The following is a 72089-nucleotide window of genomic DNA, read 5'->3' as shown; positions in this document are numbered from 1 at the left end:
CAGTGAATGAGACTGCCTGGGTTTGAATCCTGAAAAATGTAGCAAGTCAATTAAATCTCTAGGAGCCTCAGTTTTCTCATGTGTAAAATTAGGATAATAAAACCTCACAGGGTGGTTGGGAAGATTAAATGAACTAATATACGTGATGTATTGGCATAAAATCTAGCACACTGAAGCAACACTTTTTTAAACAAAGTAGTAAGTGTCTTTTAGGAAATGAATAAAAAAATTCAGAATCCTCTGATGGAACCATTAGTTCTACAAATTGAATGTTAAGTTAGCGATTTTCAGCTGAGATATATGCTATGGTTTTTCTCCTGTCAACTCCTGATCTTTCTTGCAAAACTATTTTAAAATAATCACTTTTGCCAAGATATTGTTCCTGATTCTCTTTGTCTCAAAATGAGCTTCACTTCGGTGACTGTGTGTGTCAGTTGCACTGTAATGGGTAAGTTTTTGAGGGAAGGGGTCATGTTTTACTCCATTTTCTCTCTCGTGCTTAGAACATGTCTGGTACTGGTAAGCTTTTGATAAACTGAAGATTATATTAAAATGGCTGACTGCTTTTGCTTGTGATTATGTACTTATAAATGTAAATAGATACCAGATGTGAATATACCATCAATGGTTATCCAGGGTTGCTGTATGAGAGTGATGCACTAGGTACAACCATTCTCATCGGCAACATCCTAAGTCTAATATAGAGGGGCCCATGTCATACTAGTTGAATACCAAGTTGCTTTTTCTTTTAATTTGAAAATATCCAATAGATACTCTGATTCTGAGAATTCAGAACATCTATTTTTTTGTATACAAATTTCCTAATCATTGCTGATTCTATTGTATTTTATATAAAAGCTAAGCACTTTTTGCTTCTTGTATTATCAAACAAGAATTTAAAAAAATTAAAAACCTAACAAATTTCTCACACAATCTTTTTAAGGTACCAATATTTTGATAGCACTATAAAATAAAATAAATGGAATATAATTGGGGACAGGTAAAATCAGAAAGAGGACTGGTAGTTTCTTAAGATTAATTTTCAATAACCATTATAAAATTTTGCACAAAATACATCTTTTTTTTTTTTTTTTTTTTTGCGGTACTCAGGCCGCTCACTGTTGTGGCCTCTCCCGTTGCGGAGCACAGGCTCCGGACGCGCAGACTCAGTGGCCATGGCTCACGGGACCAGCCGCTCCGCGGCATGTGGGATCTTCCCAGACCGGGGTACGAACCCGTGTCCCCTGCCTCAGCAGGCGGACTCTCAACTACTGCGCCACCAGGGAAGGGAAGCCCTGCAGAAAATACATCTTTAATTGAACTTAGCAACTCTGGGTACAGGAGAGCTTCTCAACGTGTGTTTGTATGTACACATACAGACACACACACAAATGATATTACCTCTATTCCAACTCTGGAATATTTGTGAATTAAAAAAAAAAAAGCATCAGTAGAAGTGACATAAACAAACTTTAGAATTCAGGTAAAGTCTGGATGAGGTTAAATAAAAAAGTTTTTATGGATGGTTTTACATAAAGATAATATAGGGCACGCACACTCAATGGGGGTAATGTCACCCACAAGGGGGCAATAATTGAGTTTGGGGGGCTGCAGAAGTCTTGGATACTACAAAGCTTTGTGCCTCTCCTAAGCTCAATGCAAATGCAATGAAATATTTTACCTTAGTATGTAATTTCTCTAGCAAGGTAGAATTATATTTAATATAATTTTTCTCCCTGGTCAGAGGTGATAATGAAAAACTATAGATGCGTAGAAAATGTTATCATTATAACACCTAAGCATAAGGAGTTTTGCCTATTTTCCAGCGAAATGAAATAAACTGCTTTTAATTTTAAAGCACTTTAGCAACAGTCTTTGACTATAAACAATTAACTCACTAATTACAAATAATGCTTGCCAAATCATTAAAAGACAGAAGAAAAACAAGTATTAAATGTTCCTGCCAGTCTTAAATGTTGTAAATAACAGCAATAAAGCTACATTTACTCATTTTTTAAATAAATTTTTTCAAAAGTGTTGTTTATTTATTTATAGGAATTTACTCAACCTAGCTATTGATATTATATGACCAAAATCATTTATACTGAGTTATGAGGTTTCATTTTATAACCAAACTAAATTAGTTTCCTGGAAAATAAATAAGCAGTTAAAGGAAAAGGTATCATTCCCAATTAGCTAGATTTCTGCTGGTCCATGTTTAATGTCATAATACAATAAAATAATCTGGCAAATGTTGCTGTTTAGGAACTAGCTTCATTATGAAATTCAGGAAAAAGCTGTAGCTCTGCATGTCCTTGGTCCATGTTTAATGTCATAATACAATAAAATAATCTGGCAAATGTTGCTGTTTAGGAACTAGCTTCATTATGAAATTCAGGAAAAAGCTGTAGCTCTGCATGTCCTTAGCATATACTTGATAATTAAAGCCATATGCCTCCATCAGTCTGGAAAGAGTATGAATAAAGGGGGAGAAACAAAGAAACTAGCTTAGGAACCTGTTTGAAATGGATGAATGTACAACTATGTCAAAAACTGTGCTGCACTTCTCTAAGTTTAAATTTAAATTTCCTGGAAATGACTATCATCTTAACTCCTGATAAAATGTTTGTTAAGACAAACATCATCAAGATTCTGTGTTTTAACCTGAGCGACTAAGAGCCAACATCATTTAATGAACATTCCTTCATTCCATAGAACATTGAACTATGTGGTTCAGGGATAATATAAAAAAGGGAAAGAAGACACAGTCTGAGAAACAATTAGCAAATTTTCTAAGTGGAGAGCCAGAACTCATTCTTGTACTTTAAAAAGGGCTTCAGAACACTTTCAACATGTCATACAAATAAGGGCAAATTAACAGAGTAAAAACTGAGTAGATAATCCCAAGGAGACATGGAAAAAGAGTCACTTGGAGTTCATTAAGTAAATCTTACCAAAAGAGGTTATACCTAAGCCAGGTTTTGAAAGACAAGACAAGTGGAACAGTTGAAAAGCAAACAGAAAAACAAACAAACAAAAGAAAAGCAAAGAAAAAGAAAAAGCATGCAAATGCAAAGAAATCCAGAGAGAACAAAAGCTTATGAATGTAAATAAGCAAGATGGGCAGCTATGCTTTCTGGGGGAGAGAAATCCATAGTGGGATTGGTACAATTAAGAAAATCAGGGCCTATGAGAGGACTCAAGAGAGTCAAATGCCCTTCAACACATCAGTTTGATAAAATTAGCCAAACTGAGTCATTGTGCATTTTTGGGTAGAGAGAGAAATGTTTTGATGGGAAGAAAAACAACAAAACAAGAAACACTAGCATCTTAGAAAAGTTTTGTGATGATCAAAATGATTCTAAAATATATTTAGACATATATCCAATAACTTTACTTGCAGACTGAATCATCCTTAACATGGAATTATCCTTACAACTGTAAATGTCAGAATATGCAGTTTATTTTTTTATGCTATTTATACGCCAGCTACTTCCAAAACAGATTTCTGAAGGGCACAGAGTAAAATCATAAACGAACATTAAAATAGTAAATGAGGGTGAGCAAGAATATAGCAGGAACACTTAACTAAGAAAAGCTACTGCCATTAAACACAAAACTGAGCACTAAATTCCTGGTAGCCAAAGCAAAAGCTAAATAAGATGAATTCTCTCATTCCTTTATTTATTTCATCATGAAGCAAATATTTATTGATAACATAACATGTATAAAATTATGGTCAAATATTTTAAAGAAACCCAGTTCATCAGCAGCTAATTTTTTTTTCTAGTTTTTAATTCAAAAAGGAATTTTTTGTTTTGATAATTAAATGAGAGATACCAATTAGCATAAGGAAGGAATGGTGTTCCCTTTTGTCAAAATTACTAAAACTGCAAATGTTCTACTTAGGTCTATTTCTTAAAACAAACGCTAATGAAACTGAGGGCAAAATACTTGTAAATATTATGTAAAGGCAAGGCTTTAAACAATGCAGATATACTCCATTTTAGTAATCTGATATAGGAATTAGGAAGAATGAATGGTGTCCTTTCTAGCAAAATTACAACAGTAAATGTTCTTCTACCTAGGGGTAATAACAAACCCTGATCAAGCTGTGGACAAAATATTTGGTTATATATACATAAAGGCAAATAATGTAGGTAAGCCCTGTTTTGGCAATTTGACGTACTAATTTGGAAGAATGACTGGTGTAGCAGATACTTTTCAGGATATTTACTGAGCCAAAATTGATGTTTCCTTCTCTTTTTTCTTCTTTTCCTTCCCCTTCTTCTCCTTTTTTTAAATGTCTCACCTTACCCCTACCTTCTCCAATATATAGGGGTGGGTTTGGACTTCATGACCATGTGCCATTGGCCACAGTTAATTGGATCAGATACTTTTACTGAGTTTAAGCCATTCCTCTAAACAGAAGGGAGATAAACCAGAGAGCAGTTAAAAGCCATCTTCTACTACTGCTTCTCTTTGGATGTGGTGAAAGATAAGGTGGAGGAAGAGGGGAAGAAAGGGAAGAAAGGGGCAGAGGAGTGAGGGAAGTAGGAGGGAAAAAGAGCTTAGGAAGAGGAGAAGGAAAGGAGGAGAGAGAGAGGAGGAAGAAACATTAGAGAGAGAGAGACAGACACAGAGACAGAGGTAGGCTGCCTGCTTTCCTTCCAATGGGTTTTCAGTACTTGATTCTATTTTCAGAGCTTATTGAGGACTTTTTTTTTTTGCCCTTTTTATGTCTTTCACTATTTTAAAGGAGCTTTTAAAAAGAATATCTTCATAATCACTGCCTCTGCTTTAACACCACTGGAAGAAGAGCAGGGAATGCCTGATCAGGGTAAGCAGCATTTCACCAACACAGTATTCTAGTTCATCCAAATTGCTGCAATCCACTGGGAACATGAAGATGGCAAAAACAGCACTGTCATGCCTAGATGGTGTCCTGGTCTTCTACTCCAGGGGTCTCAAATGCCACATGGTTTGGCCTCAGATTGCTTTGCTTGTGCCGTGATGCCTGGCCAACCTTAGATATTTTTAGCAATCTCTATTTTGCTACCCTTGTGCTTCTGACTTGCTTTCCGTTTTTTTTCTCACAACTGTTCACATCTTATTATTTCTTCCCCTCTCTTTCAAAATTTAGTTATCATTAACCCAAAGTTGTCCGAAGTGCCTAAGGGTCATGGTATGAACTTACAAATTAAATATATTGTTTAAGGTATATAGTAAACGATTCAGTAGATACAAATTGAATACACGCTATATACAATATAATGTACAAGACACATGGGAAGAATTAAAGAGGAAACATCAACAACACACTGTTTATGGTAATTCTTCAAGTGACACGATAACTGAATTTAGCTTATAGCAGTTTCTGTCTACCTGCTTTTCCTAGGACAATTTTGACTCTGCCCAACCAGGTATTTTTTCTAGAACTGGCAGGGTTCTAGAGCTAACGGAGTTGGAATATTCCTTTTCCATGGAATATTAAGGGCAAGTTCCAGTTTGGCTAACTCTGGTATCTACATATATACTGGATTATTTCCCTCTTCTGCTTCTGTTGCAGAAAAATTCAGAATAAAAACTAAGACTTAGATGTATCTCTGTTGTGTATTTGCCATAATGTACAAAAAATGTTTTTAATCTTGTTTATTCAGTGTATACAGCTAAAGCTCTTACTTTATGTTAATTTTAAACATGAATGTGTGTACATATAAACATTTATTCTGAAAATTGTTTCTAATCCTTTAAATGTTAATGTCTTCATTTAAAGACAGAATCCATTCTCTTCTCCATCTACGCTACTCTCTTCAACTACATTTGACTGAAAAGGTTAGGTTACTCTTGCCTGGAAAGCAAGATATCAGAGTCTTGATATGAGTAAATACTCTAGAAATCCAAGGTCACAATATATGTTTCAGCTGAAATCTTCTACAGAGAAAATTAAATTATTAGTATCTTTGCCTGCGTGAGAGATTCCTGCTCTGATCTCCACAGTCTTTCACGTGGAGAGTACTACTCTCAAACACAAAGATATTTAGTCCTTTTATCTGCAAAATGGAGATAATAAAAGTACTTATATCACAGAATTTTTATGAGGATCTAGTGACATGTTTCTATGAAAGTACTCTTCAAGCTCTGAAGCATATTTTAAATGGTACTTATTTACCTAATGCAGTGATGTAGAAGATCTGTCTAACATAGTGTTCCTAAGAGAAGTGGTTAGAAGGTGACATCATACTGATGAGGGGTAATAAAGTGCTCAGTGTTCAATAACATTAGTGTGTGTAGTCCTAAAAGTTCATCATCAAAGACTATAAGGAAGCCCCAAGCTAAACACTATGGGGAATTAAAATGGGTCTTGGACATTGACTTTATTTTCCTAGAGCTTATTTTTGGGCATAAGGCATGAAATACAATGATTAAAGAGAATAATGCATGATCACTCTTAAAGAAATAGCATCACTACTGAAATAAACACCTCAAGATTTCATTTCAGAGGAGTTTCATGGAAGTGAGACATAAACCTAGACTGTGAGGAAATGGTTGGCTTAAACAAACAGAAAAAAATGTGATGAACAATATGAAAGGCACAGAGGGCCCTGTAATCATAAAGGGCTAAGCTGTGAAGGAGAGGTTTTGGGGGAGAAGAAAGCAGAAAACATAAAGCTGGAATCTGATTGGCCTGTACAGAGGAGGATGCTTCTGGGTACTTCATGCTTTGTGATTCTTCCCTCATGATTCCAACCCAGCAAATGGACAAGTGTTAAACAGTATTTTTCGTGGATTCTCTCAGAAAAGTATCTCATCTCTTGCAGCCTAATTGGGCCCTAGAGTGAGGAAAAAATCTCTATGTGTTAAGGTCTCTTGGCCACTGGATCAGAAGCCAGTCATTGAGAGCCAATACCTTGAATGACTGCTGAAGGCATTTGGATTTTATGGCTTCTCATTTTCTACAAAGGCTAGAAATGGTGTGGCCAGGAGGAATTTCCTGCTACTAGAAGAGGTAAGAGGTAGTAAAAGCCAGGCACAGAGAAGGCAAGGGATGTGGCAGGTCTGAAGGACAGAGATGGAGGGAAAATCAGTAGAATTCTGGCAAGTGATTGGTTATCAAATGTCTCAGTGATTTGTAGCCTGGGCATCTAAGGAGAATTGGGGGATCATTAACAGAAAGAGGAAAAACACAAGGAGAGGCTAGTTTAGAGGCAAGGTGATAAGTTGGGTTTTTAGCTGGTTGGTTGGAGTTGCCTGGGAGTGTCTAGCCAGCATTCAGAGATAAAAGGCCTGTGAGATATAGGCTGAAGTGGAATATACAGATCTATACATCATGTACAGAATGTAATATCTAACATAAGGCCTACATGTTAGTGGAAGGGTGAGGAGTGATAAGAAGCTCAAACAGAAGGAGAAAATGCTTTCATTAGCTTTCAAAAACAGGTATGAGGAAGAGAGCAGGGAGAGAGAAGAAAGGTAAGTGATTAAAGAGACCATCAGATTCAGTGATAACACACACAAGTGAATTTTCAGAACACAGTCTCAGACAGGAAGCAGGGAGGAGAGCGAGTGTGTGTTGAGTGAATGGAAGACAAGTAGATCAAGGGAATCTTGAGGGCAAAGGAGAGAAAACAGCAAAAAGGAGAAAAAAGATGGAGACTATGCAAAGATTGGAGGAGCAACTGACAGAAGATGGAGGGTAAGATGCAGTCACTGATCTCAAATGTTATAGAAACTCTTTGTGTTCTGAAACAGGAAGGGAGGAGAAAGGTCGAGAGGAAAACAGAAGAAATTTTGAGGAAAACAGAAGAAATGTTTCAAGAAATTAAGTCAGATGCTCACCAAAGTAGAAAGTAAGACCATTGCTGAGGGGTAAGAAGTCAAGGCTTAAGTGGAAAATCATTAGGGTTCATCTGGCTCAGAAGGGCAGGAATGAACTAGAACAGGAAGAACAGGCAGAAGAGACAGAGTCATAACAAGCGTAAGGAACAGGTGAGTGAGCATGAGGAACTGGGCAGGGTGGATGCTGCAGTCCAAACTGGGCCAACTCCCTACTTCCTAAGCTTTACATTTACACTGCTGGCAGCTCAGAATGATAACTGCTTATAAAATTGCCTTGAAATATCAATAGTTTGTATTTTAAATTAAAATAATGTGTATATATGCAACTGACTTTTTGATATGTGTACTTGACTATGACACTATATGGTAAATAAATTATTATCCATAATAATGGTAATAGTATTAATAATAACAAAGTAGTACGCTCCAAGTACATAGCTTAGACTAATTTTCAGCCAAATTCTAAGAGCTCAGTGCCATTATTACCCCCATTTTACATCTAAAGAGCCCAGAGCTTAGAAAAGTTGACTTGATTTAGATTATACGGAGAGTAAATGGCAGGCCGGAGATGCAAACCCAGGGCCAGATGATCCCACTGTGATATCAAGGACCCTCATTTCTGCTCACTGAGAGAATAGACACATCTCGCAATTGAGAATTGATGTGTACTATGCGAACTCAGGAGGGAGCTGAGTGAAGGTGCTGGAGCTGAGGATGCAGCAGCTGGTGTGAAACAGTCATAATATACAGGATAAATACATAAACAGGCCAACTTATATATTCTTCTCTATGTTTATCCTAATACCAGCCTGACTCACAATAGAGTTAAGAGAAACTGTGTGTGTCCACACAACAGATCAATAAGCCAACCGCTGTATATGGTGACTACCTCCCTTGAAACCAGACATCCGGTGTGAAAGCGTCCTTTGATCACTGGTGGGGATCGCAACAGCCCTGAGGACTCTCACAGCCCTGGACGATCTGCTGGATCGTCATGCCTGAGCCTTGCTGAGAGACAAGAAACATCTTTATCAGAGGAAGTCATTCCAAACCAGGGCTCTTTAAAGAGATTTGCAGAAAATTATTTCAGATTTTGTTGTTGTTTGTTTGCTTTTGGTTTTTTTTTTTTAGTGCCTGGCCCAAAGCCAGTACAGCACCGACTCCTCAGTCTCTAAAATCAGAAAAGAGAGTCATGAGAAAATGATGGCTTACATGCAATTCCATTTGCAAACCCATTTTATTCATCCCTTCAACAATTTTTAGTGAGTGGCTAATACTTGCAAAGTCCTGGGCTAGACAGTGTGATGCTGGCTGTCATGGAATTTCAGACTGCAATTAGCTAAAAATCACACCAAAAAATTACTTATTAATTAAATTTAAAATAAATATAAAAAGCACACAAATAAATGTAACTCCAAACTTAGTTACGTAAATCAGTGGCGTTACTACTCTTAAACAGCATTTTTTTTCCAAAGTAAAAATCAAAAGGATACATCCCTCCTTTTCTAGATGTAATACCTCTCTCCTGCTTCCCATTTCAAGTTAGATCTAATAATGATTGTTAAAGGAAAAGACCTGAAAAAAACATGCGATTTTATAGTCTAAGAATCACATCTCATTTTACCACCTGTCTTTGACAGCCTTCATAGTTTTAAATAACAATTGCAAGTACAGTTGTATTTCTGCACTGGTACAATGGACTGTGTAACAAATTTGAAAACACAGGAACTACTTAAGAGAAATATTTAGATTGTGTCTAATTTAAATAGATAGTCCATTGGGCAAGGACTGTGTCTAATTCTATATTAGGTTCAGCACATTGCAAAATGTTGGCACTCAATAAATGTAAAATAATAACAGTCTTTTCCCCTTTAAAGTATATAATTACATCTACCCCCTACCGTGCACCAAGCTCACTGACAGATCTTTTGTTTATTAAATCCACAGCCCTGAAGGCATACACTGCAGCTTCAATACGAATTGCAGTAAAGTCCTCTCTCCTTTAGGTAAAACTTTAAATATCTACAAATCCATGAAGAACATCTTAATTTAGCCGTCCACCAACTATTTTACTTAACCAAGTGCAGGAAACCTTTTCAAAGTCCCCAAAGTGGAATCCAAACACTAAGTGGAAATGTGTTCTCAAAGTTAGTTTGGAAATATGTCATGGAATAAAATTACTTTTAGCTAATTTGCCATTTCTCTCTCCTAAAGAAACATGTCAAGCTGCTGAGCCAAGCTCTAAGCTTTATGCAGGAAACATTCAATAGGTTCCCATGCTTGTGTTCAAAGTGTGCTATTATCCAAGTAGCCTGAACTGAGGAGAAAAAAAAAAAAAATGACTCATGTACAGCTTTATTCGAGACATTTGCACTACAATGAACTAAGCAAAGCAACAGGTCAAGTTAAAAAATATTGCAAAAAGCAACAGCGGCCGAAGCCCCTTCAAGGGGAATTTTGGACTGGAAAGCCCTTTTGCTTCATTTCATCATTATTTTCTTCTAGTTTCCCGTGTTTGTATTTGAATGCTTGCACTTGAACATTAGTTTCACAATCACCTATTCTACATTTGGTATTGATGAAGTTCAACATATGCTCAGCAATTCACTGCTACTAAAATAAGAAATGCAAATTCAGCTAAGTGCGCTCCAAGTCTAATGTTAAGCTGGGCCCGGGTTCCTTTGTAGTTTTTGTAGAGTATTATCATTAGTAGAGAAGGGTTAATGGCAAAGGCGAATGATTGTTTAAAAATTCACATTACCAAAGTGGATTACATTGCATCTACTGAGGGGATCAACAATGTAAGCCTACACTAAGCCATTATTGCAGAAACAAAGCTTTCATTTTAAGCCTTTGGAAACAAGCATAAAATGGACAAAAGAAAAAATTCTTCTGATGTAAGAACAAGGCAAGCACTACATGCTTTTCATCCTTACTCACTTTTAGAGCCATGATGAATGTGCAAAAAATGGACCATCTCCCCAAAGAACACATCATTAAATTATAACATATCGGCATTTCAGAAAATGCTTCTTCTCTATAGTTAGAAATCCAACAGAAATCCTTTATGTAAACGTCTTTTTCCTTTTGTTGAGAATCAGTCACAACATGGAGAAGTACATTTTTTAGGACTGTCTCACCATTTGTTCTTTTACCTTCTAATGAGAAGGAAAAGAATGATTCTGAAAAATACATTCCCACAGCCAGTGTCATGGTTTACTCTTTGCAGTAGTAATTCATTACAAACAATATTGGTATGTGGTAACTGAATGCTAAAGCACCAGTTACTAACAGGAACAGGGTCTGGTTGGAGGCTACATGTACTTGATAAGTATTATTTTCCACAACAAATTCAGAAGTGCATTACTGATATCACCTTACAGATGTAGAAACTGAGGCTCAGAGTGTAATAATGCTACCCAAAAATATTCACAAGAATTAAAAATGCATGGATACCAATAGGTAAAAAATATGCATAGTAGTTCTAGTAGATTTACTAGAATATATAACAAGATACACATGTAAACATATAAAAATAATATATCTTATTGTTATATTAAATAAATATTTTATGTTATGTAATAATATATGTGTATATTTTGTTAAAGATATATTATATATATTTGATTATATATTAAATAATATATTAAAGATAAACACATGAAAACATGACTATAATAAAAGTCAATGTTTTCACAACGAGAATCCTAAGAATAAAAGTATCTACTAGAACACTTTTTTCTGCTTAGAATTCTGGGCTTAAAGAATGGAAGTTTTATTAGATGGAAGTTTTTTTAGTATGTAAGTGTAACTGAGGCTAGTTAAACTAGAATGTTTAGTCCAGCAAGTATAATGCCCATGGTAGCCATTTTTATAGTATGTCTAAACTGTCGTCTATAGCTTACTGTTTTTTTATACATAAGAAACATCATGCATAAACATATGTAAAAAAACACCTTCAGGGCTTCCCTGGTGGCGCAGTGGTTGAGAGTCCGCCTGCCGATGCAGGGGACACAGGTTCGTGCCTCGGTCTGGGAAGATCCCACATGCCGCAGAGCGGCTAGGCCCGTGAGCCATGGCCGCTGAGCCTGCGCTTCCGGAGCCTGTGCTCCGCAACGGGAGAGGCCACAACAGTGAGAGGCCCGCGTACCGCAAAAAAAAAACCAGAAAAAACCCACCTTCATTGGTCCCTCTGTAAAATCACACCCTTGCTTCACCTCCTTACACTAAGAATATATTTAAGGGTTAGGAATGGAGGGATTTTGATTTTGGAGTAAAAGTTGATAATAAGTATGTAATAAAACCATAATCTATGCTGAAAAGAAAAAAATTAAGTGACATGGAATTGATGACATGTTTATAACCCGCAGAACGGTAAACTCCTTATAGGCAAAAGACCCATGAATAAATCGTTGTTTCCCCCATAAGGCTTAGCAAGCAATAAACCTTGGAATAACTGAGTGAATGAATGCATAAAGTTCATTATGCCTTGCCCAGCTCACATCTTTGGAGACTGGGAGGAAGCTGGAGGGAGATGACTTTACTATGGGCTCTGTTACTATCTATGCTTGGTTCATTCCCACTACCAAAAAAACAGAAGTCCACGCTAAGCAGGAAGGTCATTTCAAGACAAAAGTACCTTCTATGCAAGAGCTCTCAAACGTATTTTTATGTATAAATGTATCATAAATAATAAGTAAATATTGTATATACATATGTAGAGAGAGAAAGAGGGAGATACACATACATATAGGTAGGTGTTAAAAGTCCTCAGTACATTTTACTTAATAAATTATTGAAATATTTACTAAACACCTACTATAATGCAAAGCATTGCAGTAGATTCTGTAACTAACCTCCACACTGATAAGGGATATACCAATTAAACCCTAAATAGACCATTTCTAATAGCTTGAAATTCTAATTTTTCTATTTTGTTTCTTTATTACAACATTATACATGATAATTGTAACAAGTCAAACAATCAGAGAGAAGAAAGTCAAGTGCTGTGACTTTCCATCTCCCATCAACAACCCTCACAGAGGTACGTTTCATATACATTCTTCCCTATCTTTCTTTATGTTCACAAAACATCTTCAAATTTGAAATAACCATGTATATAGAAGTATTAAAACAAAAATGTGATCATAAGTTCATTACAAGCCTCTTGCTTTTCTCACTTAATAATATATCATAGACACCCACTGAGGTCAATGCTGATAGCTCCTATTCATCGTTTTGAATATCTACATAATGCTGCATACTTTGGATTCACCACACTTCATTGAACTACTCCATTATTAATGAAAATTCATGATTTTTTCCAGATTTTTGTTCTCACAAACACTGATGAATAGTTTTGAAGACATATTTCAAATATTAGTATATTTGTGTTGAAATGTCCCTTTATTGAGAGACTTGATTTTTTTCTTAGCTTTTTGTTATTACACATAGTAATGTAGTACAGTGTTGAAAACAGTTTTACATATTTGTACCTTTACTTCTCCAAGATAGATTACTAAAAGTGAAACAGATGAATCAGGGGTAACAGCTGAATCAGGGGTAAATGATCACATTCGTTTTTATTTTATTAGGTAATACAGATCACTTTCCAAAAAAAAAATTATAATTCATATCCCTTTGTAGAAATTTGCTTGTTTTCCCCATACCTTCACATACCAACACTGGATAATATCAATATTTCTCCCTTTTGCCACTTTTGTGAACAAAATACCAGATATTCTTTTATTTGCATTTCCCGTGTTACTGGGGAGTTTGAGCAGGTTTCCATGAATTTATTAGCCATCTGCATTTCTTCTTTTGTGAATTACCTACTAATATCATTTACTCACTTTCCCATATATCCTTTGGCTTTTCGAATCAATTCATAAGACCTCTTTTCACACGAGAAATTTTCTTCTCTCCATTATTTCATGGAAATATGAATATAGTGAGAACCAAGAAAACACATAGTCCAAGTCGCTGGACTGGTTTAAAATAGACATTAGTGACACTGAAAGAAAGTTTGCAATATTCACTATCTAAATTATTACGCTGCACAAGGACTGGGGCCTTTGTTTTGTTAAATCACGTATCTGAAGAATCTAGAACAGAGCCTGGCAAAAAGTAGAAACTCATATACATATCTACATATACATGTATTTAATATACAATTTTTAAAATAAATGTGCATGTATATGTACTAACCTCTAAAACTGTAAAATATTTGTGGGAAGGAAGGTTGTTTGTACTTTGTCATTATGTAGTGTTTCTAATCCTTAGCACATCTTAACATTCATTTAATCCTCAGAGGCACATATTGTTAATTCTGTATTAAGGATGAAAGACTGAGAAAGTTGTCCAAGATAACACAGCCGATAAATAGAGAGCTGGAATATAAATCCAGGCTTTTCTGACGTGGGAGGTGGGTATTTTCCACTATGTCATCCTGCCCATCAGAATGTAATCTGACCTGGGGTTGGCAGAAATATGCTTATCATCTAATTTTTAGCTTTAACTGCCCCAGGACTGAGAAACAACCTAACTAAGATCTACAAACCAAGAACAACATTCTACTTGTAGTCATAATACATAAAATATTTATTTTTGTGACACTAAAAATAGCTGTAAAAACATGGACTCTAAGACACTTAAGCAGTGATGTGGATAAACTTAAAAAGAAAAAAATAGGAGGCAGAAAGCAATAAGAAGGATACTTTCTACAAAAAGCCAAATATTGTGCCAAGAAACTAGAGGAGAATGTGATTAAAGCAGTGCGGTTTACAAACAGTATCTTACAACTAGGTCTAGAAGCACCTATACCAATCATAGAACTGAAGAAGCTCTTAATTATGTCAAATTCTAACACAATCACACAGAGATTGTCAAAGACATATGTTTAACAATAAAAGCATAAAAGTATTTCAGGCTACAAAATAAATTTATAATAACTTGAAATAAGAAAGATGTGAACTTTATCAACCAAGTTTGTGTGTGTGTTTGCATGAGCATGAGTATGTAAATTAAATCTCATTTATTTGAAGGAACAACTGTAGATAAATAAATAAATATATATATATATATATATATATATATAGAGAGAGAGAGAGAGAGAGAGAGAGAGAGAGAGAGAGAGAGAGAGAGAGAGACATACATATATATAAAGCTCCAAGCTGTTAAATGACAATTGAGTAACCTGTACTGAATAACATATGATTATCATTGACTGGACTATTTTCTGTAACTCCAGAATGTTCTTTTTCGTGCAGTGGAATCATTACATTTTTTTCTTCTTTTATTTTTTTAAATGCTATTTCTCATAATGATTGCCAGGGATTATCAGTAATTGGTTACCACAAGTTCACCTAGCAGATATGATTTAGAAAAATTCCTCAGGCAAAAATGTTGGCTTTTTTTTTTTACATTCAGACTCAGCACAGTCTGTTTTTACTGTAAGTGAGATGAAAACAGAAATCTCTCAGCTAAGAATTTGATAAAGGTGAGCAAACACACAAATAATAAACTATTAGCTAAAATACCAATGATTACCATGTTTGGGGTCTGACAGATACAATTACTGCTAGAATGTAATATTGCCATGGAATCACTTGGCTAATAGTATTGAATGAAAACTCTCCTACCGAAAAGCCACACAGTTTGCTGTGGCAATCCAAAACCTTTGGTATTATTCTTTGTTAGGGTTAGAGTTCTCTCCTTTTCTGTCAATTTTCTATGTGAAAGAACATTCTTAGAAGACAAGAAAGCTTAGATTAAAGGTTAACATTGACCCAATACATTTTATTTTATTTTATTTTATTTTTGCGGTACGCGGGCCTCTCACTGCCGCGGCCCCTCCCGTTGCCGAGCACAGGCTCCGGACGTGCAGGCTCAGTGGCCATGGCTCACAGGCCTAGCCGCTCCGCGGCACATGAGATCCTCCCGGACCAGGGCACGAACCCGTGTCCCCTGCATCGGCAGGCGGACTCTCAACCACTGCGCCACCAGGGAAGTCCCAACCCAATACATTTTTAATAGCTAAATAATAACAACCCCTCTACTGAAAATTAAGCATCAAAAATTAAAGTCAATTTATAATCAATTTCAGAGTCTCATGAAAATTATTAGAATGACAGTTAATTATTAAAACAAAAAAAAACCTTTGTAAATTTGTCATTTGAAGAGAGATGAAAATATTAATTATAAGTTCTACTCTAAATAATATTTTGGAATTTTTTTCCTTCAATATGTATTTTAATTTTATCTAAAACTATAGCATATAATTTCTATAACATTCTATAAATCTAATCACTCATAAAAATGTTTGGAGAATGTTAATTTAAAATGAAAATCTGAAACAATTTGTATTTCTCTGAGATATACACATTTCTATCTTTCAAAAGATATAACATATATCCACAAAATTTATGTAACTTTCAATGTAAATTTATGAAGTCTATAGGAGACAAGGAAAAGGCAATTGACCTTTTGTTCAATGTGGAACTCATAATATGATTTAATCATGAAAAGAAATGCTTACCTGGTATTATAAAATAAACAATTCCTTATAAATTCATTCCAATGTTTTACCACAATGACAGTTATTTAATTTTCATGAAATAGTATCAATCCAATAAGCCACCAAAATGACTTAGATCTTAGTTAGTTCTTAGTTACTAGAACTGTAACATTCTTTCCTAGGAGATGTTTCTAGGAGTTTTAAGAATGTTTTTTATACAAGTTCTTTGTTTCTTTCTCTGTATTCTTAAAAGATCTTCACAACAACAAGGACATTTATTTGACAGACTTCAAGAATTTAAATGGAGCCAAAGATGCCATGTCTAAAATCCAATCATGATAGGAAACATCAAACTTTGCTCCCCTGGACCTTAGTTTTCTTTTTGCTGCTGAAGTCCTGTTGCCTCAGAGAAGAGAAGGTCCCAGTCTTGCCTCTGGTCCAGCCACCCCAGAACGGCCCCCCTCCTCTCCCATCCCCTTCCAACCTTCTGACCCTGCTGCCCACATAGCAAACTGTGTGTGGTGAGGGCAGAAGGGAAAGGCGTGAGGATGGCAAGAAACAAAAGCCCCCAGGACGCTCCGACAGAGATGAAATAATAAAATTCTTAGTATTCCGCTAAAGAATAAATTTGCCATCCCACCATCCTATCTGTATGACAGTTTTCAATTATAATTATTAAACTCTTCTTGGTTCACATTAAAATGCCTAAATAAGTGAGTAACCTAAATTTTCCATACCGTAACTTAAAACCAGATATTTAACACAGTTAGTGGAAACCCAATATCTGATCCTATAAGAAAGAGTTTCATTTTCTTTAAAATAACAGGCTGAAAAACTGTTCTGAAAATACAAACTTCTCGTGTTGCACACCTAAACTGTCATGGTTATAAAATGAGACTAAATTCTTTAGCTAATCTTATTCGTGAAATATTTCACGTGCTTTTAGAAAATACCACATTGCGGTTAAACACCATTATTCCATTATGCCTGAAAATAACCAGTGGCTTACAGCAGTAAACAATTCAAATTGCATTCCTTGTACTGGAAAGCTAAAATGCTTACAGAAATAGAACTGATATTAAAAGCCCTAAGAAACTCAATATGTTTTCATCTGAATACTAATTCATTGAATAACTTACTGGATACACATTTATAGTGGCTTAACAAAGTGTATTTCAAATAAGATTACATTAATTTTGCAAGTAATCAAGCCTCAGTATTCTGTATAATTTACTAAATATTCCACAAAGAATAGTCCATTTCAATTATAATAGTAAAACACAACAAAGAAAACCTTCCAGTCAAACTAGTACTATTCACTGCCAGTAACAGCATGTAATATAAGTTGGAGAAAAATTTAGTAAAAATGTTTTAATTTTATAAATTGGTTTCCATATTAACTTATATTTAAAATACAATCAGAATGCCCATCTACAATGCACCAAGTCCTACCTCATTTTTATTTTATAACACTGCCATCTTAATACAATATAAAGATATTCAAAATTATTTCATCACATTTTTAAAAAGTTAATGTTATATTTACCTGAAAACATAAACATCTGAGGGATATCTTATTATAACAACATGGTATTAAAACGGGATGTAGAGTTTAAACTTAAAAAATGTTTTCTAATTTCCCAATTTTCCTATACATTATTTTTTTAATTAAAATTATTTTAGTATAAAATATTGAGTTCAGTTCATAGGGATTTATGGACTACCTTTCCTGTGATAGGTTCTTGAGAATACAGATAATAATAAACACATTCCCTTCTTTTGAGGATTTATAAATGAAAGCTATTTGAAATTAAGTTAGAGAATGGGTCCAAGTAGCATTAAAGAGATTTCAGTATAATTACATGGGGAGACTTAGGTTTGGGACAGAGTACTCTGCAGTAATTGGGGCAAGTTCATTGATGGGAAGAAGCAGGCCTCCAGCCAGCAAGACCATTTTAGACTAATGTAATAATCTAGGGTAATAGTAAACAGGATAGGAAAGGAAGAGAAAGATTCAAGAAATACTTAGGAGTCAAAATCGTCAGGGATTAAGGTTTACGGGATGTGAGATGAGAGGAACATCTGAGTCTGACACCAGGTTTGTGTCCTAGGAGACTCAGGGAAGGATGGTGCTGGGGACTGCAAAAGAAAACGGAGGGAACGGAACACATTCTTGACTGGGGTGAAGGAGGAGGAGATCAGCATAGAGAGAGAAAGAACACATTTTTGTGCTGGGTAAGTCTGAGTTACTAGTTTTTCACCCAAGTTTATATGGGCAGCAAATATTTTCTTGTGTGAATCTGAAGTTCTGGGATGAAGATCTAGATCTTAGGGATGTTAGTTGGTGGCACAGTTTAAAACTGGAAATTGGTGAGCTTGTCCAGGAAACATGTATAGAATAAGAACAAAAAAAGAATGGGAAAGATATCTGAGGAAATATTCATGTGTGAAGAGAGAGGATGGTGCTAAATTCTGTCCAATGTAGCAGATGAAGATTAAGACTGAATCATTGGATTTGGGAAAAGGAGATTCAGAGGATTAACAATAATTTTAGTAAAAGGAGCTTTAGAGGTGTGGCAAAGGGTAGAGGTTATCACAGTGGATTGAGGAATTAATGACAAATTAGGTAGCAAATAGATAACCATACCAAGATGTCTAGCTGTTTAGAGGAAAGCGATAGAATTTTAACAAGTAGAGAAACACTGAACAAGAGGAGATTCATTTGTTGCTTGAACTGCTAATCCTCCAAGGCCCCGTCACCTCTCAAATCTGATCTACAACTTTCCACGAGGTGCAACTCTCTCCAGGCAGCTAATGGTCCCTTCCCCGCAGGCCCATAGGACATGTTTCAAGCACTTATCACTCAGAATCATAATAATAACTTTAATCTCTCCCCTGCTGGAATGTGAGCCTTTCAGAGACAGGGATAGTATTTTATTCAATGTAGAATCAATAGTCCATAAAGCAGTATGTGGCAGATAGTAGATACTAAATAAGTATTTGCTGTGTGGTAAAAACACCGTGGGCTTTGAGGGTTGTGTGGGGAGATGAGCAGCGTCTCAAATCCCACTTCTGTCTCACACCATCTATGTGAGCTTGGGCAAGTCACAGCCTGTGAGCTCATGTTCACATCTGCATGGACATATTACCCATCTTAAAGAGTCAGAACTGACACTGACAAAATTAGAGTCCCTGGCACACATTTAAGCACTTAATAAATGTTAGTTTCCTGTCTTTTCACCCCTACCTTCTGAATGCCTGAATGCAGTATAGGTAAGATTTAACAAGGATAAGTGCATTTATTGACTGAACAAATACTGCTCAAATGTGTAACAAGAGTAAGAAACTATTGTAGGTGCTGTGTGTATTTCAGAGAGAGAAATTTTTGCACTCAAAGAGTTGAGGATCTCATGAGGAAAACACAAATTTTATGCAAATAATGATTTTTTTTTTTAAATAAGGTAGAAAACCATGTACTATTAGTGCATGAATACCGCTAGAGAAAATGCATGGAGGGTGCAGCTATTTTGGTTGGGAAATACTGGAAGTGGTCACCAATAATCTGGAATCTAAAATAAGTTTTGAAGATTGATTGTAAGCTGGAGTCATGAATATACAGGAAACCTAAGTAAAAAGTTCAGTATGAGCAAAGGAACAGAGGCAGGAGAGCAAAGAATTTCTCTAGGAATAAAGACTGGTTAGCTTGACTTGCTAGAATACAAGAAGCATGAGAAAGTATAGTGGGATAAAGACCTCAAACTCCAGCAAAAAGAACACTGCATATCTACTGAAAAATTAAACACAATTCATCATCTGGTTTATAATTCTCATGCTTCCTAATTTGAGTCCCTTTACTTATTAGGACTTTTAAAAGTTATACACAAGAGGGAAAGGGAATTAAAACACAAATTGGCATTACATATTGTGCATAGAAGCAAATTCTATTGACTGATTTAGTTGAGAAAGGAGCAAAAGTTAGTTTTTTCTAAAGTAGTGGTTTCATTTACTATTAATGTTGGACTATATCTGACTATTCAACCCCATCTTGCAGGATGGTGAGAACAGGAAATATGAGTAATGATTTAAAAGAGTCTTGGGTATAAAATTTTTAAAAATAAAAAATAACACTTCCTGAGAGACACCAATGTCTTTCTCCACTGACCAGTCCTCCTTTCCCTCTGTTCCATACTCAAATGTTCTACTGCCCCCTGCTGCTTTAAGCTTCAGAAGCAAAACAAAACAAAAATTCTTGTCATCAACTTCCACTGATTTAACTGATTCCACCATTTGTCTTTTCTTCCAGGATGACCAAAATTCTAGGGCTTATTTCTTGGCCAAATGAAATTTTGATAGCAATGAAGGTATAAGAATTATGCAAAACTCTGTAGGAGGAAATCACAGCTTTGAAAATCTACACACTCAAGCAATCCTATTAGACCTCACAGCTCATTTAGGATTTCTAAACTGTACATTTTCATCAGGAAGTAGTAACCAATCCCTAAACACATCATTTGCCTCTCATTCAGATGGAACCCCAAACTTTCAAACCCAAGTATACAAACTTGTGTATAATTAGAGGTTTACCATGCAAGGTATTCTTCATATATTAGATTAAATGTAATACAACAGATAACCCTGGCTTATCCTATGTTACTGAAATTTTTTCATTAACTTCAGGTTTCTTTTTTAAATTTTATTTATTTTTTATTTATTTCTAGCTGTGTTGGGTCTTTGTTGCTGCACTCAGGCTTTCTCTAGTTGCAGAGAGCAGGGGCTACTCTTCCTTGCGGTGCAAAGGCTTCTCATTGCGGGGGCTTCTCTTTTTGCGGAGCACGGGCTCTAGGTGTGCGGGCTTCAGTAGTTGTAGCAAGCGAGCTAAGTAGTTGTGGCTCGCAGGCTCTAGAGCACAGGCTCAGTAGTTGTGATGCACAGGCTTAGCTGCTCCACGGCATGGAGGATCTTCCTGGACCAGGGCTTGAACCCATGTCCCCTGCATTGGCAGGAGGATTCTTAACCACTGCGCCACCAGAGAAGCCTGACTTCAGTTTTTTTAACATATGGTGTAGACCTTAAATTTATTTTCCATGTGTTTTGATCTAAGCTGTTCCAGTTGAAAGAATATCGTGCCTTCCTTTTTGATGTGTGTGTGTGTGTGTGTGTGTGTGTGTGTTTCCACCTCCTATTACCATTCAGAATGTTAGGTCACAGGGTTCTATGATAACCAAAAGCAGCAATAAAAAAGAAAGCTATTTGGAAAGTTCTCTATCTAACATTGATCAAATGTCACATCAATATCCTAAGTATGACTTTCTTTCAATATTGCATTCAGCAAACAGTCTTGAGTAGCTTTTATGAGCTAAAAGGCAGTAAAAAAATATTTAATCTTCTTTTCAGGAGTTCAGTCTAGTGTGCTAGCAAGGGGCTACTCCGCTTGCGTTTCTGATCTTAGCTAAATGAAGGTATCACGATCCACCAACTAATTCAGCCCAGATATATGAAAGTTATTCTTGATTCCCGTTTGAGTTATACACTGCTATGTAACAAAGCACCCTCAAACTTAGTCACTTAAGAGGACAATCAATGATTATCTCAATATGCTGTGGTTTAAGCAGGCAGTTTTTATCCTTCATACGGTAAATAAAGCGAGGGTGCTGAGAGGGCTAGAAGCTGCAAAATGCCCTGACAGTTGCGATTGGCTGGGAGCAAAGATGGGACTGTTGGCTGGGGTCTCAGTTTCACTCCACATGGACCTTTCTACATCACTTCTTGGGCTTCCTCATGCCATGGTAGCTGTTCTAAGAAGGTGCACTCTAACTGCAAGCATTCCAAGAGGACAATCCCCAATGTGCCAACATTTATCAAACCTCTGCTTGCATCTCACTAATGTCTCATTAACCAATGCCAGTCACAAGGCCAAACCCATACTCAACCAAAGGGGCTATAGAAGGCCATGAGTACTGGGAGGTGTTTCTCAGTGGGGCCAATGTAATATAGTCTGCCACAATTCCTCTTCTTCCTTCACAAACAAGTACCTTTGAAATGTTCCCCCAATACATTTATATTATCCATTTTCATTGCCTTAATTCAATTTTTAGTTCTCTTTCACTTTCTTTTTCTTTCTTTTTTTTTTTTTGGTAAATATCTAGCTGGGCTTTTTAATTAAGGGTAAGGGGAATAATAGTGATATTCATGCAGTGAATAAACATGTATTGAGTAGTAGTGAGGAATACACTGTAGTTAGAACTGTGTGTGACACATGACTGAACAAGGTACTTCCTCTGCCTTCATAGCTAAAACTCTGCAGGGGAAAATAAATAAAAATATGCCCCTAGTCCCTCAAACCCGCACTCCTAATTGTAATGATTTTTCTAACATACAGATTTCAATATGTCACAACTCTACTTAAACAATTTCAGTGTTTGCCCCAAACAACTAGATGAGATCCAAACTCTGTAGCACCTCATTTAAGGGAACTCAAACCAGCCTTTCCATATTCATCTCCTACGGCTTCCCCTCAACTTAACTCTCATTCTCTTTCATAGGTCTGTGTCTTTATTCCTGCCATTGCATCTAGCTGGAATGCTCTTTCAGCTCCAGGAACATGCAATTTTCTTTTTAGAGCCACACTCAAAATACTTTTCTATAAGACCTCCAGAAAGACAGAAAGAACGAATCACACATATGCCTCCACAGACTGCAATGATCGCTCTAGCTCAGTATTGATGCTGTTCCACTGCTCTTCGCATGTTTGTCCTTTCAATGGACGCTAGGCTCCCCGTGGGCACCTTGTTCACGGTTACACAACTTGGCATTTTCAACACCTAATACAGCTTGGTACATAGGAGGAAATAGAGGAGGCGGCATCTCATATAATTTCTTTCATTTCTATGAAATGTGCTGCTTTGCATGCACTACATCTGAAATAAAAATATCATCACAGTTGTAATTAAATATTGAATTTATGACGTCAGAGCTTCTCCAAGATAAAATGTGCTCTAATGAGAAATGAGGGCTAATAAAGAAATTTCTTTTCTGTGAAAAATAAATAAGTGAAATGTAAATATAAAGAGCCAGTACACTTTGGTTCAAGCCTTGTTTCAATGCCTTGGAATAAGCAAAATGTCTGCCTTCCAAGGGTGCTGATAAGATAAGGCTATATCTTGCAAATCAGGCCACTGAATGTCTTTGAATGAAATTCTGCATTCTTATGAATAGAAGCCAAAGAGTGAAACTGTATTAAAAGTAAGTCTTACACAATATAAAATTAAAGTATTCCATATAACACTACTTCCATTTAAAATTCATCATGAGGATATATCCACTGAATTTTTCGAAAGTATAATATTTGAATTAATGATAAAATATGCCTCACGTTAAACTTTAATTGTAGTTATAAGACTTCCAAAAGTGAATGGATTTTTAACATAGTCATATAGATCATGACAGGATGTAAATTTATATCATGCAAGCTCCTATCACATGCAGTCAGATACGAACAGTTGTGTAATTCAATAAGCCATTGAATTCGCGGTAATAGACATTATTGGATGATAAATATTTGCTTTCAAAACTCAAGGCCTGGGCTTCCCTGGTGGCGCAGTGGTTGAGAGTCCGCCTGCCGATGCAGGGGACGCGGGTTCGTGCCCCGGACCGGGAAGATCCCACATGCCGCGGAGCGGCTGGGCCCGTGAGCCATGGCCGCTGGGCCTGCGCGTCCGGAGCCTGTGCCCCGCAACGGGAGAGGCCACAACAGTGAGAGGCCCGCATACCGCAAAAAAAAAAAAAAAAAAAAAAAAAAAAAAAAAAAAAAACTCAAGGCCTTCTATAGTCAGGCCCCATTTAACATTCCACCTTATACCGCATCACTTATTCTTCTTTCTTGCTCTCTCATCACACTGGATTACACAAGTCATTTCCCTTAGTGGATGTTGTACCCCCAACTTAACCTCCCTCCACAAAATGGGCCCCTTCTGGAAGTGAACATGGTATGCATGACATCATGCAGCAGTTTTGATTTCAATACTCTGAAGGTTGGCCACTGCTTTGTATAGATGTGCCCTTCCATCCCTCCAACAGGGACTGTGTTCTACTGAACTTGAACATTCCACATTGCCTAGCATGTAGTAGGCACTGGATAAATGTCTGATGACTGATACAACAAATGAATGCACAAAATGAAATTTGAATCATGTCTTTTAATGCGAATAGTCATTTACTTCAATCTTGAACACTCAATAAAAAGACTGACATTTGTATTGGATATTTTCATTTGAGCTAAGTCTTCATCATCTACTTCAGAATAAAATATTTCAAATTGAAAAGATACGAATTCTAGGATATAAAAAAATGGATTACAACCGGAGTAAAAGCACAATTCTGAAATGTGCCACGTGCTTCTGCACCCTTTAGCAAAACGATGAAAAGAAAAAAACTATTCCACATTTCTTTAGTTCTAATTTTGCCACTTATTAGACATGAAATCTTGTTAAGGTCAATAATATCTCCTGGGCTTCCCTGGTGGCGCAGTGGTTGGGAGTCCGCCTGCTGATGCAGGGGACGCGGGTTCGTGCCCCGGACCGGGAGGATCCCACATGCCGCGGAGCGGCTGGGCCCGTGAGCCATGGCCGCTGGGCCTGCGCGTCCGGAGCCTGTGCCCCGCAACGGGAGAGGCCACAACAGTGAGAGGCCCGCATACCGCAAAAAAAAAAAAATAAAAAAATAATATCTCCTTTTCTTACCTCACAGAATACTAATATAAATATGCATATGAAAAACTTCTCCTTAAGCTGAACTGTAAAGCTTTAGTATTGTTGAGCCCAAAAGTTGATATCCAGTGTATTTTTCTGCGCTAGAAATCATTGAGTCTGATGAACATTTAGCCCAATCACTGTCATGCATACTGAGGGAGAATTTTCCTTCGAGAAATAAAATATTCATCACTTCTAATTATAAATGGTACTGTTGTCAAGACAACTTTTCTCAAGAGGGATAGGATTATTCTAAAATAGGCTTCTTAAACAATTTTTTAAATCTCAGCACTTATTTACAAATGAAAATACGTCACCCCTACTAATATCTCATTAATCAAAATACTCTCATCAATTAAAAAAAATGTTATTTGGGAAATGTTTCAATAGAACCCCATTCCTTAGCTCTACTAGGGAATTAGAATTCATGACATGAGAATTTAACTACGTAGCACTTCAATTAAAAGCAGGGAGTCTGGAACTAATGTTACATAAGTAGCAGGCACAATAGAGTTAGCATGCCCCATTAATGTCTTGCTATTGGGGCAAAATGACATTCTGAGGCATGAAGAACAAAAGGGTAATTGGATATAACAGGAATCTCATTTTGACAAACATGAATCTACTTGGCCATTCCTATAAGCATGATTCACTGCAACACTGCAAAATAAGAGACATTCTTATATTGAAACTTTCTTAAGATTATAATAAGGATATATCCCAGATAGTCAATATTATAAATTATAAAAGTGTAGTATTAATATTATTCATAAGTTCATAATTATAAAATGTTTATAATTTTTAAGTTTCTTCCATACCTCATCTGATTCTCTCAACAACCTTGTGAACAAACAGGGCAGTAAGCATGTAATTTTATACATGAGAAAGCAGATATATACACTCTTCAAGGTCTTATAGCCAGTAAGAATTCACCCCCTCATTCATTCATTCATTGATCCACATTTTTACAAAGTCCCCACCATATATCTTTTACAAAGATACAAAGTATCTATCTACCCTGTTGAAAACACTGTACTGTATGTTAGGGAATACAAAGACTGAGATTAATCTTTTAATTAGAAAATTATATATAGCAGATCCAATTTTTGTTTAAACTGCAAATTCACTAAATGCTATTATATTTTAGGCTCCTACTAGCATATTGATATTCCAATGAAGCTCTAGGTATCACAGAAGCTAAGTTCAAAGAAAAAATAAAAGAAGAGTTTCACAGAGGAAAAATATATGTAAATTTTCTCTTTTGCTAAAATCAATCAATAAGCTGGAGATTTACCTCTCCTGAAATTTAAGATAAGCAATTAATCATTCATTAGTTATTTAGTACATAATATACATCCATCACTATGTTAGTCACTGAATACATAGGAAAATGAAGACCAAAGTTTTGTTATAATTGAGAACACAATGGATGTATATTTGTGTGTTGTGTGTGTGTGTTTTCTTGCAGGTGCCTAAATGTGAGACAACCCAAATACATTCATCATATATTATAACCTAGGAGATGCATGTATATATATATTTGTAGCTAGCTAATGAATAAAGATTTCAAAATAAAATTATTGCAGAGAATATTATGAAATAATATGTATTCTAAACTGTGAAAACAATGTCCTTGCACAATATAATTCCATGCCTTTTGTCAAGATAGATGTAAATATCAGACTGAAAAGTTTTCTAATCTTTGAGAATGTCTTATGACAAAGTATAGCCTACAGCAATATAAATAAGTAAAACCATTCCACTTTCTTCCTTGAGAATAGAACACAACGAAACAATTATGAAAATTCAATACCACCCTAAATGATTCATTGTGGTAGACCCTGAACTTAGTCAAAAATCTTTATTTTAAGGAAAGCAAGGTATGCGGTTTTTAAAAAATCCGTATAATACAGTCATATGGTTTTAATTATTTTATAAATTTGATTAGTTTAAAAAGCAGAAAATATATTTTCCATCTTTATTAACTTAATCATAATATACTATGTCTAAATGATTTTTATGAGCATTAAAATGTTCTATATTTTCCATGTTGATTTTTATTGTGAAAAGATTATAAGATTACCTTTACCTTGACTAAAAATATACACTTGGAAATAATGAGCTTTATTTCAGACTTTTCTAGGCATGACCATAATAGAGTAATAAATTTAGTATTACAGACTAAAACATAATTAGTATAAAACACTGCATCATTTTTTAATGATTACCTGTTATGGGGCCCTGTAAATGGCCAAGGTGAGACAAAGAAAGTATTTTTTGGCTTTGACAAATGGATAACAAATTACAGCAGTAATGCCAAGCAACCTCAATAGAATATGGAATTGGCTCCCCCTGTTGGGCCTGAAAAGTCCACATTTTTGAGAATCACATAACAAATCTTAAAAAAAAAAATAAAAAAAGCAAAGGAATGAAAAAGCCAAGATTTACACAGGTATATAATTTTTGTCTGTTTTTATAAATAAAACTGAAGACCTACAAGCACATTGGAAATCTATGTTTTTTAATAGATTTTATTTTATTTTTATATATATTTTTTTCTGGATAAAAAGAAGTCATGAAAATCAGCATATATTCAATAGTTACTTAAGAAAACTGGAATTAATTTTCAATTTAATGAAATAGACAAAACAGCCAAATGAAGCATATAATGTCTAAAAAGCATGTCATCCTTTGAACTAAACACAGAAAATAAAACATTTACTCCTCACTAAAAATATTATCTCAAATAATATTTTGGTAATAAAATTTGTTTTTACCCTTGTTGGTATGTAAATGCATTAGAAAGAACAGTTTTTTAAGTGTGCATGTTCTTATTATTCAGAGCAATGCAGAGGTTTATATCTCTTAAGAAACACCTACATCTCTTGAGAATGGCTATTATGATTCAGCTGTTGGGTGGGTTGTCTTTAACCTGCTTGCCCCAGGAGGTGTGTCTGAGAACATTTCAAATTGAGTGGCAAGAGTGGGAATTAGTACAGAGCAAAGAAAACAAAAAAGCAATAAAATCCCTACTCACTTAGAATGTAGGACAGTGGGGAAAGCACAGTCCACAAAGCCAATGAAATAAATGTAAAATTACAACTATGAATAATAGCAAGTTTACATAATTGAAAAATAATGCAATAAATTACAATCCCTTATTTGCACACTAAGAATTCATTATCAACCTCCCCATGACACTGCCTCACCTCAACAAAGGCTCTGAGGGTTACTGTAAAAAAATTACAAAGTTTTGGGCTTCCCTGGTGGTGCAGTGGTTGAGAGTTCACCTGCCGATGCAGGGGACACGGGTTCGTGCCCCGGTCTGGGAAGATCCCACATGCCGCGGAGCGGCTGGACCCGTGAGCCATGGCCGCTGAGCCTGTGCGTCCGGAGCCTGTGCTCCGCAACGGGAGAGGCCACAACAGTGAGAGGCCCACGTACCACAGAAAAAAAAAAAAAACTACAAAGTTTTGATAGAAATGAGACGTTTGAAGGGGGACAAAGTGGAAAGCAATTAAAAATCACAACTAAGCCCTAAAGACTTTAAATATCTAGCAACGCATCAAGATGTTTCTGTCAAACCCTAATTGTCTTTTTTCATACTTCATATTTTTTTAACTTTATCTTGTTATTTTTCTTAAAATTTGGTCATTTAGAAAGTTGAGGTTAATGAGCCTTCTCAATAAGTCCAGAACGATAAAAGGGTCAAAATGCCATTACCTACAGTGAATATGTTAAAGATGATTGCTTTCCTTTTCAAGGTCAGGTGAGATAACAACCTGTGGTCCCTGCCTTGACTGTAAGTTCATAGGAGGCCTCTGGGACACGAATAAGCAGAGCAAAAGGAACAAGTATCAAAAATAGTTCCTTCGGAAAATTCCTATGGGACCATTTTCTTTCCGGAAAATTGAGAGAAAATACTCATCAATGCACTCTTTCCTGCACATACGCTTTTAGGACCCAGAACTCAGGCAAACATTGGTACTGTATCTTAGATACATATGGATTAAATAGGCTATATGTACTGGCCTGGGAACTGAACCAATATTTACAACATTGTTTCTATGGGAAACATGTTCCAAATTCTAAATAACTTACAAACGTTTGGAATATACTGACATAAAACGTTTTTGTTATGAGATATATTAGGAAGACAGGATATAGATTACAGTATATAATTTTTGTTTGCAAAAACCCTATGCGACTTTTAAAATTAGCAACAAGAATACACACTAAATCTCTAGCAACCTTAAAATTCTACCATATTCACCCTACCCTATTTCAGTTAGTCCTATTGACATTTATTAGATTGACAATTTTGCCTGAGGAATCTCAAAAATGCGATTTTCCAGATTTTGTTGGTTAGCAAACACAGATCATACGATACTTCTTTTCTCTTTTATCTGGAATGAATTGTCATCTGCTGGCAAATAGCTCATTTAAAACTTCCAAGTTCTTAGCATTCAAGTTTAAGAGGAAAAAAAATTATGAATATTTTGTCTCCAAACTCTGAGGCAATCATTTGAACATTTTAGAAATACAAAATGGTAAGAAACAGAATTTCTTTCAAACTTTAAAAATCAGGAAAACAAAGTTTTACTTCAGATCCATCCTTTACTTTTGAATTTACTAGAAAAAAAATGTGGTTATGATTTAAAAGAATCATAACTTATAGCAGCACTCATCTATTTTTATTACCTATTTCAAAATATTTTATCAAAGCAGGCTGTAATAAAGATTTTTTAGAAAGAAATGAGACCTAAGAAGTACAGTAAGAAATGCATATGAATTAAGAAAACTACGTGTAAAGAAGCAGGAAAAGCAAGTCTTGATCCAAGAGAGAAAGAAATGACACTCTGAAAATCAAGATATATTAACAGTAGACTGCTTTCAAGGACAATTACAAGAGCTTCTGATTGCACATAATATAATGCTGTGTGTACATGCTGAGCTGTCACCTTTGCATTATCAGAGAAGAAAAGGGCAATTTCACTCAGACTCTGGTAAGTCATAAACAGAAAATTTCAAGTTGGAAATGCTGTCCCTTTCATTCACATTTACATGGTTTCGATCTGTTTGATGAAATCTGCACTTTGCTTTCCTTTCCAGTTTAAATTCAGTTAAACATACTAAAGGAAAGTTTCCATTTGTTCACGTCACAAAAGGAAAGTTTCCATTTGTTCACATTGCATCTATCCCACCACACTGAGGAAGGATGGTACAGCAGCTCCAAAGAAAGCGGCTTATTTAGGCAGCTAATGAACAATATTGTTTACATCCATGAAGCCAAGCATTTAATAAAAATTGGATGGTGGTAACTTCCTGAGGCTTACTTAGTATCTATAGTCTAGCATCACAGAATGGAATATAAGGGCACAGTGAGGTTGTTTACATGTCAATCACTTGTCAGTTTCATGAGTTCCCTACAAATACCCCTTGTACTTGGAAATTTCTTTACCAATGTTGTAACTAGAATTTTTAAACACAGCCATAGACACTTTTTTTCTAAAACTACTAAATTAAATCACCAGCAGACACAAAAGGAAAGGTAATGCCATGGTAACTTCTGTGTAACTGAAAAATTACTTTTTTTTTAACTTGTTTCCAGCTTGGGTCACTCGTTTATTTTTGGTTTTATTCTCTTTGTTCCACACAAAATTCCACTCTCTACATCTTTTTTTAACATTTGATATTATTATAAGTAGGTGGAATAATAAAATAAGCAATAAGTTAACTAATATATCTGCATTCAAAGCGAGAGAATATGAATTGTTTTACCAGTCTGCTCTCATAAGCATAACAAGAGGTAATTAATGAAGAGTTGTTTGCTTTGCTAGTATTTCTAGCATGTCTACAGTATGCAAAAGGTCAGTGGACAACAATCAGTAGAAAACTTGTTTGAACATACTACTGTTTCCTAGACATTTTCTTGGATGAAATAGATTTCAAGTATGACACAGATCATCATATAAATAAAGTGAAAATGTAGTTTACACAAGAGCTTTCTGTATCAAAAAACATAATAATCTGAGCATGTAACTCTACTATTTAATAATACCTGTCCTTCCTTATTCTCCATTCTTTGTTTCTAAAAGTGGTCTGTTAAGAAAAAAATCAAGCCTATAAATTTAAGTAGATTTACTTATAATTATGCTTTCTCAATTGAGCATAGATTTTTAGAAGAAAAAGATCACTGTGTTCAGAAAAAAATGTCTGAAGATACGTCCTTAAAATCCTGAAAATAATATAAGATTTTTTTTGTTCTACTTCATTTCATTGGGTTAAATAGCTTCTCAGGCAGCTCAAATACCTTTCAAGAGGGCTTGGGGGAGGACTGGATTTAATTGGCAATAAATTAATTGAGTTGGATCTTCTGGCTATGAAGATACTGATATGTCTTCGGCCCAAGTACAAACCTGTGTGAGAATTTTCCCCAACACTCATGTACAAATCAGAAGTCAGATGCACAAACTGACCTTGTTCTAAATTGAAGTTAAGTTAACATCTTTCCATTGAAATGGAAATTGGAAATTATTTACCTAAGGGATTTTCAAATTAAGATTACTGCATACACAATGTTTCAGAGAGGGCCCTCAGGGAGCTTCCCAGAGTAGGGGACGCCTTATCATCCTTGATTCAGAAAAATTATGGTTAACAATATATACGTCATTTTGTATCAGATTCACTTTTAAATGGAATTCAGCAACAGAAAAATTAGAAACATTTAAGACACATTCTTGTGCAATCTTCCAACTATGGGGTAGTACCAGATATCTGGCCCCAAGCCCTCTGCAAAGACTTTTGAGGCAAACAGTTCCATTGCCAAATTACTCTGGACCCTTTGAGCTATCTAGTGTTTAAAACTTCTTTGAGAGGATAATACCTCAGATGTTTTAGAAAGTCTGATTAAGTAGCACCCAGATTAACTATCTCTTTCTTCTAAACCTCTCAAGTTTCTTCAACTGATTCTCATATGATATTCCATTCAGGCCTTTTAACATCCTTAGCGTTTTTCTCTGAGTGTCTTTCAGTTTGCCAATGTCAATATTAGGATGTCACTTCTCAATAGGTCTATTTTATGGACCCAAGAAGAGATGAATTCCAATCATGGCTTTACCTTTTATAAGCGAGTCTAGCCAATTTTCAGCTTTTTCATCTGTAAACTAAGGTAAGGTATATAAACTAATAGCTCTTCTAGAAAGAACGTTAACATGTATAAATTAAAAATACACCTATAGATTCTTGCAAAAGAAAAGCAGCATGTGAATTTCCTTTCCATCTTCCTTAGAACCAAAACTATTAGCCAGAATTAAAAACAAAACAAAGCAAAAAACCGTCTAAGTAAGAATGGAGAATTTAGGAGAAAACTGCTACTTAAACATTTACTCATACACTGGGATATAAACCCCAGTGTATGAAATATGAGACGCAGTGGGAGCTAAGGCCTTTGTATATCTATCTGGCTTTAAACAGAGCCTAGCATAGCACCCTTAACATGTGGGTACTTTCTAAAGACAGTAATAATAATAAACATCATGTATATTCTGTGAATCTCAGGGAAGTGTCTTTAAATAACAACAAATGCAAACAGTGCGAAATGGTAATAAAAAGAAGGAAAAAGGACCTGGGTTCCTGGAGCAGGTGTAGACTGGGCAGCACAGAGTCTTAGGAGGATCTGTACGTGAGGAGCCTGGTTCCCTGAGCCACAGTGAAGGCTCCTCCACAGGCTGGGCAACGTTGGGCAGGTCACATAACATCTCTGGCACCTAGTTCTTCACCTGAGTTTCTAAGGTCCTTTCCAGCATGGGAGTATACATCGTTTTATTCTAATACGAAAACTGAAGGTCACATCAATACAGCTAAGCCTCTACTTCTTCAAACAACAGAAAAAGGGAACCTGGGCATATGTGTCAGGAAAAAAGAAGTGATTCCAAACCCTGAAATAAAAGTAGTGCTTTTCCTTGCAGGATCCTATTTCACACTAGTATAGTTTAAGAACTTCACTTGATAATCATTAGTATCTTAATTAATCAAAACGCTTTCAGAATTGGCTTTCTTTGTTGTTTATATAGGCTTTGCTTAAAATTTTAAAATCCTGTTCTCTACCTAAAACTATCATGCTACACACCTATGCAATTTCACCGCAAATATCGTCCTCCTCTTTTCCTAACAGTATCACCCTGAATTTAGGACTCTGGACCATGGCATTATTTCTGTGACTGATCTCTAGGCTTCAAGTCTTTCTTCACTTCAATTTACAGTCATTATCTTCCCAGAGAATTACCTTGATCAAATGACCCCTGCCTGCCAAATAAAATCTGAATGAAGTCCTTAGCCTAGCATTTCCAAGCCTTTAAAATGGTCTCAGTTTACATTTCTTGACTATTTCTCCTTAATCCAATACCACAAACATATGACATTTTTCTTTGTCAATAAACATACTTTTTAACCATTTCAAATAATGTTATTCTCTCTGTATGGATGCTTTTATTTTTCCCTCTCTTATGGTTTTGGAGATTACAGAAATCCACTTAACATGGATTTTTGTGTTGCCTTCCTAGATACTGCAGTGAGAAGTGACTTTCACTCCTCTAGAGCCCTGTAGCACCTATATGACTCAACAATATTCAGGGCACTGATGGAAGCTCCATCACTGTCTCATTATTCAGCGCTGTAGTATGGCTGCTTAGAGTAGACAAAAAAAAAAAAAAAGGCTAGGAGATTGTTATTTCCTCAGAAAACAGATTAATCCATAAGCCAATTATCTAACCATACAGTCACATTTTAACTAGTTTAACACAGAGAAGGAGCAAACTTTTACCTTAAAGCAACCATCACATCAGACCTCACAGGCAAGCAACTGTGATTTTAGTGCTGCTAATAAATATGAAAAAGGATTCTGCAGTTAGCATGCTCAAAACTCAAAAATTCTATAAACTGTCTATTTCATACTATGCCAGCCACTTTCACATATGCTTATTTACTTCTTTCAACAAATCTGTGAATTAACTATTATTTTCATCTTACAGCAAAAGAAACAGAAGCTCAGAGAGGTTAATTACTTGTCCAAATCACACATTTGGAAAGTGGCTGGGCCATGATTTCAGTTAAGATATTCTGAATCCAAGCATATTTGTCTATTTTGTGATCAGAAACCTACCATTCATTCATTAGTATCATAACCCAGAGGCAGAGAAGAAATGAAATATTTGCTTTATACCTAAAGATTAAGAGTAAGCCAATAATGGGGAAACAAGGCTCATCATATACTACTCCTCTGCAAGGGGAACTGGCTCAAGAATCTTGAAATGAGGGTATATGCTTTCCCAAAAAGGAAGGCCTTGGGATGGATCTGAACAAAGGCTGCAGACAAACCTTAGCCCCAGTTCATCCATTCTCTTCTTCAGCGCAAGCACAAGAACAAGAGGCAGACATAAAATTCACATGTGCACACATACACACATGCTGTGGTACATGGGTTGTCCAGGATGTCATTACCCTAACACACCTTTCTTAACACATCTGAAAATGACATCAATAAGAAGCTGTAAATCAACTTGGAAACTCCCATGACGTTGGAATTATATGTTAAACCAAAGTTCTCCATGACTCTTTTCATCGTGTATCATCATTAGTACAGTTTTTTGACCATATGTCCCCACCATTTACAATTTATTCACGGATTTATAAATTAATATTACAGTACCACTATACCATGAGAATTTAAAACATAGACAAGAGTAGAGAGTTTTCAAAGTTGAGAGAAAAATTTAAATAGAAATTTAAATAGAAAATTCTAACATTTTCTTCCTATATCTAGGGCCGTTCTATCACACACAGCATCTCTGTGAAAAAATTTTAAAGGCAGCCTCTCAGTGGCAGAAATAGCCTAATAAGCAAAGGCCAAGCTGGATTTCCTTTCCCATTCTCCTCCCCAGCCAGGCACTTGTATGCAGCATCCAACATGCACTGCAATTTTTAAGACCACTAAAAAGTAGATTATTGTAAGCAGTCTTTGAAGGATGCATATGCCACACTGAAGACACTGAATTAAATTATAATGGTTTACTGAATGTTTTTTCTAGGAATGATTGTCATACCTGGGGAATATCATACAAGTGCAGGACATGCATTCAGTCATTGGGGAAAATATCTCTGGTGTGTACCATGCCAGGTATTGTGCTGAGCGAAGGGCAAATATCTTAGACTAGATTCAGTCTACTCAAAAGAGAGACAGATGAGAAGAACAGATACATGATAATTACATTAATGGGGGGGAGGGGTGATCAGGTCACCCAGACAAGGGACACATCATCTAGCCTTGAGTGAAGTGAAGCCCAGTGAAGGTAAATTCTAAGCTGAGCCCTAAAATAAGAGAAGGAAATAAAGATATAGATTTGAGGCAGGGAAGCAGTGGCTGATCCTGAAGACTTTACAATTTTCCAGTATTTAGGTTATTGTGAGAAAAGATACATGACAAAAATGAGGGACTAGGGGGCTTCCCTGGTGGCGCAGTGGTTGAGAGTCCGCCTGCCGATGCAGGGGACACCGGTTCGTGCCCCGGTCCGGGAAGATCCCACATGCCGCGGAGCGGCTGGGCCCGTGAGCCATGGCCGCTGAGCCTGCGCGTCCGGAGCCTGTGCTCCGCAACGGGAGAGGCCACAACAGTGAGAGGCCCGCGTATCGCAAAAAAAAAAAAAAAAAAGAGGGACTAATACAAAACACTAACCTTTCTTCTGCAAACTGTAAATATAATTTATGAGTAACACATGAAAATAGGCTGACAAGACAAAGTTTGGTGACATTCACTTAACGCATGTTTATTGAGCACCTAGGATATGTCAGATACTCGTCAGGCTTTAGGGAACCAATAATGAGTAAAAACCCATGCTGTTTTCAGAAGCTCTAGTGAAGAAAGCATTCATAAAAATGACCATACAAATACACAAGCATTTAAAAACTATATCCTGGAGCTTCCCTGGCGGTACAGTGGTTAAGAATCCACCTGCCAATGCAGGGGACACAGGTTTGAGCCCTGGTCTGGGAAGATCCCACATGCCACGGAGCAACTGAGCCCGCGAGCCACAACTACTGAGCCCACGTGCCACAACTACTGAAGCCCGCGTGCCTAAAGCCCGTGTTCCGCAACAAGAGAAGCCACCTCAATGAGAAGCCCACGCACCGCAATGAAGAGTAGCCCCCACTCGCCACAACTAGAGAAAGCTCACACGCAGCAGCGAAGACCCAACACAGTCAAAAATAAATAAATAAAATAAATTAAAAAAAATTTTAAAGTATATCCTTATAGTATGGAGATGTGTAAAGAAAAGGTGAGTTAATCTGAAGGAGCAAGGAAGGCTTTTCCAGAGGAAGTCGTGTTTGAAAAGGAAAATGAAGGCTCTAGAGTAAACTAGGGATATTATGGGACAATGACCGGGTATAGGAAGGCAGCAGGGGGCTGAGTAGGTAGAGCCACTGGCCAGGGAATCTATATATGCGAAGGCGCTATGGAAGTGAAAAGCATGGATTATCTTGGGAACTGCATGTGCTCATGCAGCTGAGCACAGAGAGAAAAAAGGAGGGTGAAGAAAGCAGGATGAAGCTAAAGAGTGAGGGGTGGGTGCACAGGTCTCAGACCCACAAAGAATGGGGATTCATATCTTCAGTGCAAAGTCATGAACTGAGAGTCCTTTACTCTCAGTAGCTCGCATTGAACTCCTCCCTGCCTCACTCTCTCCTTTCCTTCAGCAAACACTGATTGAGCATCTACCAGTCTGCCATTGTGATGTGCTACTTTGGATGCTGAGGATACCACCGTGGAGAAAACAGACTGAGTCTCTGTCCTCAGGAAACTCACATTTTCGAGGAGGAGGCAAGTAAAGAGATCTGCAAAATAGCATACATGATATCTACATCACAGGCTGCTGTGAGGATCACAGGAGATTGCATGATTACACAGTTTACAAAGGGTCAACTGTTTTGTTAAAGAAAGAACTTGATGAGTTTTCTTCTTGGGTGTATAAACTTAGATGTGACAATCAGGCACCCGTGAGGATTCATAATGTAAATATTTGGAATGGAAAACTGGAATACAGATGAGACAAAGATGAAATAAAGAAATTCTGACCAAGAAAATACAAGTGCAACTACTTAAAGCAAGTCTGTATCATGTGCTGGGCCTTACACACACTTCATTTTCAATCATCTCAAAAACCTGAAAGGTAAGTTTTATTAACCCTACATGTGAAAATGAAGCACAAATAAATCAACAAATCTAAGAGGTTCAGTTTTATGCGCCGAAACTAAAAGTTGCTATAATAGCAACTTTTCTAAATTCCTACAGTAAAATCAAATGAACAATTAAAAATTTTTAAGTTCTTAACTGTAGCAGACACTGTTGATTATTGCCTCACATCAATCAGCGCCCCTTCCTCTTTCCTGATAAAATCCTAATCTGATTCACTTACCCATCCATCCAGAAGTCCAGAGAGATACCTTAACTAGTCTAAATCAATCACTACCTGCCATTTCTTTGGCAACCTTTGTTCTAAAGTTATACATTTTACCTAAATTGTTTCAGTGGATTGAAAGAAGGGATTTAGAATCCACTGGGCAGGAGGAAATATTGCCTCCCGTCTCTCTGTCTTTCCTCTTCTTCCTTTTCTCTCTCGCTTCTTTTCTCCTCTTTCTCCCACTGCAATATGAACCAGCAGGATTCCAACATGAAGGCCTAAACGATGGCCATTTTGAGACCAGGAGCAAAGCCTTAGGATAAGCTGCCCTCGAGGATGGAAAAGTGAAGAGAGAGAAACAAATGAAACACTACCTCTAAGTTTCTTGCTCTGCGTGATCATAATTTTCCTTATTATTGAAGCCAGATTCAGACAGGTGTCATTCATTTACAACTGAACCCATATAACTAATCCACCAACCACAACCACCTATTTTACATCTTACTGAGGAATTCAACAAGACTTTAAAATGGAAGAGCGTTTCCAAAAGCAACCACAATAAGCTGGCTGACCTGAAATATTATCCTGGGTAGAGAGCATTTCAGAAAATAAAGTGAAATATTCTCATTTTCAAGCACATGTGTAGAGTATGTGAATTCAGTGAAGTGTCAGTGTTTCTAATGACTAGTGATATTTATGGAGAATTTATTAAGTGTAAGCACTTTGCTGACACCACAAACTAAATCTCACAGCGACCCAGTAACATATGTAGTATATTATCTTCACCTAACAGGTAAGGAAACCAGGTCAGAGACTGTTTCCCACCCAGCACACTGCTAAAACTAGAGTTTGAACTCCATCCCACAAAATCTTGGCTCTCTGTACCATAGCATGCTGACTCACTTGCCATTTTTTAAATTCTAAAATAAATTAACAACATAACGTTCCCATAATAAACACGATGGAATACAACAACTGCAGGGCTTTTTGTCTGGACACTGATTTAGCAATCTGCATAAACATGCTCTGGTTCTGTCAAATATGAACTGTTTAAAAATCAGATACAATATTACTGATTAAAAAAATTTTTTTTCAGACACAAGTTTTCTGTTTCAACGACAGAAATGTAACTTGGAGGAAAAGAATGTAAAGTCCTTACTAAATGTATTTAATAAGCATTTATCAAGCCCCTACTACATGCTCAGTGATATAGTAGGTGCTTTGGAAGGCATATAAATGAAAAAGACTTAGAACCTGCCACCAGAAGCTTGGATTCTAGAAGGAGAGAGAGAAGAAAAAATTAACTATGATAAAAGGAAACTGTTACATAAAACTAACAGAGGCCTAAGAAAAACTATGAGGCAGGGCTGCAAAAGGAGCAGGCTCAGATTAAGCGCTCCAAAAAAAGCCTCAGAGAAGAATTCATTTGAATTCATTATCAAAGTCTTCATGTAAGCTCGTTTAGTCAACAAAGTAGTCCCAACTTGGGCCAGGACCTAAGGTGACTGAGATAACTAACGTATGACCTTTGCCGTAACAGCCTCTTGAGACATAAGGCATACTGTTATCAAAAAAGCGGGTAAGCAGTATTCTGTCAGGTAGTAAAGGAGAAGGAAGAGGGATAATCTGTGTGAGGCTGCTATGACCTCTAAATGGAGAGTACTGTTTACCTGAGGCATTGAGTTAATGGGGTCACATTTTCCTGGGTGAAATCAAGGAGGCCTTCACTGTGGAAGAGGCATGATCTGGATCTCGGAGAGTGAATAGAAGCTTGCCTGATGAAGAAGGCAGAGGAAATACCAGAAGCAAAAGTCCACAGGCTCAACAGTAGCTGACTTAACATGTGTAACTCTTCAAGTACATGGTATAATAAGAGAACATCAGGAAACAAGAATGATAAATTGGGACCACTGAGGAAACCTGAAAGCCAAGGTAGGAGTTTAGACTACAGACCCTGGTGTTAGTAAAGGTTTAGAGAAAAGTAACTGTTCTATTATTTACCAGCCTTATTACAGTGGGCTAGTAATTCAGTTAACCACTGTAGGCTACAGTTATTTCATCTGTACAATTGAAGCAATGATATGTATTTATCTGAGTTCCTGTGACTGTCATGGGACAATGTTTTGCTAAATCTAAACTGCTATGCTTATAGACTAAATGATTTTGACTGGGGAAAGGACCTAATCCAAACTGTACTTTAAGAAGATACCTCTGGGGGCTTCCCTGGTGGCGCAGTGGTTGAGAGTCCGCCTGCCGATGCAGGGGACGCGGGTTCGTGCCCCGGTCCGGGAAGATCCCACATGCCGCGGAGCAGCTGGGCCCGTGAGCCATGGCCGCTGAGCCTGCGCGTCTGGAGCCTGTGCTCCGCAACGGGAGAGGCCACAACAGTGAGAGGACGGCGTACCGCAAAAAAAAAAAAAAGAAGATACCTCTGGATGAAGAAATCCTGGAGCAGGGGACCCTAGTTAGGAAGTAAAAAGACAGGGAAAGGAGAGGATGCATGGGTGTGGTTGTCAGGAGCTAGAATCAACAGAACTTGAGAGTCTGGATAAAGGAAGAGGAAATGAGTCAAGGTGACAGGAAGCTTCAGGTTTGGATCTGTGATGGGATGAGTAGAAGACAGAGGAGAACAAGCTCTCTATAAGCACCTATGAAGAGTTAACAATGCATCAAACACCGTGAAGATTTTAAATAGATTATAAGGATCATGGCTTTTGTAGCATTTTTACCTAATTAAAGGAAACTCTTGACCCCCGTCCAGTCAAAACATGTGGTAACGAGCACTGCACTGTAATCAAATGCCAGCCTGCCACTTGGGCAAATTACATGATCTCTTTGGGTCTCAGTTTTCCCATCTGTAATTTGGATCCCCATCATATTGCTGAAGATCCAGTGAGTAACTATTAATATGAATAAACCTCTGAGAAGAGCTCCTGGGTCATGTGCTGAATCCATCAGAGTGACACAGCTGACCTCAACATTTCCACCCTCATCACCACCACTTCCTTCAATCAGAAAATATTTCTTTGTGGAATGAAGGCTGTATTAGAGTAAAGCACCAAAGTTTCTACAGACTTGTTCTACAGCCTGCCTCTGGCCATACACACGAAATATCAGAGTGTTTATCCCGTGGAAAAAAAAAAAAGAAAAAAAGGTGCTTTGATTTGGGGCAAGAAGAATAACAGTGTAATATGGTCTCCTGAGTTGTTTGTACAAGCTACAACTAAATCAAGACTATAGGCAGAGCACACTCCCTGGGTGCAAACTTCAGTCTGTCTGCTAAACGGTCTATCAGGCCAAGATTGGCAGAGGGATGCTAACCTTTGCTGCTGCTGATGGACTCACCACCACCCCAGTCATAGGCTTCATCAATGACTCACACTCAGTATCTCACCCTCCTCGGTACACTTCCCTTCCCAGCTTCCCAGCTGAGCTGTCATGATGCACTGTCTCTATAGGGCTGGATTTGCTAAGATAAGATAATGGCCTTTTATGTGCAGGCGCTGTGAATTCCTCTCCATCCCTTGTACAGGGAAGACAATTTAAGTGGGAAGGAATAAATTGCTCGATTTAATACAGTGACCAAACACAAAAGCCTAATCAAAATGTCAGAAGTACTTGCTCTAGAATGGCAAAGAATTGTGGAAGCACACTAAATATGTGAGCTGTGCCTTAGCAACCCAAGCAAGGATACAAAATGATGAGATGAAACTAGCTGCCTCAATTGCTTCCTATTATTTTAGCAATTTCAATTTTGTAGTTAATTCGGTAGCACTATTGCTTTATTTGCAAATTATACAAAATCACACACACACAAATGTGTAAAATATTAGGAAAGAATTTATAAATGCTATCAAAGATGCTGTAGAATAGCCTTTTCTAGACACTCAATATCACAGTGAGGAAATTGGTACAAAAAGCCACCTATGTTTAAGTGCATATCTTACATTGACATAAGATATGTTGATTGAACAAGTTTACTAATTGCTACTCTTTTTAAATTTAAACACTATCAAGGGAGAATAAATGCAAAGATACTAAAAAGTTAAAACTTCAGATGCTTTTGGTAGCTCATTTGGCATGCAAGATGACTGTGGATCCTTGTACTGCCTGCACTTTTATTTCAGCTTACAAATATTTACATGTCCACTATCTGTGAAAACTGCTCTATGGTGATAGAGATGAAAGTGCCCAAACCCTGGAGGGGTGTACAACCTACAGAGGGGATTTTGTTAACAAACTAATAAGGATAATATAAAAATTAAACTATTTCTATAATATACTAGACTTAGTCAAATATCTTTAACTCCCTAGACTAGAGGTATATGGATTAATCATGGTAAAAAGTCAGTAAAAACACCTGCATATTGGCAGGTATCTACTGTTTGGTATTGCACAGCCACACAAAGGAAGGACCCCTCTCCCCAGGTGGGTGGTGGCACCCTCTGAATGGCAGCAGTCTCTTTTAAAAACTCTCAATGAGAATGAATGAAAAGTAGTTATTTTTTGGAACAGCTAAAGGCTGCTCTTGCTATTTGGATTAACTGGTATTAGTGGGGGAAGCAGGGAAAAGGGGGGCCTGTATAGTCAAATAACTTTGAGAAACAAAGTTTTTAAGTTAGACAGATTTCTTCATTGCAAGATGCCTTGGAGATTAACACACAAGTGTCCACTGCAGTCACCACAGGGGATACGACTTTCATTATTTCCCAAAACATCTGACCACAGAATACTTTGCTCTTGGATCATTGGAGAGCACATTTTAGGAATCACTGCTTTGAAATATAATACATATAAAATAATCAGCATAGCAACAAATACAAGGCACTAAAATAACATATGCTTGAGAATTGGGGAGAAGACCTATACCTAAAATAAAAATCTAAATCTGAATCATCTTATAAAAATACAACGAAAGTAAGTACACCTTGTAAGTACACGACACTGATAATGTGAATATAACACTTATTTGGAAATAGCTAAACGTCTAGCAAAACGTGTTTACCTATACTTTAATAGTGTTATTCAACTTAGTCACTTAATTTAGAAAATAAAGCAATATCTAAACTGTATTATTGTTGATTTATATCATTCTTCTCTCTTTAAATTAGCATATGGTTTTTGAATGGGAAAGAGTTAAAAGAATAACATTTGTCCATTTTAATAACATTCCTTTATGATTCTTTTTTTCCCCTCTGTCATATTGAGGTCAAGTTCTTCATCTGATTTTGATGTAGTATCCCATCTTAGGCAACAGAATGATATCTGATAACTCAGAAAAGAACAAAAAAAAATGTTGATAACAGTGGTACTGCCCATTGTGTAATTCTTTGCTATAAGATTAACAAGAATAGAAGAAAAATTATTTCAAGACCCCCTCAGGTGAAAACTCTTGCCCTGAAATACTCTGAGTAATACACTTTATGATTTTTAATGTAATTACTGTAGCTACAAGTGTTATTCTTGTTTGTCCAACTTAGCTTTTCCAAACAGGCTATTTGCTGCAGTAATTTCTCACGCTGCAGTAATTTCCCGTGCTGCAGTAATTTCCCGAGTCAACTAAATTCCAGAGGATTACATGGTGGGTGGGGATAAGAAAAAAGGTATTTCCTTTTATCAAATGTAACTATGTTGCCTTCTCATTCCATCAGTTCCTCTGTAATAAAAGAATCCAGGGTGGTCACTTGGAGTACCTGATTAACAACTTTTCTTGAAACTATTCATTATGTGTGGAATTCATTCTCCTTAAAGAGAGGGAAAGAAAACCACACCAACTCTGGGAGCGAGCCTGTCTTTTAGAAACAGACTACAGATTTCAGTTGCCTTCAGAGTATTTGGGTTCTATACATTCTATTATCCTCAAAAAGTCAGGAAAATTAATTGTCCAGGGTGCACAGTCCATTTAGTAGGGTGAATTACAGAACATGAAGGCCTGCGTACAAACCTGTTAAAATCAAAAGATAACACAAGTATGAACATAAACACCTGCGTCAACCATTATTCTCCCTTGATTTGCCTTGTTTGATTTTTAACTCATTTCTTCATGCTACCATTAGTGATGTTTGAGAGGCAGGTGATTATTGAAATTACTTCAATTACACACCACTTATCTCATATTGAGGGATTATCAAGTATCAGGATAACCACTTAATACTTCATAACCATCAAATCTCCCAAATCTCCTTCAATTGTTTTTTTTTAACCTAAGTCTTCAAACAATTTACATTTAATAGCAAAGCCATGCAAAATGTAAGCAGGTTATATTTATCTCATACAGAAACTGCTTTTATTTTTTAAACTGCAAATAGGAAAGAGAACAAAATCATTCATTCACAATCTCATCATCTTATTCCTGGTTTATCACCATGAATAATTCCACCATTATAGCTCTTGCAAGTCCCGTGAAGAGTTCCCTATACATTTTTGAAAAAGAGCTAGAGCAAATCTTTGATATATTTTTATTTCCTCTTCTTCCCTCAGTTATGTTTGCACATTCCCTAAAGACCAGGAGGCATTATGCTGAATTCTTGTCCCTCTCTTATATGAACTACCAAATACTTTTATAAGCCAAGAAACTGGTCCTCAAATCAAGCACCTTTACTTAGCATCTGCAGCTAGTGACCAGCAGAGTTAGGAATACAACTAGTATGTCTTTTGACTTCTGGTCCACATGACATATATTTCATTCCGAATTCAAACTACTGTTAGTGTCTTTTTCAGGCGGAGTTCCATCAAGCATTCAGTTGGAAAGTATTTATTAATCAGCCTGCACTAGGCTAGATGCTGTATGTAAAACAAAGACAAATGTAAGACAGGAGTCTTGGCAAAGTTAACACATGTTTTGAATAGAAAATAATACCTAACAGCACACTGTATGAGACAGATAATAATCATGGTAGCCTATATAATAAAAAACAAAAAATACTTAGCATTTACTATTGTTAAGCATCATACTAAGCTTTGTTCATTTAGTGAATAATTTATTCTACACAACACCTCCATGAGGTAAGTTCTAACTATCATCCTCGTTTTACAAGAAGGAAAACTGGGGCACAGGGCAGGAAATTGAGTGACATTCCCAAGTTTACCCATTAAGTGATTCAAATTTTGGCAGTCTGAGTCAACAGTCTGTACTCAGAACCACTACATTATAATTAATGATCATTTGGAGGTAACGAAAGCAGTTGAGAAAGGTTTGATAGAGGAGGTGAGGCTTACATGAGGATGGCAGACTAGGCTACTCCAAATTGGAAGCAAGGAAGGAGTCCAGAAATGTGCTGGGAATTTCCAATCAGTAACAGGAAAATGTGCTCGCCTGGAACATAGCATATATGCTGTGACAGCCATGAGAAAGTTAAAGTCTAAAGCAGAACTAGATTGTCGTGGGGATTGAAAGTCAGGCAAAAGAGTTTTATGCAAAAGGGAAGTTAATTTTAACTACCTAATCCCCGCAGAGTGGACTAGAGTATTTCTAGATATTATATCTCCCAATCTCTTATAAGCAGTGGTTTTAATAGAATAACTATCAAACATATTTGTTACAGTGTAATTGTTTGTATTTAGAATAGTTATTACTATTTTTAAGAGGCAAACCTAGAGACTTTATCTAAAATAAATCCTGAAATCTTTCCCCTTGGTTTCTACATAGAGATTCCAAACAATTAATGCATAAAATTTTAACACTGACTTTTTCTCATAAAAGAGCATATCGTTGCTTTCTTAGTGTAAAAGCAACAAATTTATTTGTTAAATGAAATTTCCTATAATTTCCCTACCTATTTATTCTTCAAACATTTTTGAACATTCACAAAATATTTGTTTCCCTAGCCCTCAGTATCCCCATCTCCAACTATACACACACACGTGCACGTGCACGTGTACACACACACACACACATACACACCTGCACACAGCACCTAGTTGGCTTGGAATTTCAATTGGTATAAAGAACTACATCGTTTAGAAAATACTAGTTATCCAGTATGTTAAGTAACCAGATATCGTCACTCCTCTCTCTCTTTCATACCTTTTAACTTTTGAGCATTTTGTGTCTTATAACTACCTCAATCAAAATGTGGGTATGTGTGTAAAGGAGATAACATTTAAAGCAATATTCCTACTTGGGGGTTTTGTTACTAGACTCTGGATGGAGAAACAGCTTTGGGAAGAAAAAAAATCATGTGGGTTAAGAAAAAAAGAGAAAAGTTTTAGAGAAATGCTGAAACTTGATAGAAGTAAGGAGAGCATATAATGTTGTACAAAGTGGCTATGTAATGCTGAGTAGTATTTTGTGAATGAGAATATAATTCTTGGTTCAAAGCAGGGCAAGAGATTTTTTTTTTTTAACATCTTTATTGGAGTATAATTGCTTTACAATGGTGTGTTAGTTTCTGCTGTATAACAAAGTGAATCAGCTATACATATACATATGTTCCCATATCTCCTCCCTCTTGCCTCTCCCTCCCACCCTCCCTTTCCCACCCCTATAGGTGGACACAAAGCACCGAGCTGATCTCCCTGTGCTATGTGGCTGCTTCCCACTAGCTATCTATTTTACATTTGGTAGTGTTCTATTAAGAGATTTTAATAACATTCAAGCTTCCTTGCACTCTTTTACCATGAATAATACAGAAAGCAGGTTTTATCCTGAGGCATTTGAATTTAAACTTAAAAAAAATGGGAATAAACATGTTTAGTTGCAATATGAATAAAAATAGTGTACTTACAAAAACTACACTATAATGGTATAATCATTTCTGGAAAAATTAAGAAAGATTTTAATTTAATAGCAAGTAACGACAAATATTTTTTAATATTTCATATATTAAAATATGAAGTTGCATACCTAGATAAAATGAGAAGAGTAACAGATATAAATTTTTTAATAATTCTTTTAGAAAAAGACAGTGTTACTGAGTGTGCGGCTGCCCTTGGCAGTACATATTATATTTTCCAAATATTATCAATTTGTCTCAAGACCACTCTATCTTAGGGAATTGTTTTTATAAAAGATCAGGAATAAGTGAAGGCATTTGATAGCATCAAATCTTTTAGCAATTAATGAAGTAAATCTGAATTTTCATATTAATGGCATCATTCTTCCTATTGTCTATATATAAACTTCTTGCATCATATGAGAATAATGATCTCTAATTACATAATGATGATGATAATATAATAACAATGTACCTCCACCCCCGACCCCCGCCCCTAGAATCATTTGACAATGTTTACCTATTTTGACCCTTATTCTTAAAACAATATAACTATAGTGGTAGTTTAAAAGATGTAAAATTCATATAGTTAATACTGTAAATATATTACACCTAAGGTAAATTAATTGGCAATTTCAAATGTTTTACAGCAGAAAGTTTAGAATGTAAATTAAATAACATTTAAATGCCAGATGTTTACATAGAAATAGTGTTTAATTAAGACATACTTTTGAGATACGAATCTAGAAACCTTTTAAATAAGCACACCAGATTTAAAATGTAATTTAAATTAATATTTTAGGAAAAAAAGGGTCAAGGTTAAACTGTTTGTCTTCCTTAAAAAGTGTATAATGTCTTTTGTGTCTCTACTAACAAAAAGAAATCTCAATGAAACTCGGATATTAAAACCTCCCAGGAAACCAACAGTAAAAGCTGCTAAGAATTTCACAACTTTTTTTTCCTTAGGTGTTAATTAAATGATCATTTAACACTGCAATGTAAACACAACATTTTCATCTCCTGACAGCACAGCCTATTATAAATCCTGGGTAATAAAAGTCTTGGTGTTAATGCTCTGAACCAAGTTCCCACCACACTCTAAGATGCCTTGTCGTGTCTAAGGTTAAGCATCTAGACACAAAACAAAGCTTGCGCCTACTCTACTTCCAGTGCAATTTTCCCATCGCCCAGTGACCTAGGTAACACTTTGAGCAATAAAGAATAAATTTAATTTCTCCAGCATTTTGTGAGGATTAGGAACAATTGTTGGCTTGCAATGACTTTTTATCCTTGGATTCTTTTCCTCCAGAGCATTCCTCTGGTCCTAAGAGAATTCTGATGGTTTAAGACATAGAACAAACAAAACTTTAGGCTTTTTTCAATCAGTTGGAACTGTTGGAGGGGAAGCAATCAACCTTTCTCTGTGCTATTCTCAGCTATTCACATACTTCAAGCTTTAATCTTTCACTAGTAGAAGAAACCTATCATGAGGGGGCATGATAGGTTTTTCCATTCTGTTTCCAGACTTATTTATTTCTCTTTTCTTTACATCTTTTTTTAAAACACTTAAATCAAGTTGCCATACTTAGCTGTTCACATTCATTTGGGGGACATTTCAAGAGGTACAGATGTTCTCTTAATAACATTTCACACAGCCATGTTGTACCCTAGACCTTGGGTATTGCCAAGGACTGGACTTTTTACTCTTCATTGCTTCCTTCTCTAGAGTCTAGACTTTCTTAAACTCTTGCCCTAAGTTTCTTATATCACAATTTATCAAATGTTTTAAGGTTAACCCTCTATAAATAATTCCTTGATAGCAAATAACTTGGTTGTGGGTAACAGGTAATGAAGAGGACATATAAACATTCATCTGACTGCAAAGCTTATGTACATATAAAAAGTATTGGAGTTATGATAAAAACAGACAAAATAAAAATAACTTCAGGCTCAAAGCTATTTCATTATCAATCATTTTTTAAACCCAAAGTGCTAAACAGTTTGCAATTTGAACTGCATCTTGACAAAATATTTAGTCTAAAAATGCACTGAAAATTACACCTGCAGCTTATGTAAAGGTGGCAGGATGTTCCACAGATCAAATCATATTTGTATATTACAAGTTCAATGAACTAATTCTTTTATATTGTTTTTAAAACTGAAATCTTAGTAATAAAAATGTTCTTTAGCAACACAACGTAAATCTTCTGAATGACTTTCAATATAGTTTACCTATACCTTAAGGAGTTTACTCAGCATTTTCTAACTAATTCATATTTTTCCTTCATTTTGTTATTCAAGACAACACATCATTAAAATGACAATTTAATATGTAGACTAACATAAATAGTTCCTGAATCACAGCCTCTTTTTCTATCCTTGATTCATTTTATATAAGCGTTTTAAAATTATATGAATCATCAACTGGGAGTGGGTAAGAGATCTCATTAAAAACATTCTGGCCTTAATGTAACTTGGGTTGCCAAGTAAGGAGAATTGGAATGATGCAAATGCACGTTTTATGCTAATTGGCAGTGTTAAAAAATTAATGTGGTTATGCTTATGTATGTGTTATTACACGGAGAATAAATGTAAGAGAGATGTGAAAGAGAACTGGGAGATTTGCTGACTGTGGGCAACTTGCAAGGACATCTGTGACTATTATTTCATGCTATTTTGCAATGAGAGGATGATAATCCTACAAGCATCATTTCTATCATACTGGAAAGTTGACAATGTTCTTTTGAATACAGAATTTATCTTGTGAATTGAAATATTCCCAGGAGGTAAATATCATCCCCATTTTACAGATAAGGAACCTTATCTCCGGAGGTATCCATTGATTGACAAAGATAGCAAAGCTACTAATATCTGAATAGGCATTTAAACACTAGTATTTTATGCAACCTCTCATAAAATAAATTGATTTCAGTGTCTTAAAACATAATGTAAACACATTAAAATTAGTTCATTAGAACTAACACACTATGGACACTTGTTCCTAGAATTAATATTTATATAAACTTCAGTCCCCAAATTGTAATCTTGAGATGGCAGTGGCAATTTTATGATTTATAGTCAAATTTTAAAATATTCCCTGATGATGTGTATTGAATAATATCTTTTCGACATGAGAATCATATACTTAAATTCATCTTTCAAAAAAAACACAGTCTCCACGAACATTGTAGGCTTTAATTTACATATTACAGGTCAGATGTTAGCAATGGTTGAGGTCAACAAATGTCCCATATTACAGAGGGCCACACACCATGCCAGTTTTTCTCCCCTGCACCTATCACAGGATTCGCCAAATTCAAGTTGGCTAACCATGAGTATTTGCTGGTGGAAATAGAAACATTTACATTTGGGAAAGCAACTATTTAAACTAGTACACTTGAGTGGGAAAGACCTTTCTGCACTTGACTTTCCTCTGCCAGGAACTATGCTGTGGATTTCACACTCAAAAAGTCTAGTTGGTGGCTTGGCAATAGTAGAAACTTGCCAATTTCTGACATTCTCCAGTAACAAGTCTTTTATTAGTGATCCCTTTAGAGTAAAAACTACCCACAGGAGGCCTGGCAAAAATCTCAAATACAGTCTTAATCTTCACTGCTTTTATAACTTCTAACTCATACGATTGCATGTTGATTTATAAACAAAAGTCCTATTCAATGGCTTGCCTAATTTTTTTTCGTGGCAAGTGGTAATGGCTACTCTGAAGTGTGTCCAGATATCAGTCTATGAAGTGTTCTGTCTACCTATTTAAAAACAAACCTTCGGTTATATAACAGTAATCTCTTTCAATGAAATACTCCTCATATATCTGTTTTTTAAGTGGCAAGATCAGAGTCCCTTGGGCTCAGTAATAATAAGTAATTAATAAGTTACTTAATAAATAATAAGGGACTTGAGGTTTTAATCACTGACAGTTAACACCTTCCTAAGTGTTATCTCTCACATGAAGTCTTTGCTTTCAAAGATAAAGAGTCAATCTGTTCCCCTTAGCAAGGTATCAGTATTAACAATACAAATAGTGTATCCATGCATCAAATGATGACACAGACAAACCACCTCCGAACAACTTTTCTTCTCCGCACCTGAAGCTCTCTAGCAGTCTTGGCAACAGAGATCAGCGGCAGCTATCATGGCAGCTCCCTGGATGATTAATGATGTCGATCTGGCGGGACCACAGTAACCCTGGCAACTATAACCTGCAATTCCTGCACTACCACTGTCAGATTTACTGTGGCAGGGGCCAAACAGACCAAGAGTAAAATGAAGCAGGAAACTACACACCTGACACCTCTAAGGAGCCCACATTTTAATCAGAGCTGGCAGAAATTAATTCAAGAGGAATTCTGACACAGGCACCACGGCCCTCTTCTGCTTTTATCCTTGAATCCAAGAATCCTGACACTTAATTGGCATCAGAGAACTGGGGGAGGGGGGAGGTTAGTTTTATATAAGTGCAGTATTAAGGTATATTTTGCTTAGGTGGAAAATGGATCATTTTGATTTTTCAGTGTCTACCGATACCCGTCAATGTTTAGAAAACCTAAGGGGACAAACGTTTAATTAGCCAAGGTACCCTTTAAATTTAATTTGGTTCCCCATTATTCATACTACCTTCCCAGTGTTACTATTTGCTCATTCAAGTTACAAACCCTGAGCCCAATGGAGATTTAATTCAATACATCAAACACTGAGAGCTTTCTAAAGGTCAAGCCTTATACTAAACCCTGGGGATACTAAAAAAAATGTTTTTGTAATGCATGTATACCAGCATTTATAGCATAATTAAAAGAAAAAGAAAACTAATCTACTAATAATTGTCAAGTATACTAGCGGTTATATCTGAATGGTGAGATCATGAATAATTTCTATCCTCACTTACTTTTCTCTTTTTCTGAACTGTCTAAACCTTCTTTTTTTTTTTTTCTTGGCCACGAGGCATGTGGGATCTTAGTTCACCAACCAGGGATCGAACCTGAGTTCCCTGCAGTGGAAGAGCAGAGGCTTAACCACTGGACTGCCAGGGAAGTCCCCTAAACCTTTTTAATATAAGGATGTGTTACCCTTGTAACTATTAAAAACCAAAATCAAAAGCTAAAGCTCCTTCTATGAGAAAGGGAAATAAGGACAGCTTCACTGTATATTTGTTATGTTTCACAAATCAATTTTTACCTTAATAGAAATTGTTTTCCTCTTAAATATCCCCAATAATTATTATCAAAGAGTATCTGGAGAATCTGAGATCCTATCCAACAGCAAAGGAATTGTGATCTGACCAATTGAATTAAGCGCTCAAAATTTATTTGTCTCAGGTAAGGAGTCACTAGGCCATAAAAAGAGTCCTTGGCTTTAAAAATACTACTTATAAAGTTAGATAATTTAGTGGCTCCAAAGGTCTCTAGGGAAACACCACTTGTTAACCAGAAATAAAGAGTTTTTATTTAAAGAAGTAAAAAAATGAATCACTGGGACCTATGTATTTGTTTTTGTTTGTTAGTTTTGCTTTGTTTCAGTAGATACAAGTGAAAAATTAGTTTCTGCACTGTGGTTTGGCTACTTAAGCTTATGTTAGAAGTCTGGGTAAATATATAATACTCAAAGAAATAAACTGAAAACCACAAAACAAATATTTGTAACGGAATGCTTAACCACAGTACTAGCAATGAAATTCCTCTCTAATGAGCCCAGATGAGTGGCTGCAAACTCTAGCTGGTAAGTCACCTTTAAGGTTATGTTTTTCAGGAACATCTGTATAAGCTACTCATAAATTTCAATCATAATCGACCATTTCAAAAGTCACTGAAATTTCTGTCCGTTAACCAGCTCCTAATTGTTCGGAAAATCATGTTCTCCACTCTTAAACTGATAATAAAAGTGCAACCTCAGTTTTGGAGGAGGAGCAAAGGGGGAGGACAGAGTATCTACATAAGCTAAGAAAACTATGTGCTGTCTCTTAACCTCCAACCTATGGCCCTTTACTTTTCTTTTTTCTTTACTTACACTTTCCATCTGTCAACAAGCGCTTGTAATTTTATTACACTGTCCTGTAGTTTATGCAGAGTTGGTATTATTTTACAGAGTTCTGTTAATGGACTGGATAAATGGTAATGCTATTTAAACTAGTCTCCTGCTCCAACAAACACAGCTGCAACTGTACTACTATTTCTGAGCAAACATCTTGACCTGAACATGGAGTGCTCTCTCAACCCGTCCAAAGAGAAATTGGAGCAGACAGCAAAGGAAAAGCATATTTGGCCGCTAGCAGCAACCAACCGTGTCGAATCATAATTCATATACAGTGTACCCTCTTTTTCTTTTATACTGCATTTAGAGTTTTTTTTAAAAAGCATGTGTGCTTCTTCACCTGGCATCTCATTTTCAGCCAAGAGTCAAATGGCGATTATTCATTACAGAGGCACAAAGAAAATCTGTATAATGTCCAGTTTGCTTAGATTTAATCTAAGCAAACAATGATAAAAGTCAAACATCAGTGTATGAACTATATAGTAAAACAAGTAAACCTTTTCATTGATTATGTATCAGGAAACAATAGTATTAAGTAAGGGTAAAAGATAAAATAAGTTAGGAAAAGAACCAGAGGTACGAATTAGCATTACGCATCAATTTATAGAGAGAAAATAAATCTAAATTTGTTTCTTTCATGAATTCTAGATGTGTATGGCTCTACTGAATTATACAGTAGGGAACTGTAGATCATTTGATATGCAAATACAGCTACCAGTCGACTTTTCCCTGTCACAACATATTGTCCTGTTGTTTGTCCAAAATTCTGTATCTTTTGTTTGGTCACTTATCCTTCTTGTGAAAGAAAAGTTCATTTTTAAATGAACATTTTAAAGGACATTTTTGTATGTAGATTTGTACATATTTTTCCATCTGTTAGAACAGTTGTTTCCGGTTAGCTACTAGGCACCTGTAGCAGATGAAGAATACTTGAACTTGCATCCTTCCTCTTGGAAATTAAACTAGACAGGCAGCTAGCTTCACAAGCTTTTGTTCCTTTATTTATTAAATACTCTTAATGGTGGTTGTTTAATCAGTTAGTGATCACCAACATAAAAAACTGGTTACATGTAGCTTAAAACTTTCCTCTTGAGAGAAAGATCATTGCTAACAATCCACTAGGTCTAATTCAGGTGAGAGAACAGTGCCTCAACTCAAAAGAAGATTCCTTTTTCCTGATGCGGAAAAAAATTACACCTCTATGTTTCCATGTGTATCCAGTGTCTATGTCAGGTGTCAAGTCACAATCAGTACTGAACACTAAGCCATCAAGCTCTAACTTCAGGAAATCAAAGCTTTCAAATCCCTCTTGCAACTAGTCCCACATCAGAAACAAAATTTTATCTTCCATTACTCCCCCGGGGAAATCCTTTGAGCCAAACAGGCACAACATGACTCTGAACACATTTTCTAGCTGCCTATGGCTCCACTTGTTAACATGCTTTTAATTAACTAGAAAATGTTGCCTTATAGTTTTATGGGTCCTGTTTCTTTAACTCACATAAGGATTCCAAGTCATCTTCTTTCATACAGCAGCTTCATAAAGTTATAAAATCATAACAAAACATAAGGGAAAATCCCTTGGTCCATTATATGACATTGTAAAAGAGGGCAAAATACTGAACAGAATATAATTTGCTGATAAGTGATTCTGCACTAGATTATACCACCTGAATCCCTCTAAGAAAATTAATCCAAGTACTTCCAGACTAAAAATCAAACATTCTAGTTTCTCAGAGACAGCGTTAAAGTTACTTCCTATATTTTCCTCTCTTCAGCTTAATAATTTTAATTCTAGCTATAACAGTCATTCCATTTAAATTATATTTTCACAGCTACATAGGAAACAGAAAATTTTCTAGACAACGTGGATTGTTTTTATATGCACATTGTGAGCAAAGTAGTAATTTAATAGCACTCAATGTATACTAGCTTTGAAATCAATTCTACAAAATCCCCTCAATCAAAAAAGTTAAAGCAGAAAGTAGAATCTATTAAAACCATCTCTGTAGCCCTTCTTGCAAACTAAGCACAAATAATTAAATACAAGTATCAATTTATATTCATACATATAATTTTCATAACAGCCTACATCTAGTTTCCTTGGTAAAAATAGTCCTTAGAGAATTCTTGTTAAAAAGGCGGTCTCAAGGTTTCTTTATTTGATTCTTTTAGATTTACTTAAATTGGGTCAATTAACCAGCAGGGAACACAACGCAGAGGAGAAATACTGCTAGGTGACTTTGGTTATCCTTAGAGGAACAGAATCAGGAAAGTCAAACTCTAGAGAGAAGACCTGGTATGTAGCTGGCTCCACCTTCACCTGCTGAGAAAATTCTCTCTATAGTCAGCTAAGGTGTCAGGAGGACCTAACACAGAGCCTAACTGAGATACAATGTCGGGGGAGGGCTGTGGGAAGAGGGCCTTCCTACTTCTGGAATTCATAACAACAATATTGAACTAATAGGCTACCACAAAGCCGTGGCTACAAAGTCAAGTTCAGAAAAAGCAATCTCTTCACTTACCCCACAAGCATGACCATATGGGACTTTCCCCACCATCCAGGTGGGAGCCAGGCTGAGCAATTTATTCTATATATCCCAACGATTTTTCACAACATCCACAAACATCAATAATCATTGTTATTTATTTTTCCAACACTTTGTAGCTTACCTCCCATCTGCACAAAATCATTCATGTGGCTGAAAATCTAATTTTAAAAGCTTTCAAAAGTATATTTTCACTATGCACATTAGGTCAGTGAACAAGAATTCCAGGGAAGAAAAACCGATTCTGCCTAAAACTCACATTACGCTCCTTCCAAAGTACTTCTGTTAACAGTCAATGACGTATTTGATATGAAACCCTTACAGTCGTTCATATTGCACAGTTTGGAATTCTGGTTTTAGAAGGAATATTTAAGAGGAAATTTACAGTCCTCTTTAAATATCTTATAATAATATTTCCAGACTAATAAACACTATGTGAATACAGAAACAATATCAAAAAAGCTGACATTAAAAACCTCAACTTTACAAGAAAACACTGCCAACTTCCTCTGAAGAGGAAGTGCAGTGGCAATCTTTCCCTTCAGAACTTAATCAAAAGTTTCCATAAAGAAGTTAGGTAAATCTCCCCATCAGGACCAAAAAAGAATACTACAATAACATACACATGAATCAGTAAATGCTAACCAAATAAAAGAACTGGAACTACTGCAAAACCAATCATAAATTTCCAAAAAAACAAAAAAGAAAAGAGAGAGAAAAGAAGAAAAGAAAGAAAGGCAAACTTTTAATCCATTAATCTACAGATGAATAGATTCCAGGAAAGCACAAGGAAACAGATCCAAAATACATTTAATAAAACGCGAGGTACTACCCAAAGCAACAATAACTATTTCTGTCTACTTACAGTCTGTATAGCTTCGAAGTCCCAAGAAACAGCAACTCAGGAAACAGCTGAAGGTGATTTCTGTTTAAACGCCTTTTGAGAAAAACAAAAGTAAAGCATATGTTACATAAAAAGTACCCAACAATGAGACTGTGATTGGGTAGTGTCATGCCTCATCCTGTATTTCAGGAAAGAATGAAACGACATTCAAGAGAATTCAAGCATTGAAAATCAGAAGTTGGTTACACCTTTTGTTACATGACTCTTTAAAGCAATTTTCCATTGTGCTTACTCAGATGATGATTACTGGGGCCTAAACTCTAAATTCACATCCCCTGCAACATCAGTCAACCAGCACAGATGGAATGAAACAGGATTTCTGGACTCAGACTCTGGTGTCTAGGTTAGGCAAGTTCAACATACAGCAGAAATACCATATTAAATGGTGCCCTAAAATAATTCATACGCTGTCCCAAATGACTTAAATTTTCAGCCAAGGTACTGAGGGGAGGTGGAAATTTCATTTTTTTTAGCTTTTCATTTAGTTTCAGAAAAATGTATAAGAAAGTGTCAGCATGGTTTCTACCTCTAGGCAAAATCACAAGAAAACCTCAATCCACAGTTCTTGACTCTTAACTGAATAAGGCTGAGTTATAACTAACAATGAGGGCAAAAATGTTTAAGTAATGTTTTCTTAATGTTTAACTGATACTGGGATGTTTTAAATATTTTAGAAAAGAATTTGATTGCAACTCTAACTCAATTTAAGCCCCGGTACTACATAACTAAGCTCTTTTGGACTATGCACACTACCTAAAGAGTGGCAAAATCTAGCCCTCATGTACTCATATCCCAATCTCATTCATATTAAGTGTACAATTTAACATTTCAGTAAAAATAAATATCTATCCTCTCTACTTTTCCCAAATTTAAATAAAATGATGACAAGCTAATGTAAAATGCACACTTAAATGATTTATAAGCTGCTATAGCTCTAGAGGAGAGTAAGGACATCCAGAAACTAACATCACACTGAAGAAACTTGAGGTGTTTTTTGTGGTAAAGATAAATGTTAAGGTGGCAGGAAAAGAGGGCATATCAATCTTGCCCCCTTTTAAATATGATGACATATTTAAACGGTCATCAGATGGGAGCAGAATTACAGTTATTTAGTCTCTAGAGGGCAGGAATAGCACTAGTAATTATAACTCAAGAAAGTAGATCATAAGGAAGACCTTTCTAAGTATAAAAGATATAAAGAAATGGGATGATCGGCTTTAGGAAGCTCTCAACTCCTTACTCCACATATATTCAAGCAGAGGCTATGCATTTTTTTCCCTGCAACGGATGTAATAAAAAGAAATTCTACATTAAGTGAAAAGTTGGACAAGGTGAACTTCAGAACTTCTTCCAACTCTAAAATGCCATGAGGCAATGATAGCTATGCTTACCATCTTTTGCTACATAACTCATATTATTAAGAAGTTGGTCATCTATAGAAATACTCTCAGCACTTAATAAAATGCTTGCTCATAAAAATGTATGCTGAGACAATCAGAGGGAAAAATAGTAAAATCAGTAGTGAAAGGGTGGACTTACTTTTCACCTACACTAATTTTGATGAATAAAGCACTTAACAAGGTTAACTGTAAAGTGAAACAAAAAGCTTTAATTTTTTTTCTTTGCCAGGCATGGTTCTGAGGAAAGAGTACTTCCAGAGTCTACTATTAAACATTTTCAATAAAATATAACTTAATGATGACCTTGTTATATTGTGTCTGAAAAAATAGATTACAAGTATTCACAACAGGTCTAATGAGAATTTGTCTAGGGAAGACTCCCCATTGTCCAAAGAGGCAATTGCAATTTTTGAAATGACAGAGATGTGCTTTCATAATCTGATCCAAACCACTGGACTAACAAACATCGTCCATGATTCTCCAGCCAAAACAAGCACGCTCCTTCAGGTCCCCAGCCCCTGCACAGGCAACTCTCTGTACGGAGCTTTCCCTTTTCTCCAAATGGTACTTTCTTACATCCTCTGTGTAATTCCCCTGATTCTCCTAAAGTTGATTCCTCCCTTGCCTGTGTCTCCATATGCCCATAGTATTTGATAAATAAGAGTCCCTCACACTATATTATATTTATTCACATACTGGTCTGATTCCCACTACACCGTAAACTCTTCAAGTGTAAAGGCCATATCTGTGTATTTCCTTCCTTCTTCCTGGGCACTTATTAGGTCCTTAGGAAAAACTGCTCTTTGCATTTTGATATAGTTCAGCAAAATCCTAGCATGTGCATTTTATGTTCAGGCAACTTTCTCCAGGCATGTTCCCTAAGGTACCCGCCTTAGGTTTTATGGCACCCTCCAGATAACCTAAGACCCGCCACCAAACCTGCTTTCATGTGCTCTATACAGCAATTGCGTCCTTTCCCTTCCTTCAACCTCCCCCAGCCATGCCATTCTCAACGTCATCTAGAAATTGGAAGGAATTCAATATGGTGAAACAAATTCAGATACCCAAGTGACTGAGGGCTGCTACTAGATTTCTTGTTAATGGGTCTACATTGGTCTCATTTCAGGTATTGTAAGAAAGTAGATAATTTAGATACGGTGCAAGCAGTGTCTTTTCTCAATTCTTTTTCAAATTCTTAGTGGTTCTTAATTCATTCCCAAAGTAATAGCTAACATATATTAAGCTTACTAGGTGATACGTCACTGTTCTGAGAAGTTTACATGAATTATCACATTCATTCTACCCCATGAGTAGGTCCTACTGTCACTGCTGTTTTGGATGAAGGTACACAGCTCATAGAAAGTAGAGCTAGAAACCTGAATTCAGGTGGGCTGACTCCAGAACATACCCTCTGAATCACTCCTTTCAAAGAGTCAGTCTAAACATTCCTCAAAATAATGTAATCCTCAACTTTCCTTTTCACCAATCTTTTTTTGGGAAAAATATAGTTTTACATAGCCCACTTCCTAAATATCTATGAATGAATCACCTAAAAATAAAACACCAAGTTTTATTAAAAAAAAACAAACTAGCTGTATAGGCAGTTCACTATTTTAATGATCTATTTAAAATACCTAAAGTTGAGAGCAAAACAAAAATACGTATAAAATATTTTTCTCAGAATTCAAGTAATTTATCACTATTCTATGAAAATTATTATGAATGATCTTAATGTGTCTAAGCCTACCATGTGTATAAGACACAGTAGTATACAAAAAAAGGCAGATAATAGGTGACATGGTAACATGCATAGAAAAATAGTATGATTCCACTTTTTTTCTTTAAAAGAGTATCAATACACTTTTGCTTCCTGTTCTGTTTCCTCTTCCATTAGAACTAAGAATAAATTGAAATACAAACATTAAAATAAAAAGTGAAACTCTTCCAAAATATCCAATAAAGGAAAAAAATTTAAGCAGAATTTCTAATACAATGACCAGAAATTAAGTTTGTAAACTAACGAGGATTTTTTTAAATCCAGAATTAAGCTAGACTATCAAGGTGCACAACAATTTCTAAACACAGCTTGAGAAAAAGTAACCTAGCTTCTTCTAATACCACAGAATATTTCTTAGTAGCTTGAAGATGAGTGTCATAATAATAACTCTAATGTAAATGTGTTAAAGAAGTTAAAATCTGATAGTCCAAGAACAGATAAACAGCATGTAGTGAATTAAGGGCATCTCAGAGGAGGATTTATGGGAACCAACATGAATTTGCTGCATTAAGCAGACCAGGTGGGTCAATTACCAATTGTTCCCAGCAAGGATACTCAATTGTGTCAAAGGACAGATAAGAGATTCAGTGATATTCAGCTCCTGTGTCATCACCAGCTAGATGGAATCTGCCCACAAGATCTCAGGAGACTGACTGAAAATTCGCTGGATAGAAATTCATGGTTTCAGAAAGGTGTGTAATGTGTGTCTCCGAGACACATATTTTTAGGGTAAAGATAAGAAAGATCTCAGCAACTGTTTCCTCTGTGCTATGGGCTATTTTTTCAGTGTGGCCTTCAGCAGGGTGAATGATCTTTCTGGGTCACACTAAAGATCACTGGCCTCTGAAATGCAGGTTCTTAACAACCTCAACTTGAAGGGCAGCATAAGCATTACTGACATGCATTGTTTCAAATTATTATCTGCCAGCTGCTCCTGTGACTTGTCCATTACTAGAGGTTGGAGGTCTCTTATTGTTTCAACTTTCACCTCAATTCAATTAACATTTGCAAAGTTCACCCCAATCCAAAATGTAAAATGAAAACGATTTTACCAAAGCTAGTAAAAAATGCAAGTCTCATATTTACCTGTCATTGTAAATGTAAGGTATTTACAATGTGCCTGATCTGTAACGAGTATTTGATAAATGCTGCCTTAAAAAGTCTATCTTGGGCTTCCCTGGTGGCGCAATGGTTGAGAGTCCGCCTGCCGATGCAGGGGACGCGGGTTCGTGCCCCGGTGTGGGAGGATCCCACATGCCGCGGAGCGGCTGGGTCCGTGAGCCATGGCCGCTGAGCCTGCGCGTCCGGAGCCTGTTGCTCCGCAACGGGAGAGGCCACAACAGAGAGAGGCCCGCGTACCGCAAAAAAAAAAAAAAAAAAAAAAAAAAAAAAAAAAGTCTATCTTTTACAATCTTCTATTTCTCAAACATAAATGCCTTCTTCTCAGGTAAATTACCATTTGCCTTTTATGCTAACATTTTTAAAGCAAAGATTTTTAACATTTAGCTAGTAGTAGATAAAGTTTACACTTTCAGCAGTTATATCAGTATTTTCACCCTTTATATTCTGTGGTAGGGAGATCAAAACTTATTAATAAAAATGTTGCTTCCTATTCATTCCCGTTACTTCTTGATATTCTCTATACATTCAGAGATTTTGATAAATACTCTGAAAAAAATTTGGAGAAGGTTTTGTACTTTCTTCACATCTTGTCTATTGATTATATGCTATAAGAAACTCAGAAGGAAAATGATGGTAAATATGGATATTTAAAAGTCAAATTTATTATAGACACATTTTATTAGCTCAATAAGATAAAATAATTCAGAAACTCAGTTTCTGAAAAACAGGAAGGGAGATGCTGAAATGTATAATAATAATAGTTCCTTACGTGCTAACTCTGTGTCAAGCATTTTGTGAAACTCTGTGCATTATCTTGCTAAAATCGTGTACCAATACTATGAGATATGATAATTGTTTCTGTTTTAATGATGATAAAACTGCAGTTTTAAAAGACGAAGCAATTTGATCAAGATCTCACAGTGGAATTGAAACCAAGGGTTTTTTGATGCCACTCCTATCTAATGTTTTAAAAGCAGGTAGAAGAGTTTGTATCTGTTTAGAAAGATAATCAACAGCACAACCAATGAGTGTCTGCCAATATTCATAGGACACCAGGCAATAGCATATAAAATTACAAGGTGCCTACACTGAGGGGAGTCTAGGTTATCTACACTGAGCGGGGCAGCAGCAGAGAGATGAAGCCCCACCTTCATCCAGGGTGGACAGACACTGCCAAGATGACAATCAAACAAATTTTTGTTAATATTATCTTAAAGCAAGATTCCAATTGCATTAAAACCAAATCAGTGCTATTGTTACCAAACTTTCATTCTGAAAGTGTTTTCACCAATATTCCTCCCAATCCAGCAGATATAAATTGCTTTGAAAACAGATAAGAGCAATATATACAAAGTCCATACAGAAAAGTCTCTCCTTCCATGTAAATTTGTGGAATTCAGTCTAGAAGGCATAATTCAGGCAGAAAGGTATCCAACAGGAATGAAAGACAGAGCTCAATGTAAAATATTTGACATTCGTTGCTTCCACAAATACATTGTAACAGTGCAAACTAAACTACTCATTTCAGGGGAGGTATAAAGGACACAGCATCCAGCAAACACTATCACAAAGGATGAGCCCAAAACAGATGTGGGAAAAATAAACAGCCTTGCTGTTTCAGAATTTATAAAACGGTCCACAAAGAGCAAACAGGCCTTCTCACCACCGTTCAACTTAACTTCAAGGCCCATAAAAAAAAACGCTGCGTGAGAAACCCTCTCAGGCAGATTGAATGTTCTGCAAAACTTCTAATAGTGCACTTGCATTAAAGCCTTCTAAGACCATAGTCAGTAAATGTAATTTAAAATCGTTCAATATTGCTTACAAACAGGTGAAAATAATTTGATATTTGGCTATCACAGATAGTGATACACTCTTGAACATCTAGGTGCATGATTTATCTCATACAATGTACATACTGAGCCTTTTTGCTGAATTTGAGATGTTCTTTAAAGAGCCTTTCCCAAGAAAATAACTGCCGTGATTTTAAACTTGGGTATAAAGGTGCCAGAGAACAATTCTTTTAAGATGAGATTGCATTCTTTTCCAAGGAGATTAGCACTGTTAGTTTGCCCTTACTTCAAGAAAAAGGACGTTATGTGTTGCCTATAAACTTGCAGGATGAGTCAGAAGAGGGATTCTCCACCTTCATGAACAGGGGATAAGGGGAGCCTTCCTTCAGACCTGTTCCACAAACATATTCTCTATCTGAACTCATGTATAGCGACCTACCACAAAAATTCTAGAGTGCCGTAGTTCCTCAGCCTCACATTGGCTGTCTCATGCCTACGCATGGTGTGCACACCCAGGGAGAAATAACTCAGCACCACCTTCAAAAAATACATGTGCCTTTTAGATATCCTTTAAGGAGAGGATAGTGTCTAGTCAAATTTAGGCTCTATTGTAAAGACATTTCTAAATTAAAATGAGTATTTTCTTTGTATTTACTTGATAGAAACTTTAAAATAGCTAAGTGAACAGGCTTTGCATGGCTTCATTATAATAATATTTTCAGGACTCTTTTTTTCAAGTAAAAATGAGTATCAAATGACAATGTTAGTAGAAAAAAGGTAATCTCAGATCCAAAGATACCAAAATTTGGAATGTTTAAAGCAATATTGTCTTATAGGAATGCCTTTACAACTTATTGGTAGGAAAAAAAGTGCAGTCCAAGCCTTTGCCTTTATCACTTCTGCAATTTCCTTATTGCAAGGGTATGACTGTGAAGTTAATGAAATATCTAATATCCAAGGTTTTCAATGGTATGCTATTGGTTCTCATTAATGTAACCTAGGCATATATACATTTTATTTTGCATTGAGTGTTTCATTGTATTTCAGACAAAATACCCTAATTTCTTTTGGACAACCTTTAAAAAATTTCAAAACCTTTCTCATACTCTTGCATTTGTATTATCCAGCAACTTACAAAAGCAGATGATTTGCAGTAGTGAAATACTGAAGTGGCCATAAAATAGAACTTTAATGACTGCAGCATAATCCCATAAGACATAAGTGAACAACATAACTTTACACCAGCATAGAAAAGTCAGGGGTCCCAATGTGATTTTTTTAGCCTTCTAACACATTATACACTAACCAAGAAATACCTTGAATTAATAATTTTGCATGGAGACTTTATTGCAAGTATACACAGGCATCTTCCGTGAAATATAAAGAAGTATAATTCTTAAATGTTTCTTTACTGTAGCTTATTTGTAGTTTGTTTTTCCTTAATTAATTTCCATTGACTATCTAGTCACTTAACTATATTAGATTTCATTTGAACATTTGATTAAACAATGAGACCTGTTAATGCAATCTACATGAGGCACATTCTCAAGGCTTCATTCTCATCCCAGATAAGCAGGTGCTACCGGCAACACAGAGCATCCATGGGAATCCACCAGTGCACATGTTAGGTCTGGGCATAAAGAAGGAAACTGTCAAAACAGGAAGTACTGTGTGCTCATAGTGTGTAGGCATGATTAAAACTTATTCCTTTTACAATGATTCATAACCACATTCTGATCATCATATCATCTGCTGTTGTTCTCTATACAATACAAAGAAGGAAGTGAAGGGAAAGGAGGCAGTGAGACAGAAAAGGGAGGAAGGGAGGGAGGATTTCAATACCCATCTACTACTTGACATTTTGACTGATAACCTTGTATTTCATCAATTCTTTGAAGTGGAAAAAATGTGTTTCTTTTGTAGCTATAATGCTTTGATTTGCCAATAATGATTTTCTCATCCTATACTAAAATTAAATCCAACCTAATCACGTGACCCTGTTTCTTAGAGATTAAAAGTTGGATTTCTAAAAGGCACAGCTCTTATCTTCTGTTCTCAGATGTCTTCTTTCTGATCAAGTTAAAACTCTAGCAACATAAGATAAAAAGAAAAAAACTTATAATTTTGAAATACTCACAAAATATTTGGAATTGTTCTGATTTTATCATTTTAAAATGAAAAAATAACTTAGAACCATAAATTGCATATGAATAAAGTTAATGTTTTTATTTTTTGTTCTTCACACAAAGAAAGAAAATTAACTTGCTATATTATATATACAGTATAAATGGCATTCACAAGATAAACCTGCATTTATACACCTTTTCATAATTTGGAGTTTGAATTTAAAACTCACATTTAAATTGCTAAAAAAACATATAAACTCACACAAGGTATAATTATTTATAAGTTAATTCACTGATTACTTCCTGTTTATTACATTGTCTCTTGCAACTTTCAGGGGAAAAAAAGGCAATTTGTGTGATGTTAATGACATCACCTACTACAATAAGAATATATACCATAATAATATTATTATAAGGCCACAGTAATTTGATTATAGAACTCTCTGGGTAGCTTTTAAAATTTTTTTTAATTAATAAACTGAAAAAAATTTAAAATAGTTTGTTCCACAATAACCTGAATGCATTCTTTAGCAAAACTGCTTGCCATTTAATGTATTTAAAGAAATAAATATTTGAAAAGTGTATCCACAATGTTCCTAAGAAATGGTTTTGAATTCCAGAGTCCCAAGGAGATGAATTGGCTGTCAGATAACAATGTGCTTCCATCAGATGGACTTGGCAGTTGTAAACAAAAGGAATTTTCTCAGCTTTTCCTCACAAATATGAAATATTTGCTCTCAGCCAACAGCTGGGGTGATTTAAAGAAGTCCTGCATATATATTAGTTTTCATTCAAAATTACAAATCCTCCTCCCACTCTGCAACATCTGACTGCATCTCCGTAGAACAGAAAATTGTTCTGAGATGAAGTGACATTCCCGGGGAAGTAAAAGTCAAAAAATAGTACCTACTTACAACTTTAATCGAATTTCAGATCATAAGGTATCTGGTTAATAATTTTTAGGAAAAGTTCATTTATTCAAGATGAAAGTTCAAATGGTACTCCAAAGTGGCTTGAAAAATAATGAGAAAGTTTGTTTTGTTCCCGTGTTTCTGAAAATATTTAAAATTACAATATAAACAAAATACAGACTTCATGAAAAGCCACTGAGAATCCTTCAATGATATCGAAGTTGTTTAAGAAAAAAATATACATATACATACATATATATATCTCTCTCTCTCTCACATGGAAAAATGTATATATGTGACTACTAAACACATATATATGAATAAATAAAAGTTACTCATGGAAAAAACTGTTAATGCTTAAATGATAATTTAAAATTATCTATTCATCTTACTAAACATTTAAATTATATTAATGCTTAGTTTTTAATGGATGGATTAAAAATACTTTTGCCAAGTTCTCACTAGAGATTAGCTATTCATAAAAGATATCAAAGAATAAATACTTTCAGAGTATTTTTATATATTAAGAAACAGCTTACGAACTTATAAACTTTGTTATAAACTTAACCAAATATTTAACTTATTTTTATTTCCTCCCCAAAACTAACTCTAAGTAGTGGTTTTAAATTTATTTTGAATTCCACAATTATATCGCTATATTGTAATATTATTCATGAACAAAATTTTATAGCAAAATAAATTAGATATCTCTGTTTAATTTTACTTTAGGTTATAAAAATGTAGCCTATATTTACAAATACCTTAGAAATTGACAAGCCACTTTTATATTTACAGTTACACAGAATTAACTTTTGCCCTTGGGCCCAGTGAATCTGAGCACGTGCTATGCCCTAAATGAACTTCATATTTCACTATTTTAAATAAATAAATTTATTTAAATAAATTTTATTTTAAATAAAATTTTTATTTTTACCTAAAGTGCCTCTTAAAGCAGGCATGGAAACATTAAAATAATTGTTGCTACTTTTAAGAGAGCTGATATTTGCCCTTAGAAATGCAAAGCTACTAAACTTGAATTATCAAGACATATGGAGATATGTTATTCATATTTCAAATGACAAACTGTGTATTTTATCTAATTATTTCAGCAGAGGTTTTTGTCTTTTGTATATATACACTATAGGCATTAAATAATAATGGTCCTCCAGTAATATATAACAATCCATAAAATTTTGTGTCTGAAAAAAATAAAAATGTATTTTAAATCCTGAAGTTCACATTTGATCTTCTTGGAAAAAAACAATCAGTGTTAAATGATGTGCTTTGATAACATAACTCTTACTTCCATTTCTACTAAATTCTTTTTCCAGCAAAAAAAAATTTAGAAAGCTACTATAAAATAATGAAATAAAACTGTAAATAGCAGTTATTAATAATATTCACCACAAGTGTTAAATATCAGAAAGCAAATCTTTATCACTAAGAACTTTAAATATTTCCTCAAATGTCACTAATGACACACATAGCAATAGCATGGGAACTAAAATAACTATCAGCAAAACTCTTCTTTTCCATAATGTACCATAAATGCAAATAAAATTACCACCTTTCTTCCTACATAAGCAAATAAAACAGACTAGATGAAAAATAAGAAAAAATGTACATCTCTAAGTACCAAAGCAATGGTTACCAAGGAAGTAAATGTCTCAGGAAAGTAAGTCTGTATTTTTGAACTTGTACAAGTTAGTACTATTTATGCAAAAATTCTATTATTTCTAATTGTAAATTAGTTTGAAAATCACTTTATCAACTTCTTGTTTCCGTAAACTTACAAAGACTAAGACATGAAATTGAAGACATGGTCCTTGAAATGCAACTATTTTTTAAAATATAGTTATGTCGTCATAAGTTTGGAATTGAAAATACTTACAGTCTCTCCAGTTCTTTAAGATCCTGGAATGCTCCTCTTTCAATGGTGCTAATCTTATTCTCCATAAGCTGACTGAAATGCAAAGTATAACAGGAGTCTTAATGTTACCACTCACCATCTGAAAAAGTGTCAGTTCAGCAACTGAAAACTTGTCCCTTTATGAAGTTAAATACTGCTCTGGTTTGAGATTCAATATCAAATCTAACAATGTTATATCTGAGAAAAATCAGGGAAGGAAAATAGCATCCTCATCACGAAACTTTCATAAAAAATACTAATTCAGTTTCTCACAAAATTTCGTCAGAATCCTGAACCTTAAACTATAGTATATCCCGAAAAGTAACCCATGACACTACAACTCTGATGGCTGTTTTTCAAGTGAGTTCTTAACTGAAAGAAACAACATACAATAATTCATCATACACATATTTCAATTCACTGATGGATATATGTCAGAAATTGGAAGAATTCATAAAGGCCAAAAATGTGTTTTTCAAAAGTGAACAATGAACACGCATGATCAAAAGTGTATGTGCACTGCAATGTAAACATTTATAAATCTATAGGTAAAAACAATTTTACATTACACTGAATCTCAAATGATTGTTTATTCACAACTAACTTAACACATTAATTAAAAAAGTAATCATACTGCAACAATTTTATGAGTTGCAAAGCTTTAATATACAAGAAACGATTCAAAATATGACCAACATATTTTTATAGAGAAACAGTTCCCACTAAAAACTCTGCGAAAACTTGGATTGTTTGATTTTAATGTTACAAAATATAGGTACATGTTGCTTGCTAGAAAAGTCTGAACATTTTTATATTAGCAATAATAAAATGCAGGCCCACTTAAATTCTTTATAGTTAATCTCAAATCCTAAAAGTATATCAAATGTCTCACATTACTCATTCATATTGTAAAAGCAACTATTCTACATTTTTATATGCATAAGGCACTTACGGTATGGTATAGCAAACATTTGAAGTCATTTCCATTATACTGTTTCTATGGCTTGCATCCAACCTTAAAATAAAGGCCTACATTTTTATTAAAATTGAAGTACACTGATAAACAAAAAAAAAAGGAAACCAAGGCCTTTTAAAATTTTATGTTTCTGTCATTGAGGCAGTTATTAAAACTGAGATCAGTAACAATTCAAAATACACAACCTTAAAAAACAAAAGAGAATTCTCCAAAACACAGAAGAACATACTTACAGAACTCTTAGGTGTCGAAGACCAGCAAAATCTGTCTTAGTAATCCGTGTGATGTTATTTCCATTCAAATCCCTAAGATAAAACAAGTAAGAAAATGAAAGTTCTGTTTAATTTCTACCACTATCTAGTTAAACAAAGACAAATATAAACTAAATAAGAGCTTTGAGATAAAGGATCAGTTCCAATTACTAAAGTAGTTTGCAAAGTAAAAGAGAAAGAAAAGGAAGTCATCTTTGAAAGAAAATTTTTAAAATGATTAAGTTTACAGAGTCCATGCTTGCTGTCATATGACAAGAAAATGAAGTGATTCTGTTATCAAGAGATGTTCTCTTTTGTGTGTATATGGGATGCTTTCAATTTTTGCTTTTTATAAGGAGGTGTATATTAATTTCACAGGTATTCTGCTATTTACTATTATTGTTAGTAACATTCCCAAAAAGTTACCTTCAGGAAGTTAAAGGAACACTTTTCTAATACTATTCAGGAAGAAAATTTTAAAAATTCAGAACCCTATCCTTAGGTGGCACCATGGCTAAACTTCCTAAGGCAAAGAATAAAGTTAGAGTGCCATCAAAAGAACTGCACTTCAAAGACTCGCATTTATAAGCATTTACCTTCCAACAATTCTATGTTTGTATGAAAACGAAACTCTTCATTTGCAGCTCAGGGACACCCGCTGTGACTGTAAAGTGAAAACTACTAGCAAGGGCAATAGTGGAAATAGTATTCAGGCCCTGACATTTTTGTTCAGATTTCAGCACCACGTTTCCCTCAAGAGTCACAAACCCCTTTTCTGGCATCTTAGGTCAAGATCTAAACTTGCCCTGGTTCCAATCATTTCAAATAAAACCAGGCTTTGCTGCGGTTTGAATGTTCTCCTTCACGGAAGTAAACCCTACCTTGACTTTGAAAACATCATGTGTATTTAATGTGTTTATGTTGTCAATGACATAATTTTATAAGCCAGCACTGAGTAAACTATTTTCTGAAACTTCTTTATAGATCCCTCATAGGGGTAAATTTTTTTTCAAGGACCTTAAAACTCAATTGCTATTTTTTCCCCGAACCGTTCCTTTTTTGCTGAATAAGACATGTTAGTGCTTAAACTTTAAACTGTTCTGAATAGCATGAAATGACAAGGGCTAAAAGAGAGTTCTGCACTGCTTTCTCCCCAACCCATTTTCCGTGCTGAGCAAAGTACCATCGAATTGTTCCTACAGTGGTTGGGGTCTTTCTTTATCCGGGCTACTTGCCATAAGCTGAGTCCCAACCGCCACCGCCAGCCCCCCCAGTCTCAGACAAACTTGGGAGATCATATTCTGACAAGATACCCTGGGTAGGGACTCAACCTGCCCAGCGCTGCGGGCCAGGGAAGGAGGGCAGAGACGGAGTAGCGGGCGGCCCAGTGGGGCTCGGGATGCGGCAGCCACTGGCAAGGGAAGGAATGGCTCAACTCTGGCCTTTAAACTGAGGGCGAGGAAAATGGGTTGGATAAGAAGATCGACCCGACGCGCTGCGGGGCCGCGCTGGTGGAAACCTGCGAGTCCAAGGCGTCCCCTCCGCCGTCCGCCCCCCTCACAGCCTGGGGGCGCAGGGCCCCGGGGAGCGCAGCCTGAGAGCGCTGCCCCTGCCGCCCTCGCCCCGCCGGGCCCAAGCTCAGCGGTGAGGGGAGCGCGCCCCGGGCGCCCGGGAAGCGCGGGGCGGCGGCCTCTGCGTTCACAAAGAGAACGGCCTCCACGCTCCACTTCCCTGAACTCGGAAAGCGCCCCACAAGCGGCGCGTGGGCCGTCAACACCCGCGTTGCGATTACTTCTTCATTAGAGGCTCACAGAGACAGGGAGGCGGGGATGTCTGCGGGCAGCAGAGCGCGAAGAGAGGAAGGAAGGGGAGAGGCTGCCACGAGCAGGGACGCAGAAACTGCCAGAAAGGTGGAAAGGGGGCACTAGGGCTCAGCAGGAAGGGCCGAAGGGGGCAGCCGAGGGCCGCAGGGTCACCAAATTGGTCAGACCCGACTTGGCCGGCTCCGCTTGGAGAACCAGCCCTAACTTCGCCTAGCCGACGGGACGTGGTCCGTCTCCGGAGCCTCCCCCCTCGGACAGGTCCTTGGGGCTCGCCGCCGCCGCCGCCTCCTCCCAGGGGAAATGAAAGGCGGGGGAAGAGTCGCTGGGGGCTGCGCGCGGCCACCGCGAAAGCTGCTGCCGTCCTGGGGCATCCTTCCTTCCGCGGCCTGTAGAAGCGCCCCTGGGCGGGCTCAGCCGCCCCACGACCCCGTCTCCTCTCCCTCAGTCCCCAGGAGGGCGGCACAAAGCCGGGGAGCGGAGGTTTCTCTCTTTTGAGTAACCCCCCTCCCGCGTCAACCCCCCTTCTTCGCGCCACCCCGCGATGACAAGAGCCGGGACTCGGCTCTGAACCGACCCGCGACAGTTCCCAACCGCAAGGTGACTCCGTTTGCAGAGTCCGAGGAACAAAGTCGCGTCTCCCTTGCCCCAGGCACCCGCGACTATTCGTCCCCCATCTCCCCGTCTCCCCAGCCTCACAGAACTCGCCCGCAAAGGGCTGCGAGTGTCGGGACTGGAGCGGGAAGAAGGGACCAAGCGCAGCAGCCAGCGGGCCCGCCCCTCCTTGGGCAGTGGCCCCTCCCCGGGCAGCGCCCTCCCAGAGAGTTCAAGACCAGGATGCGCCTTCGGGAAAGCTAGTGAGGACTGACCCAGGCACAGTTCTCTGTGCCGCTCAGTCCCTCCAGTCTCGACGCAGGGTCTGCGCGACCCCGATGGTGGGGAGGAAGGGGGAGGAAGAGCCCATACTCACAGTCTCTCAGTGCTGCGGGGGATGTTCCTGGGCACACTGCGCAGCGCCAGCCCGTGACAGTCCACTGTGCTCCCGGAGCAGGAGCACTGCGCCGGACACGCTTGCGGCGCCACCTTGTTCAGGATCGCCAGCACTAACCCCAGCGACAGGGACAGCGTCTGCCAGCCCACGCCGCGCATCTTCCCCCGCCGCCTCCTAGCTCGCCGGCGCCAGGGGTTTTCTCTTTAGCTTGCTGCTCTGTTGGAACTGCGCTGTGCCTGAGGCCCAGTGCCTGGCGCGAGTCTAGCAACCCAGAGTGTCCGGATAACGTGCACAAGATAATATAGAAGTAACAGGAATATTCAAGGCAGTAAAGCTAACACAGATACACGCCTCTCAGCTCCCCTCACCCTCCTCCTGCAAGGCAGGCGCTCCTTGGGCAACTTTAGGTCCTGAAGATCAGTTGGCCCGGCCAAGGCTACAGGGAGACCCCAAAGCAGCGGGGAGGAGATCACGCGTCGTCTGCCTCACAAATATCAACTTGGAGGTAAAAGACCTGGAGCTCCCAACCGCGGTGAAGATCGTGAAGATGCAGGGGCCAGTTGCGCGTGGAACAGGGGTGATCCGGTTCCACCGACCCCCTCTGCAAATCCAATTCCAGTGGGGACGGTAGGAGACAGAAGAAGGAGGCTCAGTAGGAATGGTGGCCTCGGTCAAAGTGGGCTCTCCGAAACTAGAAGGCGCAGGAGCCCCGCGGGCCGGGAGCGGAGCGCGCTCTACGACCGGACATGGCGCGCGGGGGCGCACCGGGCTGACGCGCAGCCTAGGGGGCGCGGGACCGCGCTGCGGGGCTCCTGGCGAGGCTCACTCACGCGGCCTGCCCCACCGGCCTGCTGCTCCTCCGCAGCCCGGGCCGGTCCTCGTCGTCTACCGACAGCGGAGGACGATTTGCAAACACACATGCACTTCGCTGAAGGATGTCTGGGCAATTCCGCCTCCCGCCCCGGCGTCCTTGGAGACGCTCCGCAGGAGGGCCTTCCCCGGGGTCACGCAGAAAAGACAAAAGGGCAATCGAGTCGCCCAGCAGGCAGGAATATCCACTAGTCACGACCCCGGGAGAGGAAATCCAAGAGGCCAAGTTGAGGATGAGAGCTCCTGCTAAGGCTGACTAGGGAATGGCTGGCCAGCCGGCCAGAAAGAGTGCAAAGGCCAAGCTGGAGGTGTCCGCCTCCCGGGTCCTCCCGGGGCGTTCCGGACGGTGGAGAGATGGCAGCTGGGTCTGTGGTATCTGCT

At 36.8% G+C, this 72089-nt stretch overlaps 1 protein-coding gene across 1 annotated transcript; it reads right to left on the bottom strand.

Annotated features, from left to right (window-relative positions):
* Window positions 1-39017: 39017 nt before the first annotated feature.
* LOC116753932 (slit homolog 2 protein-like) lies at window positions 39018-71376 on the bottom strand. Its single transcript, XM_032631971.1, has 6 exons — window positions 70818-71376; window positions 68010-68081; window positions 66783-66854; window positions 55724-55795; window positions 39227-39331; window positions 39018-39117 (listed from the first exon to the last, which is right to left on the bottom strand). The coding sequence occupies exons 1-6, from the start codon at window positions 70994-70996 to the stop codon at window positions 39018-39020; spliced, it is 600 nt and encodes a 199-aa protein (XP_032487862.1). The 5' UTR covers window positions 70997-71376.
* Window positions 71377-72089: the final 713 nt, after the last annotated feature.

The sequence above is a fragment of the Phocoena sinus genome, chromosome 5 (genome assembly GCF_008692025.1).
Source record: "Phocoena sinus isolate mPhoSin1 chromosome 5, mPhoSin1.pri, whole genome shotgun sequence".
Taxonomy (NCBI): Eukaryota; Metazoa; Chordata; class Mammalia; order Artiodactyla; family Phocoenidae; genus Phocoena; species Phocoena sinus.
This window is presented reverse-complemented; position numbering and strand designations above follow the sequence as displayed.

Bases quoted from the DNA above. Each gene is read 5' to 3' on its own strand.
- LOC116753932 (XM_032631971.1), bottom strand. From the start codon at position 70,996: ATGCGCGGCGTGGGCTGGCAGACGCTGTCCCTGTCGCTGGGGTTAGTG. The intron at 66,855-68,009 runs GTAAGTATGTTC...TTTGCATTTCAG, and splicing joins CTTCGACACCTAAGAGTTCT to TCAGCTTATGGAGAATAAGA. The intron at 55,796-66,782 runs GTAAGTATTTTC...TTTTCTCAAAAG, and splicing joins CTTAAAGAACTGGAGAGACT to GCGTTTAAACAGAAATCACC.